Here is a 72,089-nt window from a genome sequence, read left to right as displayed (position 1 = left end):
CTTCATTCACTTTTTGTCAGGGAAATGGTGAAAGCGTGGGCTTCAAGCACTAAGATTACTGCACACGATTGGCTTCAATTAATTTCAGTGGTCCTAGAAAATGGACCTCAGCTGCTTTAGAAGTGTTATTGGAGAGAAGAGGCAAAAATTTTAGAGCAACAGGAGAAAGCAAAAGGATTTGAGACTTCCCAAGATCAAATTCTTGGCGAGGGTTATTACTCTGATCCTCAAGAGGATTGAGTTACATATTAGAGTTAAACAGGGCCAGAGAGAACCCTTTGCTGACTTCTTACAAAGATTAACTAAGGCTGTACCGTTAGAAGTAACAGACCATGAAGCTAGATGTGTACTAATTGAATCCTTGGGTTTTGAAAATGCCAACTTAGAATGTAAGAAGATCCTTGAGCCTTTAAAGGTTGGATCAGCACACATAGATGAATGGATCTTGCATACAATGAATGTTGAAACATTTGACTATAGTACTGAAGTTTGTGTAGAGGAAGTGATTTCCAGTGGTATGAGGAGACACCAAAATGCCAAATATTTTAACTGTGGAAGAATAGGACATCTAAGAAGGGACTATAGACAAGGAATTCCTAAGAATAATGGCTCTTATAAGAATGGTGAAAATAGGAGGACGCAGCCTTCTGGTATATGTTGGAGGTGTGACAAAGGGAGACATTGGACTAATGAATGTAGGTCAGCAAGAGACAGACAAGGCAACCTGATACCACCAGGAAACTTCTTGGGGGGGCCTCTCAAAGATCCTGATGTCAAACAAGGCCCAGTCATTTCCAGTCACTGTGGAGAACATGTCTCACCAAGAAAATTAAACAACCCACTGCCTACAGTAAAAAAACATACTGTCCTGAATGATGGAATAGACCTGGAGGATGAGTCAAAAACTTCAGTAGGAAATAGGAAATGTATATTTTGGCAGACTTCTATAAATGATCAAAGACCAAAGCTAAAAGTATGTATAAATGAGATTGTAATTGAGGGATTACTAGACACAAGTGCAGATGTGACTATCATTACTACATAATCTTGACATCTAAATTGGCCTCTTCAAGAGGCAGATATTTAATTCCTAGGAATTGGAACCCTATCTCAAGTAAAACAAAGCATGGGGTGGGTTGAATGCATAGGGCCAGAAGAACAGAAAGAAAGGCTAAGGCCAATGTAGCTAATATTGCAGTGAATTTGTGGGGTTGTGACCTATTGCAGCAATAGAATACTCAGGTTAACATTTCTGTAGTCCCCAAAACTCATGTTTCTAGGAAGGATATTATAAAATATTATAAACAAAGGTCACCAGCCATTCAGGCTGTACAAGAACATAAAACAACTAGCAAACCTTCAGAGGTACTAACAGTCTTGCCTTTAAAATGGTTAACTGAGAAACCCATATGGGTTGAACAATGGACTTTAACAGAAAACAAACTGCAGGCTTTAGAACAGCTGATACAGGAGCAATTAGATGCTCAACATATTGAGGAATCAACTAGCCCTTAGAATTCTTCTGTATTTCTTGCTAAAAATAAATCTGGAAAGTTGAGGATGGTGACAGATCTAAGAGATGTCAACAAAGTTATCCAACATATCAGCCCTCTACAGTCTGGAATACCTCTGCATTCTCTATTACAAAGAGAATGGCCTCTTACAGTTATTAATTTAAAGGATTGTTTCTTCACTATACCTTAACAAGAAAGGGATTGAGAAAAATTTGCTTTCACAGTGCCTACTTATAATAATTCTCGGCCTACTAAAAATTCCAGTGGACCCTCCTCCCAAAGGGAATAGTCCCACACTGTGCCAATACTTTGTAAATCAGCCATTGGAAATAATACACAAGCACTTTCTTAAGTCTATAATTTGCCATTATTTGGATGACATTTTGTTATCTGCCACAAATGCAGAAATTTTAGAAAGAATGTTTGAAGAAGTAAAAAAAGTTTTGCCTAAATGAATATTACAATTGCTCCTGAAAAAAAAAATACAAAGAGGAGATCCTGTCAATTACCTAGGTTACAAAATAGGTTTACAGAACATTAGAACACAAAAGGCACAAATTAGGAGAGATTGATTGCAGACTCTCAATGACTTTCAAAGATTGTTAGGAGCTGGGTAGTGGTGGCACATGCCTTTAATCCCAGCACTCAGGAGGCAGAGGCAGGCAGATCTCTCTTAAGTTCAAGGCCAGCCTGGTCTATAAGAGCTAGTTCCAGGACAGGAATTTTAATCTAGAGGGAAGATATTATTTTAGACTGTATCTTTTTTTAACCACATAAACCAAGTAAAAATTTAAAAACTTATGTGGAAAAAGTCTCTGAATTAATTATAAAAGGAAAATTGAGACTTCATCAACTAACAGGTATAGACACAGCAGAGAAAGAGAAATGACAGCTCATCCACAGAGGTGACAACCATACAGGTGGTAAGAAAACCTCATAAGGGTTGGAGCAGGGTTCTGTTCTTGTCTCTGCAGAAAAATATTCATCTTCAAAGAATGGAGAGACTTTGGACATCTAGATGCCTAAAGATAAAAAGATAGCTATCCAGAAAGAATCAACAAGCAAAGAGAAATTTGCCTTATGATGCTGTATTATCTGCATGGTAAAATTTGATTATCTATAGATGTATATACATCTCTACTTAAAATTAAGAGCTGACTTTGGAGTTGGACAATGGCTATCCTCTAAATCCAAGCATGTTGTTAAAAGAAAAATTCAGAATTTCTGTCTCATGGCAGGAGCCATCTAGCATGGGACAGAAAGAAGATAGATTTAAGAAAATATTTTACTTTTCTCCATGCCCATTTTGTTTATATCATTTCTTTCATTGAATATATGTCTATACAGATAATGCTTAAGTTTTCCAAAATCAGTAGATTTTCCTGCAGTAATCTTTGAAGCTTTTAGGAAGAAGATGGGGCCTCAGAACAATGATTCCACCTGGTTGATATGACATCATCAAGTTGATAGCACTACTAGGAGACCAGTTTTTGGGTACCAGCTGCAGAAATGGTGCACCTTCTTAAAACGTTCTGGCCAGAACTCCAAATAAGACTTCAAAAAACAAATGAACTAACTAACAAACAAAAACCCTATCTACTACCCAGAGACTATTTGCAATTATACAAAACTGCAATCTTGAAACTTAACCATCATTTTATTTTTACAGAATCCATAGAAAAAACATTGCCCCCATGACAACAGGAAGCAATTCTAGAAAGTGTCATCCTGTCTCCCAACAGCTTGTCCTCATGGTTAGAGACACCATTTAGGGGTTGATTATTACTCGCATAGGGGTGGAATTATATAGGCCTAAAGATCTCAAGGGAACAAAAAGGAAGATTGAGTGGGATAATAGGTAATTTTGTGTGAATTTATTCACACTAATAGGGGGCTGGAGAGATGGCTCAGTGGTTAAGAGCATTGCCTGCTCTTCCAAAGGTCCTGAGTTCAATTCCCAGCAACCACATGGTGGCTCGCAACCATCTGTAATGAGGTCTGGTGCCCTCTTCTGGCCTACAGACATACACACAGACAGAATATTGTATACATAATAAATATTTTGAAAAAAAAATTAAAAAAAAATATTCACACTAATAATAATATCAATACTAAAAATAACAGTAGTGAGTGATAGAGTGAATACCTGTGAGCTATTATTTATGGATAATTTACAATGGCATAGTTTCCTGTATATAGATACAAGTTCAAATTATATTTGCTATTTCTGTTTACAATATTTGTACAACTATTCAAAGCCATTTTGTCATATTGTATGTTTGCATGTTTCTACTTCTGTTTAAGACATTTTGTATATTGATACAATTTTAGGATATGTTTATCATATTGTATTATGTATTTCTACCTTTGGTTAACATATTTATACATTGTTTACATTTTAATGCCATTGTCCTCCTTTACTGTACAGTTGTTTAAAAACTGTTTAATATTCTGATATGAAGTCTTAACCTTTAAGTTATATAGGTATTAAGTATTATAGGTCAATAGTCATTCATGTTTGTTATACTTTTAGTTAGACTAATTCGTTTCTTTAGATACATGAAGATTGTATTACTCATAGATAGGTAACCTTCAACTACTTCAAAGATCTGTAGAACATGGCATTTAAATAACTTATGATTCTGTTGACATGAGACATGATTGCTCTTGGCAGCACCAATCTATTCCCAAGGGAATGTTGAGCACCAAAGACATTCCACTTGAACTTTGTCTTCTTCTTGGCACAATTGGCCTTTGGGTAAAAAATTGCCCATGCCTTGACCACTGACAAAGTACACAATGTCCAAACTGGACAAGCAGGATTAAAGAAAAAAGACTGTCAAATCTTACCAAGACAGGCTACAATGGTTTTTAAAAATTTCCTGCCTCTGAAAATGGTCTGTCAGTTACTCTAGGCCTTAGCCAAAATTGGTTTCTTCAACATTGCAAATGAGACTTTGAGTGATTGCCCAGGTAGCCAGTTGTCGCTGTCATCTACTGCACATTTTGGAAGCTACTTGATTGCACTTCCTGCCTACTCAAGTAATATTATCTCCATTCTCAGGCCTTCGATGGGATTGAAGATTAGTCATAGCTACTGTCATCTTATGATCTAGCCAAGCCATTTCCAATAGAAGACTTAGACTCATTAGGATAGAATGTTTATTAAAACAATTAGCATACATTCCTTGCTTAATATTGTTGTAATTCTAATCTTATACTTGGTATCTGTTCCTAGTATATATAGTTTTGTACTGGGTTTGGAACTCTCTTATTGAGACAAAAGGGGGGAAGTGTTGTGGGAGCTCCTTCTGCTCCTTCAGCCTTTAAGATATCAGCCCACTTGGGTGTGGTCTCTTATACTATAAATGCATCTGTAAAGCCTGCTCTCACTCTCTTACTTTTGGCTCTCACTTCTGGCTGCTAGATTCTGTTCCTGTTCCCCGTTTGTGGAGAGGACTGTGATCTAGGACAGTGATCTGTAAGTCTTCCCTAAATAAATAACCATTTATTATATGTAATTCTGAACTAGGGATTATTTTGTAACTTCCACCATCAAAGAATCACATTTCAATCCACAGCATAAAAATCTACCTCCTGAGTTTTTTACAAATGAAGGTCCTGATCATTTCTTTTAATCAAAGTATAGTGGAAAATGTAATGGGTTGAGGAGCCTGTGTGTGAGAATATATTGAGGGAAGCTGCAGGAAACGGACCTGAGCACCTCAGTTAGAAAACATTCCTATCCCAAAGTGCTATGGATATTTAAGGCCCCAGGGATGGAAATAGATTGCCCTCCACTTACAATCACTAAGGACTTTTATTTCCCTGTCTCCATAAATCATTCTTCCCTATTAAAGTAAAATTCTGTGAGACCCCACTCCAAAGTGGAAAGACGAGTATTCTAGGACATCAAGAACCTACTGGGTTTAGATTTGTCTCTTGAAACATTATTTTAAAGATGTGTTGTATAATATGATTAAGATATTTCGCTGTGCAGGTATATATTATACACATGACACATATATAGTGGGAGAATGGCTCCAGAAACCTTTTAGATTTATCTGTTTAATTTTAATGAAGAGCTGTAGGATCAGAGTATGCTTGGGGCACACCCACAGATGCTTTGTCAAAAAATATCCTGGACTTGTAACCATGGAATGGGACACAAGCCTGTTATCACTCAGTTGCTTTCTGTTGTAGAATTTATTTTGATCTCTGATTCTCTTTCTTTCTTTTTTTTTATTGAAGTGTTCGGAATTAAATCCAGGTGTTCATGTATATTGGGCAAGTGCTCTACTTCTGGGCTCTATTTACAGATCAACCTTTGTTGTACTGAGGTTAAAGTAGATATTGCCCAAAGCCCATCACAAGAATACTAACTAGTTTTTATGCAAGCTTGGTAATTGTAATTTCAGGTCTAAGAAGATAGCCCAGGCAATAAAGTCCTTGCCACACAAGCATGTAATCCTGTGATCTTTTGAACCCATATGTAAGGGTTGTATGGTGTCATACTTTTACAATCCCAGTGCTTTTCACTAGAGACAAGTGGATTCCTTCATAGGGTCACTGGCCAACCAGCTTGGAGCACCTACAAGAAGAGTCACAGATCAATGAAAGATCCTTTCTTAATAAACAAGAGGTATGGCACCTGAGAAATGAAACATGAGGTGAATCTCTAGCCACTATACATGCTGACCTGCACACTTACAAATCTACATGTACACACAAAATATATATGTATGTGTGTATATAACACATTCATCTAAAGACATACGCAAAATATACACACACACATACACACATACAAACATAGGTATACGTACACACATATATATACCTACATATATATTCAATTTATATATGCATGCTCATACTCACGCACACACTTCAACATATACACACATGCGATCACATAATACACACATGCTATACATGCACACGTACACACATTCATGAATAGACCCAGACATATATGCGTACATACACAAAAAAGAAATTTCACTTCCACAGTAGCGAACAAGTGAGGATGAAGACAAAGAGACATGGAAATCTTATTCTGTTTCCATTGTTTTCTTTTCATATGTTGTGTATGTGTGTATGTATGTGTGTGTACAGGCATGCATGTTAGCGTAGCTTTCTTCAGAGGCCAGAGGGGGCAGCAGATACCTGGCATGACTGCTGGCTATGAGCTGCCTGACATGGATCGAAGGAACCTTACTTCAGCCCTGGGCAAGAGCAGGGGTGCTTAACTGCTGGGCTGCATCTTCACTCTTCAGTGAGGTCACCACTTTACTATAAAGGGCAAGGAAGCAAGTTCCAAACACCTCGGGATCTTGCCAGTTGGTGACATTTGGGGCAAAATAGCGAATGTACTGAGGGGAGGGAAAGTTCTTCATGTAATTAATCAGGTGAAAACACAGCTGTGGAAGAGGAAGGAAACTTAGCTACCCTGGTGAGAGTCAGACCTGTTTGAGTTTCTTCTAAGTTTGCTTAGTTCATCCTCATACTTCTATAGGAAACTTCTTAGATGTCATAGCTTTATGAGTGTGAGATCAGCCTGGTCTACAGAGCAAGTTCCAGGACAGCTAAGGAGGCTACATAAAAAAAACCTCCTTGAAAAACAAAAGCAAAACAAACAAATGCTCAGAGGTTAAGAGCATTGCCTGCTCTTCCAAAGGTCCTGAGTTCAATTCCCTGCAACCACATGGTGGCTCACAACCATCTGTAATGGGGTCTGGTGCCCTCTTCTGGCCTGCAGGCATATACACTGACAGAATATTGTATACGTAATAAATAAATAAATAAATAAATAAATAAATAAATAAATAAATATTAAAAAAAAAAGATCTGACTTTTTCTTTTTCATCTCTTTCTTTGAGTGCATGTTTATACTGGTGAATGTGCACATTTATATGCATGCATTTATATGTACATGTAGTAGCCTCTTACTAGGCATAAACTTGTCATACAGACTAGCACGACTGGCCAGTGAGCCTCGGGGATCTGTCTGTCCTTCCCTAGCCCTGGGATTACCTATAGATCAACATCCTGACTTTGTCAGAGGGTTCTGGATCTCTAACACAGGTCTTTGTGCTTGCAGAGACAAAAAGATGGGGCATTGTGATGGGGCCATCTTCCCAGTTCCTCAAGGTCTTTTCTTATAATACCCTACTTCCTTTTAAATTATTATTTTGGGGTGTATCCATGGTAAGTTCAGCATGCTGGTTCTTAAATCAGCACAACTAATCAGGTTCTGAACACTAACACCACCACTTAGTTCAAAGAGTAGAATATTATTCTTCACAGAATCAAGAGATGCTTTGAGCCTTATCTAGCCTACTATAGTTTCAGTGTTTTGGTAAACAAAGGCAGCATTTAACTAATTTTAGGTCGTCTAAAGTTTAAGTAGAATTGATCGCAGTCTCCAAAAGTACTGAATGCAGACCTGAGGGAAGGAGTGACGCCGCGCAGAAGCTGACCTGAATCAAGATGCTCTTGGATGAAAGTGCCCTGTGCACTGTTAATGTCACTTATTCCTGGGATGTGTTGTGCAAGATGAACCCTCCGGATCCACTCAATCCTCTAAAGTCTTTTATACATTACTAATGAGCACATTGAGAGATCTGTGAAACCTAAGTTTACTCTTTGCTTCTGAGTTTTGTTTAGGATGCTATTTGCATCCTCGGCTCCACTGTTTAAGGGACTTTGACAGTAGAGGTTTTACCATAGTAGGAAATAATTAGAAACTACCTAGAAATAACAGCCATATATCAGCCACAATATATTAAACACTTTTGACATTCAGCATTTTATAGATTTATAACAATATAGTTCATTTAATACACTTATTGGTCCCTATTTATCAGGTACTATTATTTGGTTCATTTTATAGTCAAGGAAACCAAAGATTCAGAAATGTAATTTGCTCCCTCATGGTTACACAATTATTAAGAGGAAGGGCTAAGGTTGAAATCTGAACACTGTGGTTTTAAGTCCACAAGCTTTGCAATGAAACTAACCTGTCTGCAGGGATGAAGGAATGATGGAGAAGAAAGTTCTGGGTTTGGAGAGAAAATTCTGTGTTTAAAGAACCTGCTGTGTGTGTAAGCAGCAAGTGAGAAGACTGGAGTTAGATCTCCAGGAGGTGTGGTAGCCCACACAGTCGGAAGTTCCAGCACACTGGGAAAGGAGGCGGGGGTGCCTGGAGCAAGCTCTCCATCTAGACAAACTATATCAATCATCTCTGGGTTCACTTAAGGGACCTCAATGAATAAGATGGAGATAAATCCAGGAAGATGCCTGACACTGGCCTTGGATATCCTCATGCACATGCTTACACCTGCAAACACACACACACACACACACACACACACACACACACACACACACACACCATGCACAAAGACATGAGAAAAATAAAAGGAAGATCTCTGGAGAGTTCAAATGAGAAAAAGACTATTGTGTTTCCATTTAAAAAATATTTTTGAGAAATTAATGGCATGCTTCTAGAGCTGTGAGCTTCTAGAAGTCTCCAAGAACCTTTTCTGAAACAACCATTGCTCAGTAGTGTTTATCTACATAATGGTACCTCCTCGAATCAGTGTTGTCCCTAGTACATCTTAGCAAAAACTGTCAGTCAAGGAATTTGAGGTTTCCATGCACGTGAACAGAATTTGAAGTACCCTAGGTAAGGCATAGATTCATGTGACAAGTTGAGGTTTACATGTGATACCTAAAAGAAAAATTACAATGTGTGAAAAGTGTCCATTGTCCTCTTCTTCACTGTGGGTAACTGGAATGTCAGCCCTCTCATTTACTTGTGTATCTGAATGCTCATTCAGGTCTTGTGAGAGTTATCAGAATAAAGGAAATTGAAAATAGAGACTGCATACTGTGTCATCTAGGTGGGCCTGAAGTCTTGTTTATAAGGTATCTTAGACTTGGGCTAGGACAGCCAGGCTCACTGTTGACAGGGCTCTCCTCAGTCTTCTAGGAAGGGGAAGGCCTGAGATCTGCTCTGTTGTTTTTCTCACACCAGGGGCTTATCTGTCGCCCAGAGTTCCATCTGCCAGAGAATTAGCCCCAGTGGAAATGCTATTGAGATATGTTGGAACTTTTGGGAAGTGTAGCCTCAATGAAAGTCTTTAGGTAAGTGGGCATGTGGCCTTGGAGAGGACACTGGGGACACACAGTACCTTCCTATTACTATTTTATCTTTTCTTTTGTTTTGGATGTTTTGCTTTCTGGAAGTGTGATGAGCAATTGTGCTTCATTACCTCTCCCAAAGAAAAGAATCAACCAAGCATGGGCTGAAACCTCTAAAACCATGAGCCAAAATAAACCCCTTTTCCTTCAAGATAATGATCTGAGATATTTGTTATAGTGACAGAAACCCAACTTACATAATAGTCATAGTGGTGACACCCAATTATCACCGCAGAGGACATACCACATGTGTTTTACAATCTGCTTGGCTTCAGTAAGACTTGAGGAATTCCCATCTGTTGACCAAGAGAATGGAGCAGTTGAGAAAGAAGCTTGGACCCAGTTTTACTCGTGTTACTAACATGGGCCATGTAGTTCACATCTGTAAGCACTTTCCGAATGCCTGTTTCATGCCACGCACCAGGCTAATCCCTGAGGCATGGTATAGGTCTGGCAATCATATGGAAGGAGTGTGCAGTTGGGCAAGGAGAAAGGGAACAAGGCAGATCCTAGCCATGAGATCTGAGAACACACACAGGAAAGACTGTAAGGTACAATGCTGCTCTAAGGGATGGACTGAGGCCTGATTAAATCCCCAAGGCAAGCTGTAGCCAAGTATCTTGCCCCCAACTGGATAGGACGAATTCTTTTCCAAAATAAATCCCCAAAATAAAACTGACAAAAGTAAAAGGTCTGTGGAAAAAAATACACACACGCACATACCAAAATCTAGTTCTCAAGATGAAAATTTCAGCACAACTCAGCATGTATTTAACGTGAAATGTGAAGTACTCCTATCAAGAAGGTTCAAAGCTCTGCAAATGAAATTGTTTGACCCGTTTGGCAGCAAAATAAATACAATGGGTGGTCTGTTTCAGGCTCCTGTCCAAGTCCAATCACGTTACATTTTCATAGTCTCAACATTTAAAAGCCCCATCACTGTTGTGTCAACAATGGCATATGGGGACATCTCCCAAACACATGGCAACCAGCACGTTATGCAAACACGTTTGCTCCGTGAGCCAGCATCGACTGATTTCCAGAAAATGAAATCTCACTAAGTGACAGGAGGATTTTCTTGTTATAGACCAGAGCCCTGTCATCTGAAACACAGCACATGAGCTGAAGAGTGAAGATCCACTCCACGAACAGGCAGTTGACGTCTCACAATCACGAGCTCCTTTTTCCAGCTCAAATCAGGGAGTAGAGGCTAAAATGCCAGGTCTCTGAAATTTGCGTGCTTTCCATTGCATCGGATGCTTAGCTTAATTTTTTCATACCACAGAAGTCTGAGATACAATTAATATATACCCATCAATGTTTTCCCCTTTTCATTATTTATAAAGCAAGTAATATAGGACAGAAAGCTTAAACTTTGGTCCACAAGCTGGCCACCATGGGTCTAAATAAATTGGTTAATTTTTCTAAACCAATTTTATAGCCTACAGCTATGTGGACTATACTGAAGAGCTTTCGAAAGACAGAATGAAGGGGCTCACAAATTGCAAGAACTGCACAGATACACTAGTCTTATGAAGAAAATTCACTTCTCTGGCAGGGATTAAGAATCAGGGTGTGGGACAGGTAAATTGTTCCCACACCTGAGGTCCCAGATGCTATCCGTGAGATCCAGGTGGTGGAAAGAAAGAACCAACTCCTGTGGGTTGTCCACTGCCCTCCACAGTGTGCTGTGATAGACTTGCATGTGCGCACACACACACACAAACACACACACAAATAAATAAATACAATTTTTAAAGAAACATATTCAACTAAAATTCCTTGGGGAAAATAGGAATCTTAATCAAGTGTGTGACTTAATCATGACTACTGAACCAGAGATCAGCAAGACTTTCTCTGTTTTCTGGTCCAGTGACTCCCTGGGCACAGCCTGGAACCAAACAGATGTTCACAAAATACTTTCTACACGCAGTAAGCCACAGCAAACTTGAGCTACATATTTTCCACAGATGTCTGGATGCCAGGGTACCTGCTGACTTCACCAGCATGCGTGAGGCTAGGTAAGCAGATGCATTTATACAATCCTAGTGTTCGGTGTTGCTCACACGCTGGCTAATGAATGACACTCATTTGGACACTCATTCACTATACTGGGCCTTGCTCTGGTCCAGTCTAGCATACGAAGAGTTATGTTTTAGCCTTCAGGGTGGAGCTTACTTTTTCATTCCCATTTCTCAAAAAGTCAGGAGACCATGGAGACATCTACAAGGCCAAGGAACTTGTTGCAAGTTCATCCTGTAAATCCTCTCTGGGACACACAGATCCTGAGGGAGTACTCCCCTGCCAGACCACTTCCTGTGTTACATCCTGAGGCCTCCACATTTTTGGCCCCTCTCTCAAGCAGGCCCTTCCCTTTACAGCTGGTCTGGCTGACAACTTTTAAACTAAATTACTACATGTTTGAGACATTTTGTGACTACTTATTTGGTTGAATACTGCCCCTTTTCTCCAAATGAATGGCCCTACCTCAAATGTCAGAACATCAGTCACTATTGGCGTAGGTACGGCATCTTTGCTGATGGAATCCACCTGCAATTTCGAGTAGAAATGATCTAGAATTGAGAGCAGGTGCTACATCAGATGACTAGTGTCCTCACAAGAGAAAAGCAAAAATTTGAGCATAAAGACATGGAAGAACCAGAGATACAGAGAAGAACATGAGGTGAACACAGATACAAGCTCTGCCACGATGTAACTGACTATAGTCCTGTGATGTAACATCGTGGCCTGTGCAAAGAGTAATCACAGACATGTACATAGAGTTTCAGAAGGCAAGATGGCCCAGGTGACACTTGGCTTTCAGACTTCTAGTCTCTAGGGTTGTAAATGGATATGTTTGCCTTTCTCAGCCACTGTGGCACCTGCCCTCAGCCATGTCTTAAGGCAACCCAAAGAAACTAAGGCATCATCCGACTGTATATTTCATAAAGAATAAAGAGGAGTACTTAGGGCCTTTCAAATCAACTTACGGATGAGAGATCCCAACATAGAACTGAAGTAAAATGTGCAAATCACACTGTGCATGGAGAAATCCTGATGTGAACCACACTCCACACGAGGCAAACACCAGCGATTGCTGCCCAACATCCATTCTGGTTTTTGATGCACTATCATCTAAAAAATAGCGCAAAGTTGACTTGAAGCGAGAACACCCCCCCCATAGCATACTTCCATATAATTATAAAGCAATATGTTCTCAGAAGGTACATTCCAGTTCTATTAAAATAAAGGAAATATCTTAGGAAAAACTATCATAAAAGTCTGCCATATTTTTTCCATGAAATAACCATTTCAGAAACTGTCTTCCTTACTCTAAGTTACTGCTGATCTTCCTGGCCCAGTTTTAAATCTGCTGCTTAGCAAATTTCACTTTAAATATCCATTCATGTCCATTTTCCCACATCCGAAGTAACTAGGAATCATTTAAACTAATTAAAAACTTAACCAGGTCCATTCGTGCACTTCCAGGTATTTTTTTTCTCCTGGATGCAATAGAAAAAAAAAGACCTTGATTTTTAACTTATTAGGAAGAAGAAAAATGCCTTTTAAAATGCATGCTTGGCAATCAAAGGTAGTGTTCTCAGCATGGCGTCTGCTACCCACATGCAGCCGTGCCTGAAAAAAAAAAAAACTCAATGTGTGATTAAACGGTCTTTTTCATATTATCCTCTCCTGAAAGTTGCTAATTGGAACACAGCCATCATTCACAGAAGCCAGTCTTCGGAGACCACTGCTCCAATGGATCACATGAACCCCCCAGCCTCTGTCTTCTCCACGCTGTAGGAAAAGTTAGCTACTGATGGTCTCTGGACAGCCAAGGGCTTCTCTACACATCAATTTTAGTAAAAAGAAAACATGACAGCAGCTCGGTGTATGTGTTTTTCACATCCCATGACATCCTATGAAACATGCGTTTGTTTGTTTTCCCCACAACTCAAACAAGCAGCACCTGGGAGGGGTCCTTCAGTTCCTGTCTCTCTTCTCTTCTTTCTTCACAGTCCTCAAGGAGTGTGTGTGTGTGTGTGTGTGTGTGTGTGTGTGTGTGTGTGTGTGGTCAGTTTTAGGTGTTGCCTTCCTCAATTACTTCTCTACTTCTTTTTTTTTTTTGAGACAAGGTCCATTACTGAACCAGGAGTTTCTTGACAGCTAGAACAGCTGTCCAACAAGCTATAGAGATATTTTCTCCTCCCCAATTGGGATTATAGGTACCCAGAATTTTACATCACTGCAGAAGGTCCAAACTCAGGTCCTCATGCTTTTTCGGAAACCTTATTAAGGACTGACATCACCCCAGTCCCTGATGCTGCTGCCTCTTGCTTGAAGCTGTCTCTCCATCACTACAGCAAAATTCAAGCCTCTGTGTCCTGCTTCCTGAGTCTTCTAGATGAGTCTCTGCAATGACTGCCAGGCTCTGTCCAGCTCCAGCTAACTTTGTCCAAAGCATCATGCAGCTTGTGACATCCCCTGCTGTGTTCCCTCATGGCTCCTGGATTGCTCTGTAGAAGAAGGCTGCCATTCTATAAGTCCATTTGAATATTGCCTATTCTTGGTGAGATAACTGCAAAGCACAGCTTCCCCGTGGCCGGTTCTCTTTCTTTCTGCACAGATGTCCCTTCTCAGGTCTCATAAAAACTCTTTCAGTGTCCCCACTTCTTCTTTGGTGTGACCACAGATCATCCTCCTATCTCCCCCGCCCCATTATAAATGTGACCAGTTTTTGAGAGCCTGAACACTCTCACTTGCTCAGGAAGCCTTCTGATGCTTCTACTGCACTCAAGGCAATGGCCTCTGACTCTGACACCTCGGATGCCGTGTCCTTTCTCACTTTCTGCCCTGCTTCTCTCCCTCTCTCCTCCACACCAAACCATTTCAAAAAGCCCACTGAGCTTTATCTCTTCATCATTTTCCCAGCGTATTGGCCCTTTCTTGACTTACATCTCTCCTTGTCTACAGAATAAATGTGATACTCTTACCCATCTAAACCAAGCACCTTACCCCATCGCCACCTTCACATTTAGGATCTCCAATGCCAGAGCAACAAACCCTGCCCTGTTTTCTGGTTCTAAATCTTTTTCCATTATGCAATTGAGGACAACGTAGATTAGCTTTATTGCTTTATGCATCCATGACTAAGTAGTAGCTGTTCCCACTCTCAACTCTTTTTTTTCAATCCTTTACATACTTCTCTTAAGTCGCCAACCCTTTCCCCCATTAACCTCATTCCTAAACACCACCTAGGTAACTGGATAGATAGATAGGTAGGTAGGTAGGTAGGTAGGTAGAGAGATGATAGGTAGGTAGATAGATAGATGATAAGTAGGTAGATAGATAAATAGATAGATGATAGGGATAGATAGATAGATAGATAGATAGATAGATAGATAGATAGATAGATGATTAAGATACAGTCATCTGTCTCTAGATAGGATCTTACTATGTAGCCTAAACTGGCCTCAACTCCCCAGACAGTCCAGGCTAGACTTGCACGTGTGAGCCTTTTGATTCTGCCTCGTAAATGCTAGTACCACACATGTGAGAGCCGGACCCTACTTCTAACTTCCACCTTGTTAGTTTCAGAAGCATGTTGCTATCTCAGCTTCTCCATCACGTCCTGCTCCATCTGAGCTCTTGTTTGTCATTGCTTTGTTTCTCTCTACTCCTTGAACTCTCTTATCACTTTATATGTTGAAAAATATTTTAAAATACCTTTTCCCCCAGCCATGATCAGTGTTTATTGTCATCTGGGAAAGATCTGGAGTCACCTAGGAGACAAGTCTCAATCCCACTTGTCAGGGCTTGTTTTGATTAGGTTAGGCTCTAGGTTTAATTGAAAGGGATTAATCTTGATTGAGGGATGATTGAGATCTTTGGGCCTCATGGCTCACTCGAAAAGAGGGTGGTTTCATTGCTTGAACTTTTAGATGGAATAAAACAGCCTGATCTGGTGGAAATTTTCAATAGCTAGCCTGTCTTTTGTGTCTTCCCAAGTATGGTCCAGATCAAAGACTGCTAAAGAGACCATGCATGACTTTGGCTCACATGATTCTCTGTCGAGAGGTATTCACTCAGTGCTAGGTGCTACTTGTGAACCTCTTTCTGTTCTCTCCAGATTCAGTCCCTGGCTCAAACACAAAGCTATGCCTTTCAGGGCTACAGACCAGCCATATTCACCTGTGGTTTACCCTTTCTTATACCTCCCAACCATGGTTAAGAGATAGAAGACACTCTTCCATAAGCTTTATTAAACACCACAGATTTATTTATAAAGAAAAGAATAGAATTTCCATTTGGCATTAAAATTAGCACTGCTTTTGAAAATGCCTACAGAAGCACCCTAGGTCGTGTCTTTCTGTCTAAACCAGCAGTTCTCAACCTGGAGGTTACAAACCCTTTAAAGGTCAATGACCCTTTCACAGAGGTCACATATCAAATATCCTGCATATCAGATATTTACATTGTGATTCATAACAGCAGCGAAATTACAGTTATAAAACAGCAACAAAATAAGTTTATATTTGGGGGTTGCCCAAACATGAAGAAATGTATTAAAGGGTCCAGCATTATGAAGGCTGAAAGCAGGCTGGGCGGTCTTGACACACGCCTTTAATCCCAGCACTTGGGAGGCAGAGGCAGACAGGTCTCTGTGAGTTTGAGGCCAGCCTGATCTACAAGAGCTAATTCCAGGATAGGCTTAAAAGCCACAGAGAAACCCTGTCTCGAAAAAAAAGCAAAAAATAAAAGAAGGTTTGTCTAGACAAAAATTATGATTACCATAATCCAAGTAATTCACCTAGCTGAATAGGATCCTAGGCTTTCAAGATGACTTTCAAAGATTCCTAACTACCAGTGTGCACTGCAGATGTTCAAACAAAAACCATCAGTTAATTCTAATCAAGACTGAAAAGTACTTCCTGGCTGTCGGGGCCAGCTTGAGCTCTTCACAACAAGTCTTGACAGAGAGCTCTACCCTCCCGCTGTTGCTGCAGTGGCTGGGCATCTTTTGCCAGCCTTATCACAGAGCTTCTTCTCCCAGTCTGCCCCTCCACTGTCACCAGTGCTTAGCAGAGGACTACAAACCTGACCCTGCACTGATAGATAAGCCGCTCACACAGCACAGACACCCACAGCATCATCTGACTTCATCTGTCCTGCCTCACTCAAGAGAATGTTTGAAAAGAGTCTCCTTGTTTCCCACATGTGAGAGAGAACAGAAAAGAAGCTGAGGCCCAAGTTTTAACCTTAAAATTGGTAACCTGCCAGCAGGTATTGAAAGGTCCTACCTACACTACAGTTAACTGTTGAACCACATTCTTTCTGGATATGACCGACCTCTGTGACATCAACCTAGTTCTGTCCCTCTGAACACGCTCTTCACGTTTGAAAACTGACATGGAGTTTTGAAGCTCTTTCGGGGATAAGTGTGTCAAAAGTTAAGCAGAGTTCAAGTCTATTGATCTATTTTTTTTTAATCTCTTGGCTTACAACTCTGAACACATTTTTCAGGCAAGGTCCTCATAGGTATACGTTCCAGGAACTGGGATCAGTGATCGCTCTCATTAAATAGTTAGCTAATTTGCTTCTGGCTTTGGTTTCCCTCTCATCACTTAGCCCCTAACATTTCTTTAAAGGAGTCAAACATCGTACACCACTGATCACTCCCTTGAGTTATGGCTCCATGCTGTACAGGCTAGCGCACAAAGTCACAACATCACAATGTAATTTAGAAAAAGAAAAAACCTTCCCAAAGAAAAGCTATAAATTTAAGCCAATATAGACTTGTCCCCTTGCTCCCTCTCCATCTCTCAGCAGGGTGTGGTGCTGCACAGCTGGGAGCTGAACTAATCAGTGTTGAAAACTGAAAATGTACCCTCCCCCCAGCATCACAGAAACTGGCAGAAGGGATCCTTGTATCCCTACCCAGTTCTTACAAACAAACAGCAAGATGTAACCTTGCAAGGAGACTAGGAGACCATTAAGGCAAACAGAGTTATGGTTTGGGACGTTTCATTTTGTGAATAATAATCAGATGTGCCTTGCTCTTATAAAATTGAATCACTTTTTGGTTGCTTTTTGAACCTCATTGGCATCATTTCTAGGAAAGCTGTTGGGAACACTGCACAATGGTCTATTTATCCAGTGGAGAAACACATTTGTACCTTCCACAAGGTGACTGAGCGTTCTCTGATTATCTAAATATTGGCACCCAAGAGTAGGACTTGAGACTTCCAAGGAGCATTGGGTTCAGCTTCTCAGCATTTGAAGAACTATGTTAGGCTTCTCCTTAAGTGACATGAAGCAGTGCAGTCAGCACCCGCTGTTTGCCTGGCTTCCTAGCTGATGGTCACCCTCTCCTTTACACACTCAGCTGCTTACAAGCCAACCGTTCAACATCCAGTAATCCCACATCTATTACAAGTTTACAATCTGTCAGCCACGTATGCGTAAAACGTCCAAGAGAATCATCACATTATCATACCAAGATCTGGCCAGTTAATCAGAGAGGGAATTGTGCTATTCTTGGGCTTGAGATAAAACGAGATGGAGCCAGAATATGGAGGTGACAGAGAGTGTCACTGAGGACATGGATTTGCTATAGAGAAATGCTGGCCTTCAGTGGGAGGGGAGGATGTGGCGAGCCCTGTTCTCTTGGACTCCATTGTCTGAGAATTTCTACTTTCTTCTTTCTCATTTCATAGGACTGTGGTGTTTATTGTATTGGAGACTTCTCTGATTTTATGTGACTATAAACTTATTGTTTTCCGCCACAACTTGAAAACTTGCCCTGTCCCCTCCGTTAGTATTTCTCATTACACCGTCCTGCTGTTCTTCTTACCACGTTTCCCCCTGGTGAGTATAAACTCACCAACAGTACTTCACATTGCATTGAAATGAGGGATATTCTATTGAAATTGATTGAAAAAGTTCTCAATGGATTCATGTCATGCTGTGGGACAATTAATTCTCTTGTACTTGTAAATATCTGTCACATGTATTAGTTTAATAAAACACTGATTGGCCAGTAGTCAGGCAGGAAGTATAGGTGGGGAGACCAGACTAGGAGAATTCTGGGAAGAGGAAAGGCAGAGAGGCAGTTCCCAGCCTCCTTCAATGTTCATGTCTTTTTTCCCTGGGTTTCATATTAAGGCAAAACATATGACACTTGTCTCTCTGAATTCATTTTATTTCACTTGATTTGAAGAACTCTAGCTTTATCTATTTTCCCACAAACCACATAGCTTAATTCCTCTTTGTGACTGAATATCTCATGTATACATTTGCCAAAGTATCCATACATTTAGTTGTGAGCACCTGTCCTGATGCCACAGTTTGGTTGGTGTGGCAACCATGGGAATACAAGTGTTTCTTTTTGTGCAAACTTTGATTTCTCTAGATATATATACTCAAGAGTTGTACAATTTGATCACATAGTGGCTTTTTAATTTTTTATTTTATGTGTCTTTATTGTGTGTATATATACTCATGCATGTATGTACATGTAGTGGTTCTTTATTTTTTAGCTTATGTGTTATTATTTGTGTGTATACTCATGCATGTATGTACATGTGTGGCATACATGCCATGACTTGGGTTTGGAAGTCAGAGAACAACTGGCAGGTATCAGGTCTCTCTTGCCACCCTGAAGATTTTGGGATTGAACTTGGGGCATCAGCCTCCGTGTAAGAAGATTCATCCACTGAGCCATGCAGCTGGCCCTGGCAATTCTGTTTCTGCCTTGGAAGTGCTTCCATATTGGTTTCTACAGTATTTGTGCCATGCATCCCCTGCCTCCTGTTTTATTGGGACAGTGAACAGCCAGGCCTTTTCCACAACACTGTCTTTCTTTCACTCAGTCATCTTTGAAATGCCACAGATCTATACAGATGATCATAGAGACAGAATGAAAACACACCACCATTAGCAAACTCTGCATTAAGGAAATCCCCAGGGAACATCTTTGACTGATGCTATCAGAGATGCCAGAGAGATCTGCAGAACACAATTGAGACAATAACTGTTTATTGAGACAGAAAAGAGCTGGGCTTTTTCTATCACTCTATGGCTGTCTTCTTCTATATTCAGAGATGAACAAGTCTCCCAAATGACATTCTGGGAGACACAAATGTGATTTATTACACCAACTGCAGGAATAAAAGTCATGTCTGTGTTTGCTTCCAATGCCAACCTGAAAATCCTGCACTGAGATCTCATTGCTGAACAGTTCTATGTCCTCTGGGCTTTTCTGAGGCCAAAAAACACATTTATTGACCTTTAATCTTTTCAGTGGCTTAATGAATGACTTAAAAGCAGTGATGAGATTCTAAGTCTGTGAGTGCTGGAGACATGGAATTTACCCTTTCCTTGCTGGATAGTGTATCTACTCTGAAAAGCAGCAAGCTGCAGGTAGTTATTGCCTCATGTGAGCTCCAGATGTTAGCCATACAGTCAGCAGAACCAGCCTCCAACAAGCACAGCAAGATTATTCTCAGCATGTATGATTATTTCAATAACCATGGAAAGTCCATTCTGCTGATCAACTCCACCTGTGTGATGTAAAACACCTGTGTGGATAAGATACGTTCCTACGGCAAGCTTTAAATCTATGCAGTCTGCGCTTTGTATTTATAAAGAAGAAATGAATAAGTCAATGAAAACTAATCATAACTTATCCTTTAATGGTTTATATATTTTGTATTTCAAGATATCTGTGCCTATGATCTAGTCAGGAAGTTAAATTCTTATCGTCTCTGCTAACTGAAGGACAGTCCTTTGGGCGCTTTTTATATAACATAATAAAAACACTGAAATTACTTTCAGCTAAAATTAAACACGGATGAAGTTCATATTCGCTATTAAGAAAACTAGTTGTGTAGGCTGGTGTTCTTGTGGAACTCCTGACAGGGGGAGTGGGCTGTCTGATTCTCTTGCCTACACTTGGGACCCTTTTCCTCCAACAGGGTTGCCACCTCCAGTTGTGATACCAGGGTTTGTGCCCAGACTTATCGTATCTTGTTAGGCCATGTTTGGTAGATATTCCTGGGAGACCTGTTTGTTTGCTTGTTTGTTTTGGAGGAAACAGAGGAATTGATTTGGGGTAGACTATAGGTGGGGGAGTGACTGAGAGGAGTTGAGGGAAGGGAAACTGTGGCTGGGATGTAATGTATGAGAGAAGAATAAAAGTTTAAAAGATCACTAATTATGCATGCTCGTGAAAATGAAGGTGATTTTTAAAATGACCTTCTTGACATTATATTATTAAGATCAGGGTAGTCCAGGGGTAGCATTTCTTGCTAGGAAGAAATGAAACAATGTTTTCATTAGCATCAACCCACTGTCTTCTTAGGAAAGCATTATACATGTACATACATTTGGACTTCAGAATATTTGTCCTAAGAATATAGGCAAGTTGTGAGAACAAGGAAATGATCAGGGTGAACCTGGGATATGAAGTGAGACCTTGGCAAGCCCCACCTGCAAAGAGGAAAGAGGGGAGGGGAAGAGAGGAAGGGGAGGAGATAAAAGAGGAGACAAGATGGGGAAGGAGAAAGAGAGAGAAAAAGGAGAAGGGGGAAGGGAAGGGAAGAGAAAAGAAGGGGAAGAGAGGAGGGGGAGGGGAAGAAGGGAGAAGAGAAGATAAAGAAAAGGAGAGGAGAGAATGGAGGGGGTAGGAAAAGAGAGAATAGGAGGGGGAGAGAAGAAAAAGGGAAAGAAGGGGAGGACAGGACAGGGCAGAAGAGGGAAGAAGAGGAGGATGTTGATAGTTTTTCAAAGTCATCACTGGTATTAACTGAAACATTTAAGTGACAATTGTTATTTCAGGTCCCAAAGAGGAATGTTCAGATTTCCTTTTTAAATTAAATTATTTCTTATTCCTTTTACTTTTTACTTTGAAGTAGCAGTTTGAATCAGAGGTTTTAATAGCCATTTGTGTATCACACATCCCATAATGCTTACCTATAGCCGCACTGGTCATGTTGGTAAACAAACAGAAGGGAACCGATGGAGGTACAGAAGGTAGACCATAAAGGAAATGACCAAGGCTGCGTGTGGTGGTACATGTCCTTAAACCCAGCACAAGGGAAGCAAAGGCAAGCAGATCTCTGTGAGTTCAAGGCCAGCTTGGTTTACATAGCAAGTTTCAAAACAGCCAGGACAGCCTAGTAAGATCCTGTCTCCAAAAGGAGGGGGACTGACTGGCTAGCTGACCAGGGGAAAGGAGGCAGCTGGCAGGAGACAGCACCATGCCTGGCTCACTGCTGGGGTACCGCACAGCAAGAGGGAAGGAGACAGGGCTGCAAACACAAGCAGGGAGATCAGCAGCACCCTGTTCCAGAAAAAACCTTTGGGAAGTTGTCATCAGTGCCTGGCGGCAGGGGCATTGCAAAGGCTTTCCTTAAAGATGTAATTCTTCAAATTAGACATCAGCATGAGCAAGATGAAAAAGTCCTGCTTGTGTGTAGGAAAGTCACAGAAATTCATGAATAAAATTCACATTGTATCATAATTAGTTAATCTTGTAAATTTAGACTTTGGAGATAAAACGTTTGTATTTTCTTAAAGGGGGGATTTCTCATAAAAATATAAAAATGGCTTTATGGTCTCTTGATTCTACACTTGAACTTGTGAGACTCTCGTGTGTCTTGTGAATTTTACTACTTCTGATACCTGTGAGGAGGAGTCATACAGAATAAACTGTCTTCTAGTGAGTTTATACATCTGTGCACATGAGAGCATGTGGCCTGCTTCCTTTGTAAAGGCTGGATAACATCCTTTTGCTATCCTTGCAGACTTTTGGTTTCTTTCCTCCCTTTGGTTTTCAATGTATGTAAATATGAATGTATACACAGCTCTCCAAGACCCTCCTTTTAGACACATAGATAGCCTTATGTTCATTTTCAACCTACACAAAGAAAACTTGCTCTGTTTAAAAAATATATTTGATTACACTAATTAACTAATTTGTATGCGTGGGCATGGGTGCACCAAGAGTTATATGCAGGGTTCAAAGGATGGGTGGCAGTCCGTTCTCCCCTGCCCACATTTGGGTTCCAGGAATCAAACATGCCAGAAGACTTGAAAGCAAGTATTTTTGCACATTTAGCCATCTCACTGGCCCAAGAACATCTATCTGATTTTAAAGATTGACCTTACACCATTACACAAGAAAGCAAATTATTTGAAGACACAGTCTAAAAGAGGAACAGTATCAGTTTGCTCTCACAGTAAAAATCAAAAATAACTTCCAAAGCTTCTTTATTGTCTGAAGATATGGTTATGATGCCAGGAAATCCACCGTCATGTCCTCACATAGACTATTGTTCAGGGGTCGATGGTTCACACACACACACACACACACACACACACACACACACACACACACACACCACTACCACCACCACCCCTGAAAATAGTCGATGCTGGAATAAAATAAATGGCAAAGATTGCCTTCAGATCAGCCATCCATCCTATATTCTTTTAAACTTTTAGACATCCCATGGCAATAGAGGAGAGAGCGGAATGTGTGAGTCGGAAAATCAGTGAATTGGTGGGGTTGCCAAACCCGGTTCCCTTACTGTGCATCTGGAGAATGTGTTCAGTAAGCCACAGGGGTCTCTCTGGTGTCACACATCTGCCATCCCTCCAGGGACTGGAAACCCTTATTCCCGTTAGAGCATTTCAACATCCATGTACTTGCACAACTCTAATAAAAAATGGGGCTGAGTGTGAAAGTCTAAAGTACTGACAGTGAAATTTCTTTCTGTTTTCTCTTTCTTTTCTTATATAGGATTTCTGGGAGGCAGTGACTTCCCCTCACCTCAGGGATTTAAAGGACTAGCCTCCTTCCCTCCAGAGAACAGGGCCCACTCGGTAGCTACTGTTGAGTCTTCCTTTGGATTTGATGGCCACCAAGAGCTATTATCAGGAAATGAGATAATGATATTAGAATGCCTGGGTTAATGAGACGAATGGAGGGGTTTCTGAGAGTCCCCTGGACTTGGAGAAAGCAGAACAAGAATACTTCCAGGAATAAATTGGGAATCTGAGAAACAGTCATAGGGAGTGATCAAATGGGAGAATCTCTTTCCTAAGGAAGAGAAGAGGCATGAGGTCATGTGAAGATTAAGACTTGGGTGCCAACCGGGAGGTGGTGGCACACGTACTTGGGAGGCAGATCTCAGTGAGTTCAAGGCCAGCCTGGTCTATAAGAGCTAGTTTCAGAATACCTAGGGCTGTTACACAGAGAAACCCTGTCTCAAAAAACAAAACAAACAAAAAAAGACTTGGGCTGAGGTTTTGCACTGCGTGTGCCAGGGGTACTAACTATAAAACTTCCACTACTGCCCCCACTCCATGGTTTTGCTTGGGCAACTCCTCTGTCATAATTCCCATTACCATGCCCCAGGTGACTCAAAAGAAACCTTGCATATGCAGAGAGTGCTATGGTGGTGAAGAAAGGAATGCCACACACTTGTATCTAGAAGGCCAGAATCAAAACGCTTAAAGCCCCTAGAATGAAGGTAACAGTTACATTAACATTTTAGCCTCATTTAAAAAATATTTCACTGTCTGACAAGAATTCAGACCTTTAAGTCGTTTAGTTTCTTTCATAAATGGATAAGGGAATTTACTTTTGTCAGTTTGAAAAATATATTAAGTCACCCCAGTCTGAGACTGACCATGAAGTGTGTATTAACTATATATGTTTATGCTTTCACAAAATAAGTAGTAGATAAAAAAAAACATGCCAGCAAGATGGCTGAGCTGGGTAAGGTACTGACTATCCCAGCCTGGTGACCTGACTTCAATTCTTGGGACCCACATAGAAGTGGTAGAAGAGACCTCATTCCATAAAGTTGTTCTTGAACCTCCACATGTCTGCCGTGGCATGTTGGATGTCCACATGTGTGCTGTGGCATGTTGGACGTCCACATGTGTGCAGTGGCATGTTGGATGTCCACATGTGTGCTGGGGCATGTTGGACCTCCACATGTGTGCTGTGGTATATTGGACCTCCAAGTGTGTGCTGTGGCATGCACATTCACACGGTATTCACATACATGCACACAACAATCATAAGTAAAATGAATAATTAATTGAAAATCCAACCAACAGGGAAGACAAATTCAGACTCATACACGAGACAAAGTGCAGCTGACATGACTTCATGAAGCTGTGACCATGTGCTGACGTGTGTGACCATGTGCAACAACAGGCACTGTGCTTCAAGGGGCGGGCCCTCACATGTTCTCCAAAGACAACATAACACCGGAAAGAATTCCTAAACACAGCATAAGAAACTAAACTCTGACCATGTATCTTTTTTTTTTTTGAACGGTATCGCTATGTAGCTCTGGCTGGACTGAAACTCAGAGATCTGCCTGCCTCTGCCTTTCAAGTTCTGGGATTAAAGGTGGGTGTCACTATGCCAATCTTGACCTTGTATATTTTTATCCTAATAAACATGAAAAATTTGAAAAGCATAAGATTTTTTTTTCTGATTCCTTTTCTTTGCTTTTGCTTGGTTCTCTGTGCTAGGTTTTTTATTTAGAACTGATGATATCATAAGGGATGTACCGGGGTAGATGGGCAGACTGGCTAAAAGCATATGAGCAGTAACAAGGAAAGAAGAAGGTATGGAAAGGCTGAAAGAATGAAGCAATATAAGCCCTCCAGGAATATCCCCATCCCCGATTCCATAGAGCAAGAGATCCATCATAAATGAGGCAGCCACCCAGCTTGAAACCTAATTACATTTCAAAGTGTGACCCGACATGAAAGAAACAAAGCATCTATAGTGTGCTTACCAGATGGCATCTCTAAATAAATTCCTCTGTTTGTTCCATAACTAAAGATGAAAAGGACAGTGACCATACCTTCCTATTCAAATCATGGAAAAACGGAAGAGCACTGTGATTAGGGTTGGAAGAATCTACTTCAATCTAATAGTGATTGTGAATCCAGAAAGGGTTGGCATTCTAGGTGAGAGGCCAACTCCTAGCCTGCATGCAGGAATCCATTCCCCACCGCCTACCTGTTGTGACTGATAGTCATTCATCTGGAGAAAGAAGGATATTGTGCCAAGGCATCTGAGGAAAGCTCAAGAAATGCTTAAAATCAAAATCATACCATAGCTAGTGTTCTTGCTTGGTATCTGCTGCCGTGACAATGACCAAAAGCAAATCACAGAAGTAAGGGTTTGATCCAACTTCCTTTCCAGGTACCAGTCCATCCTCAAGGAAGTCAGGGCAGGAAGTGAAGCAGGAAGAAACCCTGAAGGCATGCTGTGAGCAGGCTTGCCTCAGGGCTCATGCTTAGCCAGCTTTCTTACATAGCCCAGAGTCATCTTCCAAGGGAATGGTGCCTCCCACAGTGTGCTGCACTCTCCTAACTTATTAGCAATCAAGACCATCTCCCACAGACATGCTCACAGGCCAGCCATGTCTAAGCTACTCCTCAGCTGAGTGTCCCTCTTCCCAGGAGACTGCAGCTTGTGTTAAACTGACAATCCTTGGACTTCCCACAGGACAGGGAACCCTGATTGCTTTTCGGGCTGGGGGGGAGACTTAATTGGGGGAGGGGGAGGGAAATGGGAGGCGGTGGCGGGGAAGAGACAGAAAACTTTAATAAATAAATAAATAAATTAAAAAAAAACTAACTAGAATGGTTATTGTATGTCCTGACCTTATATTTGGTAGGTCAGTGTTTGACTCTGGGTACAATTAAGACCCTGGGCCCTGGAGTGACACACATGTGCGCCCAGGCTCTCCCACAGACTGGCTGGATTGTACTGAGACAAGTTCCTTATCCAGTGAGTTAAGCTGCCAAGCGTAGGTAGCCAGAGTTCAGTTACGGGTATTTATTTACGTCAGGGTTCGGCACCTTGTAAGTACTATGTATACAGGCTGCTTATTAACAAGAGTAAAGATTACATTAGCAACAGCTACTAAATCATCCTGCTCTTGACGATTTGTCTCACAGCTTCAAGGTGGGTCACAGCGAGGCTCCGTAGGAGTGAATGCAGTTCTAGGTGCAGCCCACTGCTCTGCTTTTGCAGGGCTCCCAAGAGCTCTCCAGAAGTGCCCAGAGGAGGGAGGTCTAGGGAATAGTGCTCGGACATCTGTCAGAGCAGAGCCGGCCCTGCCCCGAACTCCTCAAAGACTTCACTCTCATTACTCTCTATGGGATACAGAGAGCCAAGTCGGGCTCTTCTTACTCTAGCTAGCTAATGGCAATAATGGCACTGAGTGGCATTCCCACTGACAGTATCGGTACAAAACCGTGACAGCTTCAAGTGTAGCCTCGCAAAGAGGAAGTGCTACTAAGCAAGCTTGTCATTCAGAAGCAGGGCAAATACTTCAAAAACAGTAAGATGAGATTTGAAATTGCTTAATTATGGTGTCTATTGCCGTGTGGTTTAGTCACATAAACTCCCCTGGAGTTATTTTGTCCAATTTTGCATGAAGAAAGAGCCACTTGCTGGGACTGCTGTCTTATTATTAAAAGTTATCTATGCTTAATATTTATGTAAGTGATAATTTCATTTTTGCCTATCATTATAATTAGAATAAAATAACAAATCTTATTTTACTATTTTAACCATTTTAAAGACACAGTTCCATGATTTATCAAATACCTCAACAATTTGAGCGAACCATCCCCACTGTCCCTTTCCAGAAAGGAGTCAATACCCCAAATAGGAGTTCTGCACTGATTACACCTCACCCCCATTGTGGGGACCCTAGTGAGGTAAGTATTCATTTACTGTCTACCTTTATAAATTTGTTCATTCTAGATAAGAAAAACAGATGGAGTCAGTTAATGTTTGTTTCCTTCTTCCTGGCCCATTAACAAACAATCTATTTTGTACATGAATCAGAATTCCACCTTTGTGAGGATCAACAGTTACTCACTGGTACACATATCCCAAGCATCCTGTCCACCCATCCATGTGGAGATGGTGTGGAAGTTGTTGTAGCCTTTGTAGACCGTGATTACCACTGTGGACATTGGTGTAGAAGCCTCTGTCTTGAGTTTCTGATTTCCTATCTTTAGGGGGCAGTGTATCCAGAAGTTGTGGGTCATATAATTCCACACTTATTTTCACAGTACTTCCATCAGCCGTGGATAACAATCTCCAGCTTGTACTCATTCCCACCAGTCACTGCCCACATTTTTGGTAACAGGCATGCCAAAGAATGTGAAGTCCTCGTTCATTAAAATTAGAACTGTCTGTTAACTATCAGAAAAAGAAAAACAAAATAAATACACAAAAATAAATTACTATATGGCTGACTCACCCTGTATGCAAAAGGCTATGGACATCTGGTGTAAGCCTCCAAGTAGATGGTTATAAAAAACTATGATTATATCTGTAAAATTTTGAAGGCAGTAATATTCTCCAAATGGGGTGATTCTGAGCTTTAGAACTGCAGTTTAAAACCTGCAGCAAATTCTCGGGACAGGGGTCTATTCTACATCATTGCATAAAGCAGCCTGAAGCTAAGGGATGCAATTCCCAGCAGAACGAAAAAGTTGCTCACTTTCAACCTCAGGTGAAAGCCTTCCTCAGCGCATGCGCAAACCCATGCTAGCGCTGCGTGCCTGCGTGCGCGACCCCGCGACGTTGAGGGCGTGGCCACGCACCTTGGCTTCTGGGTTCCGCCATGGCTGTGTCACCCAGCGCCGTTCGCCTGCAGCGCTGTGTGGTGTCGCCGGCCGGGAAACACAGTGCCTCGCTGATCTTCCTGCACGGCTCAGGTGCAGTGCACCCTCGTGGTGTCTGTCCGCCCAGCGTGCTGCGGCTGGGGAAGCACCCTCTCCTCCGTCCCCCAGACCTCCCTAGGGCTCCGCCTGCACCCAGGATCGGGAGGGGGGCTGCCACCTCCCGGGAGGGTGCTCTCTTTCTCCATGGCAGTCTTTGCCTTCATCTTGCTGCCTTTCCTGGTGTCCTGGACCCCTCAACCACAGCATAGTCACCTGGGCAGTCTTTAGCCGATCCCAGGTTCAGGCACACCAGTCCGGCAGTGTGAGTCTCCAGGTACAGGGGCCAACTACTGTTTTCAGTGTCGACCATCCGTGATCTGACCCACATACTCAGGCTCCACAGGACCCCTAGAGCAGTGAACAGCAATTTTCCTTTCTGCTTGCCACCACCAGGGTCCCCATAAGCTTCCCACCTGTCCTTTTTGATGTCTTACCTTCTTGATTTCCTTTTTTGTCCACTCATTAAATCTCTGAGGTAAGTACAAAGTCATCTCCATCCAGGGAGTGCCCCTAGAGAAAGAATAAGGACCTGTGTTTTAATTCTTGCATCCACAGTTCTTGGCTGGCCCAGGGTAAGTTCCCAGGAAAAAAAAATAATAATGCTATTTTTTTTTTAATTTTCTTTTAAAGAAATGAAATCCAGCCGGTGTCCTCAGGGGGCCTACCTAAATTTAAAAACAAAAACAATTCAATTAATTTGAGTCAGCCGTGGACAGGGGATCACAAGATGGTGCCTGAGCTACTGCCAAGTGAATAGTAAGGAAAGGGAAAAAATGTGGTTGGACATTAGTAAGGCATTTGCAACTGAAGGGCTTGTTGGAGTTTTCCAAGAAGGCCTTGTTTGAGCTGAGACACGTGCAGGCTTAAACGGAATGGCGGCTAGAACACCCAAGGGATTGGAAAGTGTTAGCAACAATGTAAGATGGTCTCATCATTTCAAAACCGGGTCTAGAAACGTTTGCTGCTGCTGTGAGTGGCGGTGAAGCTGGGATTTGAACACAAATGTCGGATTCACAATTATTATTCGTGGTGGGAGGGTGAGGGGAACCCAGAGCTATGATGTATCGCTTTGGAAACAGAAGATGAGGGGTGAACACCTGTGAACGGAAAGACTTGGCTAATGACTTATGGCTTTATAGCCAGCTGAGCAGTGCTTATTCAGGACCCCAGGAGCGATCGGTGATGAACATCCAGAATTCCCACATACTAATATCGTCTCATAATTAATTCAGTGTCTTTAGAAAGAACTAGAATTCGTTCTTTTTTTAACCCCCCTGGACCACTTTGCTTAATGCTTCCTATTTTTCAATTTCAAATCACTGACATTTTTATAACCTATAATGCATGTCTGAAATCAGAGTCATTCATTCTGAGTGTATTTTACACATTGCACACGTGTGTATGTGTGTGTGTGAGTGTGTGTATAAAACTTTATTTTGTACATTGGAAAAAGAGTTCATCTAAATAATTCTTCCAGATGTACAGATATATTATTCTTATACAATTAAATCTCCGTTGAAGTATAAAAGACTCCTTTCGGCACAGGCCTGTCCTGTTAGTTTTTATTGTCATCTCGAATCAGGAGTCCCCTGGGGAAAGAGAGTCTCAATTGAGAAACTGCCTAGTTCAGGTTGGCCTGTGGCTTTGTCTATAGTGAATGGTCTTGACTGTTGATTGATATAGGAGGGCCTAGCCCACTGTGGCCATTGCTACCTCTGGGCAGGAATCCTGGGACTTATAAAAAGGCTCTTTTAGCATGAGCCACGGGGTCAAGCCAATAATCAATTTTGCTCTGTGGTTTCTTGCTCTGTTCCTATTCAAGTTGCTGCCTCCACTTCCCCTTGGTGATGGACTGCTAGCCAGGAGAGTTAGTTGAAATAAACCCTTTACTCCCAAGTTGGCCTAGATCTGTTTTATCACGGCAACAGGAAGCAAACTAGAAGGAGGCCTTGGCCCTCCAGGTTGGAAGGCAACAATTTCACATTGGACTTGAGCACTTATTTGTGTTACAAGGACAGGAAGTATTTGGCTTCTGGGTAAAACAAATATAAACAAACTAATTATATGATTTTACCATGGGTTGGACTAAGGTACTAACTCTTTTTTTTTTTGTCATTTAAAATACTTTCTTGAGAATTTCATACATAGAGACAACGTGGTCCTTGTGAGTGGATGGCTGAGTGTGGTTTTCTATCATTCAGTTGTCTCTTTCACCCAAGGCTGAAGAAGTGTTTGGAAACAGATCCCATTTAATAAAGACATCTGGTCTAGAGTATATGGGTAAGAATATGCCTGCAAGTACTAGGGCCTGAGTTTGGATTTCTAACATCCAGGAAAAAACTGGGCACCACTTCTTGTGCCTGCGACCCCACCACTGGGGGAGACAGGAGGGTCTGTGGGGCTTGCTGAACAGCCAACTTAGTGAAAACAGCAACAACAACAAACAAACAAGCAAAAATCCACGAGCTCCAGGTTCAGGGAAAGGCCCTGTATCAAGGGGTAAGGCAGAAAATCATGTAGTGGGACCTGATGTCTTCTGACTTCTGCACATTTACATGGGCCTGCCCATGTACACACACACACACACACACACACACACACACACACACACACACACACGACAAGGACAAAAAGATAAACTTTAACACTTTCTCTTCAGTCATATGTAAGACACACTTAGATCAGTGGAGATGGGAAATGGACAGTGTTGGACAACAGCCAAGCAGAATTCCTCTCTAGGAGAATCAATTATACCTGTTACAAATGAGGGAAACTGAAACTCAAGCCTAGGTATGGTCTTGCAACTGATAAACAATACATCCGGATGTACAATAATAAGGATTATTTCTACTGTTTATGCTTGGTGAACTAATTCTGCCTGCTAAATCTAAACAGCTCTTTTTGGCACGTGGAGATTTTTTGCAGTCTCTTTTCCAGCCTTTAAGTGATCTAGGAGGTACAAATCCCTTTGAAACACACTGTTATGAAGATGTTTATCTGACTGCGAATTCTGTAATTTTTTCAGGTCATTCTGGCCAAGGAATGAGAGAGTGGATCAAGACAGTGCTAAACCAAGACTTAACATTCCAACACATAAAGATTATTTATCCAACGGCTCCTTCCAGGTATGCAATGCTTAATTTCACTTCTCAGTAGAACTCCATGGCATAAAATATATGTATGTGCCAGAGAGATGGTTTTAACTTTAACTCTGTATTTAAGGTATTTTAAATTAGGGTCGTCAATTCCCACCTGTAAAAATGCGTGCTTTACTTTGAAATTGGGTTCCTTGGCCAAGCTTTCCAGGCACCGAGCCCTTCTCTCCTGCAAGCATGCTCTGCCATTCTGACTGACCCCTTCCCAGCACGCTCTGCTTCCTGCAAGTCTGCGTAGTGCTCATGGTTTAAATGCCCCCCCTTTACCTCACGCACCCCAAAAGCAAACTGAATAACTTCTGCCAAGATAGTCTTTTTGATAATTTAGTTAAGCCCAGGTTCATAATCTCTGGAAAAGAGTTTTATAACATTCTTTCCAAGCTTCAAAGGATGTTAAATACTGTTGGGCTCTTTGAATCAGCAGACCAGGATAGACATGAGGCATGGGCCTACTTAATATTTAGAGTGGAAATCTGTAGGTGCATCCAACAGAATTCATAATCATGGAAGTGGAATACTTTTGAGGCCATGGACAGCTTTTTATAAATATTAAATAATCATCCACGTAGTCTTTTTCACAAACTCTTTTTTGCATAAACAAATATTGTATTGTGTCATGCAACCCAATCTGATTTCTCATGATCTGTTCTTATTATTTTTCTTTAAGCCTGCTTAGTATTCACAGAAATGCTGGGCTTTGATTTTTCTGTCAACCTTGTACTCACAAGAAAATAAACCAGGATTTCAAGAAACTTCTTATATTCACCAGTAAGAACTTATTTCTCTAGTTGATAGAGTTATAGAACAGACTGTAAAATAGAAGATTCAAAAGTTATTTTAATATAGCTAAGCTTAGGGGGTTGGCAGCGCCCACAGATATCTGTTGGTGGATTGATGCTAAGAGCTTGTTTCCCTCTGGTGCCCAGGGTAGGTGCAGTGGGAAGGGAATGCTGACATTTCTGTAGGAACTGGAAGGATGGTGTGTTTTAGGTTGGTTGTAAACAGAGGTGATTAAATAAGGAGTTTGAGATGTGAGTCCAAGAATTTAACAGTTTTTATCTCTTGCTAAGAGTTTAATGATTATTATCTCTTTGTAGGGCCGGATCTGCCCTTGTTCCTGGGGTGCTTTTGCGAGGACAGTTTCTGGTCAGCTAACTAAGCATCCAATTTGTTTCTGTGTTCTCCCTGCCCCGCCTGGTGATTAGCTGTAGGGCATTGACTCCTTTGTTCATGTGGTAATTTCCCACCTGCCTGGGCAGCCGTCCTTGTGCTGCAGTTAGGTACTTAAGGACTTCCCCAAGTCTGAATAAATGACCTTCCGGCTGGTCCCTTTCGAATGGAATGACCCTGGTCTCTTTGTGTGTTCTTTCAATCTCCAGGCCCTTGCCCAACTCCTTAAGGTACAGTGGCGTGTTAGAACTGTACCGAGGGTGTAACACAAAATCGGGTGTTACATCTCTTGACTTTCACATGTTATCAATTGTAACTTGAATTCTAGGTCAGTGTTTTTCAAACTTTAAACCAGTAGTATTTCCTGTTTACATATCTTCACATACACTGTCATTTGTGGGTGTTTGGAAGTGTTTGTCCCTCTAGGTTTGTATTATATCTTCTTGAAATGTTTGATAGCACTTAGAAAAGTCACCTGAACTTGAAGTTTTCTTATGAGTTGTTGGCAATGCATTTATTTTCTTTTGTAGAATCAAGGTTTTCAGATTTTCTGTGCATTTTTAAGGCAGTGTCAGGGATTTGGTGGAATTTGTCTTTGACTTCATGATATTTATTTTTATTAATTAAATTTCTGCTTACATATTTTATTTCAGTTCTGATAGTACTATTTTATTATTGTTATTATTATTTGTGTGTGTGTTTTGTCTTATCAAGGGTTACTAGTTGATCTTTTTTAGAACCAGTTTAGGCTTGTCTCTTTTCTGTTTGGTTGTAGGTTGAACACAGAATCTCACTGTGTAGTCCAGGCTGTCCTAGAACTCGTGATCTTTCTGTCTCTGTCTCCTGAGCTCTGGGATTACAGGTGTTCACCACACCCAGCATCATTCTCTCTGTTACTTTTCATTTATATCTCTTAGTTTTCTTTTTCCATCCTATTTATATTAGAGAAATAATTTTATCACTACTCTAGCCAAATACCATCATGGTTTTTTTTCTGCTTTATTTATGTTGGAAGGTTTTCTATCATCTTCATGTTCCCTGTATAATTTTTGTGTAACAAATCACCCCCAGCAACACTTTTATTATGGTCACAAATTTTGTGGGTTAGGAACTCAGAAAGGGCACAATAGTGGTGACTCAATCCCAATTCTGTTGTTTTTGGGGCTTCTCCTGGGAAAGCTTGAAGACTGGGTGTGGCTTATGATTTGTCTGCTGGGAACTGGATCCCTCATCTGAAGGCTTACTCACATAGCTGGCAGTTGATTCTGGATATTAGCTGGGGCTTTCCTGCAGCTTCTGCATCCTGGACCCTGTATTGGGTCATCATTTGGAAATATATATATTTGAGTGTGTATAATTGTGTGCATATTGAGGCTTGTGCACTGGAAGCCTGTTGATTATTTTGGTGTTAAGCCCCATTAAACCTCTCAGGGTCCAGCTAAGATTTACTATAGCAAGTGAAAATCTTTATGTAAATTTGACTATTAAAGCAAAGAATAGATGTTATTGCTCTAAGGCCTCATGGAAGGTCATTCTGTTGCCCATGCGGGAGGAAGTTACACTGCTGAGGTGTTTTGGGAATGAATCTCATTTTAAAGGGAAAAATTATGGCTTCACGAGGTTTTTACAGATTTGACAGTGACCTTTCCAAGAGACAAGTGTTCCCGCAGCTCTTCTGAATGGGTTTCTCCGTGTGGATGTGTACATATCCACTTCCTGTGGAGCTGTCTGTTGGCCTGTCAGCTGTACATTTACTGTGTAATGCTCGTGGGCTCCAACCGAAGCCCGAGGCTATTCTCCACCTTGCTTTTTGACAGTCTCTCTCGACCAACCTGGAGCTTACCGAGTAGGCAAGATTAGCAGGCCAGCAGGCTCCAGGGACCTGACTGCCCCTTTCTTACCTCCTCCCAACCCCAGCACTCCTGGCTTTTACCTTGGTGCTGAATTCAGATTCTCGTGCTTGTATGGGACCCATCTCCCTAGCCCACCCTTGGTAGTCCTGAGCTGTGTCATAGCCTGGAGGCCTGGTTCCCAGTGGGGATCCCCTCAGAGAACTCAGAAGTGAGCAGGGGCAGAGCTTATCCACAAGGAAACCTGGTTAGAAGTAAAAAGTGTAGGCCTTTACCTCTTGCAAATGTTAGCCACGCTATGGAAAGGGTTTGTATGGTTATTATTCTGACTGGATGCAGTCAGTGTAATTCCTGGACCTTCTAAGTCAGGAAGCCACTTAGAAGTCTGTTAGTGATTTCCATGAATTGAGGGTTATTGCAGGTGTCTAATGCTTGCTGATTTCTAATTTCATTTCATTGCTATCAGATAAAATATTCTATATTTTCCCAGTCTTTGGATTCTCCCTGCAACTTTATGGCTTCACGTAAGTTCTATCATGTTGACTCTCATGTGTATTTTTATGCATAGCATTGTATGTATAGTCCAAGGTGGCTGATAGTATTACTGAAATTTTATATATGTTCGATAATTGTTTTTAAGTGGTTCTAGGAGTCATGAGGAGAAAGCGTTAATAAATATCTTTTTCTTACAAAATGACTACTCTTAACTTCTGGTAACAGCCCAAAGTGTAATTTCTGTAATAATTATATACTGCCCAGCAGCTTTCCTATACTTATTTTACAAATTTTCCATTACTGTATGTTACTTTGGTTACTGTTACATAGCAAACCTCCAGCCTTTTACTTTTAGTTTGTCTATCCATTAAAATTATTTAAAATGTGTTTGTTACAGATGGCATATGGCTGAGCTTTGCTTGTATATTGAACCCATCTGATAGCTTCTGTCTTTTAAATGATTTGGTTATCCATTTATATTTAATGTAACATTGAATTTATAGGTTTGAATACAAGTCTAGTTTTTTTCACCTGTGTTCTATTTTCCTTATTTTTTGCACCATTAAATTTTTTTAATATTTCAATTTAATTTAATTCTCTGTTCTTTTTGTTCTTGATTATGGTAAAGCTCAATATAAATCACAGACCTTCCCACTTTAATTGAATTTTAGAACTTCAGGTCACTTAGGCTCCTTTTCCTAGTCCCCTTTATGACTCCCATGCCTTTCATCTACACATGCTGAGAACACATCAAGCAAGGTTATAATTTTGTTTTTCGTAGTAATAAACGCCACAAAGAACCTAAGAGTGGTCAGTGGTTTATTATGTTTGCTCAGCGTAGTCTGTAATGGCATGTCATTGTATTATTGCTAAATTGTGAATTACCCTTTTGTCTATAAATACTCCTTTTCCTTTGCTATAAATTGGCTAAGCAGCAGTATATTAAATAAAAGTCAACAATAGTTTTCTGTGTTAATTAAAATGGAAAAATAAAATAGTATTTTTTCATTATGTTAATTTGGACTCTTTAACTGGAAGTACCCAATAAATATTTTTATTTTTGTTGCATATTTTAACTGTGTTTACAACCACAGGTTTTCTTAGTTTGGATCTAATAACAGAATTTCCATTAAAAATTAACAATGTTTTATAGTCCATTTATAATTTTCATGGATAAATTCTCTTGGTGATTTGAAAAATTCTAAATCTTGTCAGGCTTGTGTATGCCTCTACACGGTGACTACACACTTTCCCACATACAGTAAGCGTGTACTCTAGAGCAGACCTATATGCTTATTTTATGGGTTTATATATTTACATGTTCATATGGGGAGTACACATATAAGTGGCATGTACATGCATCTGAATGCAGGTACCCGTGAAGGCCAGAGGTCATCTGCTCATGCAGACTGAATAAGAAAGGCAAATAATTACAATTTCAAATAATGATGAATACCATGAAGGCCTTTAAATTAAAGAGACAGAGTCAGCATTACAGAATAGAGGCAACACTGGAGAGTCAAAGGGCTTCCTCTGAGAAGGTGACTTTGGGTTGAGACTTAGTGGGAGTTCAGCACAGGACAGGAAGAGCCTGCAGGGAAAGGAAGACCAATGTGATGCTCCTGCATCAATGGTGAGCTGGTCCAAGTAACTCGACCCTAGAGCATGCTAGGGGAAATTGTGAAACCAGGTCCAATGAAGACTGGGGCAGGGTTGCTATCAAAAAGGCTGCGGATGGTCTTTTGTTGTTTTTTTTTTTTTAATTTTAGGGGAGTACAGACCAAAATAAAAATGGATATTCAGCTGCATGCCATTTTATTAAAAATAAAAAAGTCTTTGGACATTTATTCCGGGCTAATACTTTACCAGTGTGTAATGGCCGATTGATTGATTGATTTAGGAGTCACACAGATGCTCCTTGCTGAACATATTTGTTTATTGTGGTAATGTCTGAGCTGCTTTTCTACCAGCTAATAAAGTGATTTATTTGAGGAAGAAGTGAATGAATGTAACACATGTGCCAGGCCTTTCAGCTGTTTAAAACCAGTCTTTTATGCTTTATTTAAAGGTTATTCTAACATCTTTGGAGATTTATGTACTCTTGATTGTTTTCTTAGCAAAAAAAAAGTTCTGAAGTCTTTTTATCCCATTAAATTATCCTAATGATTCCTTTTGAATAGAAAATTTTAATTCTTTTTCTTTTAGAAATGAGAGACCAAAACCCTCCAGCTGGGTAAATTGGGATTTATGTTGGGCTGTGTACACCTCAGTGGATCCGTTTAGATTAATTAAATAAGGCATTGTCAAAGGGAAAACGAGGAAAGAGAGTATCATTTTTTCCCATTAATGGCTGAGTTCCCAGAATGATTCACATTTTAGCCTATGATATCATCCTTATTTAAGTGCTTAGACAGACAAATAAACAGTCAGAGAGAAGCAGAGGAAAGTGGAGAGGGGAGCCGGAGTTGACTCAAAGGGTGACAGTGTGTGATTGGAACATAAGCGAGGGCTCTGTGTCTGCTCTGGAGCTGGGCTTCCCCGACTTCAGTGGCAGTTCCAGTGAGCTGGGGACTTTGCAGTGTGTAACAAGGATTTGATCCGAGTAGCTGCTTTTCATTTGCAGTGGGCTCGGGGTTAACCTCGACAGGGCCCCTGGAGGAGGAAGGCTTGGATGATTTATGCCTTTTCAGTGTACCTGAGCTATCTAGAGCCGAGCAGCTTCTGGGGTCAGAGGTGCAGTGGAGTCAGAGGGGAACTGAATTGAGCTACAGTGGAATTTTATCTTTCCCACAGCAACTGAGGAGATGGGCAGAGAGCAGTGGAGGAGAAGCCTGGAGGGCTCAGTCTGCAGAAGTCTCTCCCCACCCAAAGTTCTCTCTTGCAACATCAATCTCAGATAATAATGCATATAAATTAAAAATCCCAAAAGTTTTCTAAAGAGAATTACTTGAGAGTATTTCAACATTTTCCAAATGTTTTGATTAACTTCTTTACTAAATAAGGAACCATGAGGTGGTGGTCGCTGTGTCAAAAGCTTTTGAACTTTGAACTTAAAACTGAGCAGGGCTTTATATGTTAACCCAATAAAGTTTGTTGTATAATTTAGTCAGCACACTCAAGCAAGAATAGGTACCTCCACCAGTACCTATTTCTACAGAAGCTGTAGGAAAGGTAGTCTTCTGAAGGAAAAGTAGTCTTCTGTGGCAGAATGGTGGAATTTCACCACCTTTGTCGAGGCCATTTTGAAACATGTATTAACGTAAAATCTGCACCTTTCATTCTAGCAATATGATTCTTGGTCTCTGTTCCATAATTAAATATATATGTTTATGTCACCCCGTCCACAGGGACTAGAATCTAGGTACTATGTAAGTGATCATCAGGGGAGAATGGGAGATTCAATTCTAAAGTAGCTTCTCACCTTTGATCATAAGACATTTATGTAATTATTTGGATTCATGGGGTAGGGATGGATTCATAGTAGTGTTGGCAGGGAAATGGGAGAGGGGCCAAAGTGCACAGAGACTCAGATGAAACTGAAAGAATAGCATTCGCTAAGGAAAGAGCACATAGGCGAGGGCAGCTGAGGTGGACTTCTGCGAGGGCTGTGGAGAAGAGCGCACTCAGCTGCCAAGCAGAATGCGTTTGTCAGCTTTGACAGGCAGCGGTGCTCCAAGGAAAAATAGTCATGAAAGGTTATGTTTTAGTATATGTGAAGGGAACACGGAAAGGAGAGGACGTTCAAGTGCTTAAATCCGTTTGCTGCTGTGGAGAGTGAGGTCTGTAAGGGAAAGGGTGAGATGAGCAAAAATTAAATCAGATTTATTCTCTCAGAAGCCCAAATAGTATATCTAGGAACTAAACTAATCTGTATGTGTATATTTAGTAATACACAGTGGCACCTCACTGTGTTGGTGCCTGTTTTTATACATACACAAGGCAGGGAGATTTCCAGTGTGTATGCACTGAAAAGAGTGTGCATCCCGTACATTAGAACACATGCAGGCTCATCCTGCAGGATGGGGGGATTTCTAGTGTTTATGCACTGATGGGAGTGTGCATCCCGTGCATTAGAACACATGCAGGCTCATCCCGCAGGACGGGGGAATTTCCAGTGTGTATGCACTGATAGGAGTGTGCATCCCGTGCATTAGAACACATGCAGGCTCATCCCGCAGGACGGGGGAATTTCCAGTGTGTATGCACTAAAAGGAGTGTGCATACCGTACATTAGAACACATGCAGGCTCATCCTGCAGGATGGGGGGATTTCCAGTGTTTATGCACTGATAGGAGTGTGCATCCCGTGCATTAGAACACATGCAGGCTCATCCCGCAGTAGCATCCATCACACGGTGCCGTCAATCAACAGAAGATGGCGGCGCTTATGTTTTGGTTTCATCTGAGTCAGGGTACCTTTCTTGTTTCTAGGATTTTCTCAGCTTCTCTGGGAAAGTTTTAAATACAAACCAGGTTCCCAGAATGAACGTTCGTTTTCAGAAGTGCCATCAGCAGGGAAGAGTGATGGCATGTACCTGTCTGCCAGCGCCAGCTGCTGCCTGACACATGCTGGGGAGGCCATTGGTTATGCTGCACTTCCCCATGTGGTTTCAGAAGAGAAGTGCAAGGAAGCAGGTCAGGGCCCGGCTCAGCTCGTTTTCTTTGTTCCTGTCTTTTTTTCAAGACAGGGTTTCTCTGTAGCTTTAGAGCCTGTCCTCTGCCCTGGAACTAGCTTTCGTAGACCAGGCTGGCCTCGAACTGCCTGCCTCTGCCTCCTGAGTGCTAGGATTAAAGGCATGTGCCACCACCGCCCGGCCACACATTTTATCTACATGGCTTGGATAGTGAGTGCCTACCTGAGTCTGAAAAACAAAGTGGAAGAGACAGAGTTGAGTAGCCAGCATTGCAGAGAGTCACTGTGATTGGTTGAAATGCCTTTCAATCATAGTGAGTCTTCTGTTGCCACTAGCTCATTTGTGGCATTCTTACACATAAAGCGGACCATGCATTTTGTTATTAAGTAAGAAAACGAGCTCACCAGGAAAAGGGTATTGCCTCTGATCAAACCCCCTGTCTCTTTTCTTGAGCAGCCCAGCCTTCTCCATGTTTTAGCAGCGCTGCCCCCATACCACAAAGCATCTCCCAAATTGTCTTTACTCTCCTTCACATTTACTTCTGATGACCTAGAAGTTAGACCTGAAACTGAAATTGGTTTACAAAGATGCAGAATGTGCACAAGTGTGGGTATAAAACTGGAATTTCATTGCATAGCATTAATGTACATGAATGGGCTAATAGTCATAGCACCATAATGGTCCTACCTCCTAAAAGTAGGTAATGGACTTGTGAGATGGCTCAGAGGCTGAGGGTGCTTGCCACCATGACTGAAGGCCCACGTTCTACCTCTGCAACCTTCGTTTTGGAAGGAGAGAACTCACACGTGCAGACTGTGCTCTGAACGTCACATTGCCCATGGCAATCTCCCCACATAAATGAATGTAACCATTAGACAGTTCAATAAAGATGGTGAACCAGCTTAGGAAACATTAATGGAATAAATATAAGAACAGTAGTATAGGCTGTGTGGGGCATTTTCCATACAAATACTTTAATATAAAATTCAGCAGAAATAGTACATTAATCCTTCAGAAATTAAAGCAACCATTTTAATACCACTTTTTGTTATTTGTTTTAAACAGGCCGTATACACCTATGAAGGGTGGGCTTTCCAATGTGTGGTTTGACAGATTTAAAATCTCTAATGACTGCCCAGAACACCTTGAGTCCATTGATGGAATGCGCCAGGTGCTCACCGAATTGATTGATGACGAAGTCAAAAGTGGCATCCAGAAGAGCAGGATACTCATAGGTGAGGTTTTATAAATTGGTAATCTGTCCCACTTTTGTCTAATTACATTTTTGAGTTACATTTGTAACATTGTTTACAAGTACGTGAATATTGCTTGCCGCATTCACAGTTTTGGTTAAGCTACACATGCAGCTTTCAGAAATATTAGAGTCATAAACAACAGCTCATGAAACTTTCATTGATTTTCATTTTTAATAATGACTCCTTTTCAGCTTGTTTATTTGTTTTAGACTAGGCATTGCTGTATAGCCAAGACTGACCTCAAAATTCCAGTTCTCTCTCTTCCACCTCTCCCATACCCAGCTATAGGAATGCACCATCATGCCCTAGCTATTCTGCCTTTTTTATGATAAATATATAATTTTCTATTTTAATTTTTAACTGAGATTGTCTATTGCAATTAAAAAATAATTTTTCTTTCATGTAGCTGGGGTCTTATGAATATAAGATTAAACTGCTCATGCCATGATTGAAATAGTGTGAGAATGTGTTGTCAAACTCATGAGCACAAAGTCTTTCTAGTGAGTGTCACAAAACTAAAACATTGATAACCTTGTGTTAAACATGTCACAGTGAACCCTGTTCCCAAGGGCATTTAAAGCTTTGTGTAAATTATGTACTGAATTCTTCTTTGACTGAACTCATCAAATATATAAACTAGAGAAATTTTTATTTAATATATACATATGCAAGATGAGATGTGTAATGTCTCTAGTACAGAATGTTTTGGTTGTACAAACTTATAACCACTGTATTTGATGACTCCATCATGTGCTAAATAGCATCAAAATATACTTAGAAATCTTCTCGAGACTGGATTAAAGTGTTAGTGCTCACTGAGGTGCTGTGCTGTTGAGTGAGTTACCGAGTTCCTTCCTTTTCACTGTTCAAACTGTTTAAACACAGATTACTGCAAAATGTCTTCCTGCTGGCTTTATTCTAATGTGTCTGTTAGAGTCTACACCAACTGATAAAATCTGTGCATTTGCTTATGCGTGCACACCTGTGTGTGTGTGTGTGTGTGTGTGTGTGTGTGTGTGAGAGAGAGAGAGAGAGAGAGAGAGAGAGAGAGAGAGAGAGAGAGAGAGAGAGAGAGACTCAGTGAAAAAATCAGAGTTATATGATCAAAGCACATAGTTGCAAAGTAGAAAATCTCTGTGATTTGGAGGATGGAAAGAAAAGTACTAGGTACAAAATGGTTTATTTCTTCTTTCTATGCAATGATGACCAGAGTTCTGACTTCTTATGAGATAATGTGTTCTAGGGGACCCTGTCTCTGAGATTATAAGTACAACCATTGATACTTTGTAATAAGTACCGCTTCAGATCTGAGGCAGGTGACAGCACATCCTTTCCCTGTGTGTCCTTTGATTGTGTCAGCTCAGTTAGAAATAGTTTTCCATACTGTATGTGATCTGCCAGCTCTTCTAGGGAGTCTGTCTAAAACTGGAATGGTGTTTAGCCTTTTATTCCTAAATTGTTCATGAAACTTAAGGGTTGGAGTAGTAAAATTTTTCAAAATCTCCAATGGGATGGGAACAGAAGTCAGACATTCTAATGTAGGAGTATTGCTGGGGAAAAGACTGGAATATGCGGGGCAGATTGTATATGTAGAGAAAAATGGTCTTAGGGGCTAAGGACTTCTTCTGATTAAAGATACCCCTCCAGCTGATCTGAAAGCAGGGCAAGAATTTGGTAAAGTAAGAGAGAAGCCTGCTTGTGGAAGAAAGCAAGGGACCCACCGCATCCCCATTGCAGGAAATGGTGTTTTGGTGTGCATGCCAGGACTTAGCATCACCAAATTATACGCAGAAAACAGGTGATGTGTTGGGATGTTCACTTCACAAAGACGCCAGCCATGTTGTGGAGGTGACATGCGAACGTCACTGGGACAGCAGGAAGGCAAACATGACAGATAAGGAGATTCATAGAACAATAAGCTGACCGAGAAGTGGAGGAGACAGAGATAAGATCATTCCAGAGACGAGTACAGCTGACTGTGGAGCAGGCTATTAAAATGCATTTTCCAAGTTTGATGCAAAAGACTCACATTTTTCTTCTAATAGAAAACAGAAAACCTTAGTGAGCCTCTGTTGTAAAGAACGACGTGGGTGCGGCGCATCGCGGCCGTCTGCGCTCTATGCGCTGCCATGCAGTTCGTGAACCGGGCAAGGGGCTGGAGACTGAAACACACAAAGACACACAGACAGGGACTCGGGTCATTCTTGAAACAGGAATGCCCCCTTTATTGTGTACCAGAGCCGTTTGTATAGAGATCCTTAACTGATAGCCACGCCCCAGCCAAACGCACCAGAAACCACTCTCCTGCCATCAGGCTCCTGAGGGTCTCATGCTCAGAGCAGCTGCAGGCTGTCTCAGAGCAGAGGAAAACAAGTTGTTTACAAGAAATTCAGGATCTGGGGGTTCACTGTTCCCAACATCTAAGCAAAAGTTTTGCTGGAGGGTACACGTCTGATACATAGCTAAGTCTGATACATAGCTAAGTCGATTCATGGAGACATTCATGAATCCTCACTGGGGGCATTAAGAATATAAGGCAGTGTTCAGTCTGCTTGTTTTTTGCAGCATTTACAGACAGCACAAGTCTGAAAGGTTATGATAAAACACAGCCATGCAGTTACCAACTTTCCACTTACTTTCTGGAAGTTGACCAGATAGTCCCTGGTAGAAGCAGTGCTGAGTCCTGTACTGTGAGGAAATTTATCAGCATGAAATTGGCCTGTGTTCTGCTTTCTCACACATTCATTGTGAGTGCCCACGTGTGAAATATGAGCACATTTTATAGCCAGTGCACACCTCTCGGGTTTATTTCATGTGCTTCTGTATGGTTTTATTTAAGAAGAGAAAAATGGATAGTGGGAGACTTCAGTGTGCCCTGTTGTGCTGGGAGACAGCAACACTCTCGGTTAGCGGACGCTGGGCTCGTCAGTGTGCCCTGTTGTGGTGGGAGAGCTAGAGGTGACTGCAACACTCTAGGTTAGCTGACGCTGGGCTTGTCAGTGCCCTGTTGTGCTGGGAGACAGCAACACTCTCGGTTAGCTGACGCTGGGCTCGTCAGTGCCCTGTTGTGCTGGGAGACAGCAACACTCTCGGTTAGCTGACGCTGGGCTCGTCAGTGCCCTGTTGTGCTGGGAGACAGCAACACTCTCGGTTAGCTGACGCTGGGCTCGTCAGTGCCCTGTTGTGCTGGGAGACAGCAACACTCTAGGTTAGCTGACGCTGGGCTCGTCAGTGTGCCCTGTTGTGGTGGGAGAGCTAGAGGTGACTGCAACACTCTAGGTTAGCTGACGCTGGGCTTGTCAGTGCCCTGTTGTGCTGGGAGACAGCAACACTCTCGGTTAGCTGACGCTGGGCTCGTCAGTGCACTGTTGTGCTGGGAGAGGGTAGCAGGGATGGCAACACTCTCCGTTAGCTGACACTCAACCCATAGCAGCCATTACACATCAGTGTTCTGTTCGGAAAGTCTTGAAATTGTAAGCTTTTCTTCCTTATACAGTTGTCCCATTGAGCCTTGCAATGAGAAAGGTAGGAGATAATTGTTTTCATTTCACCAGTGAAAGGACTAAAAGCCAGAGATTTTCAGTGACAGAGAGGGGCCCTAGAACCCAAGCCCCTTTGATTTCGTCAACTTTCTGCCATGATCAGAATCCATTCATGGCCACTAGGTGGTGACAACTTGTTAAGAGAGAATATTGATATAGTTTAGGTTCCGTTTTGATCTAGGATGTATAGAATCTGACATCAGAATTTTGATCCTATGAGTACATGATCCAAATCTTGCAGTAGGGGAGTGAGTGTTTATAAGACCACACTTATGTCACATCTGTGACCCACATACTCATCATGAGGGGTTCCCTTAAAAATCATCATGGTCCCTTCATAAAACTGCATGTGATAAAGCCATTAAATTTGCCGCCTACACGTAGAAGGCACTCAGGAAATGTTTATCCGTTTTTAAATTTAGATCTTAACTTTCATACATCTTACAATTCCATGGAAAGATTTCTCCTATGAGGGATCCACATAAGAAGGCAAGATACAATATAGATGTACAATATAGATGTACAATATAGATACAAAACAAAATTTGATAACCTGTTAAATGGGTTTAGGTACTACAGATTTCAGAATTGGTTTCCTTTATTTGTTGGTATCTACTCTACAGAGGAAACCCTTTACAGAATGAGTGTGTGTTAATATATTAACATTATAATAGGATTTAAAATGAAAGTAAACTGGGCACCTGGAACTCACAAGATGCAGTCATTCTCTGAGCTCTGCCTCGGGCCCTGCCTGGAGCTAACACGTGGGATGGTGGCATGATGGCATTGTTCCCTCTACATATGTGCAAGCACATGGATTTTAACTAACTGAAAATGACTCGGGATCCTTTCAGCAGTGCTTGCCAGGCCTCCAAAGGCTTGGTTGGGACTGTTGTCCTAAACTTTTGCATAAAAGGGTGGAGATATTGTAACTTACAAAGTTGATAGGGGAAGAAATGCAGAAATAAACACGGGAGGCATGACTTGTCCATTCCCAGATCTCCGAGCCTTTCCTCGCATTTGCAGAGTGCTAGAGCGCCATGGGATAAAGTAGAGGGACTGAAATTTGGGATGGTGGTGAAGTTCACTGCCTTTAAAAAAAAAAAATCTTCCCGTGATAGCAAACTTCATGGTTTTTATCATTAGGAATTTGCATTGAGGTTGAACACATTAATTTTCCCAGTATAGATTTTTTATAGATTGTTTCTGTTTTATTTTATATAAAGAGTTCATAAAGCCAAGTTTATTATTTTTTAACATGTTTTATTCAGCTTGTTAATCTTAAGTATATGTTAAATTGTTACCTATTACTACCTTAAATACTTCGCCAGCACCTATAAATGTCTACCATAACCATTACCTACAATGCGTTTACTATTTTCTATTTACTTACTGAGTAGTCTGTTGTGGGCTGGAGTTTAGACTCCTAGATGAAAAATTGACTCAATAACTGGTCCTTTGTGTTCAGTTTTTTTCTTGGACAGAAAATATACAAAGTTCCTTTTCACAGTGTCCCATGCTAGAGGTGACAGTGCTGTCAAAAGCAGCAAGTGGGGAGCTATGATTACCTCACAAAATTGTAAATGGGTTAGGGACTTAAAATGGGATCGTAACAACATTTTGATATGCCCTTGTCCCTTGTTTTCTGTTGCGATACACATGCGCGCGCACACACACACACACACACACACACAAGGCTGAATGCCTGTAGGAAATCTTTATGTGTTTTCTTCTCCTTTTTTTTCTTATCTCTGACTTCTTTCCCCCACCTCCCAGCCCTCTCTCTTACTTCATTTCCTCCCTCAAGCTAGTCTCATCAAAGGACACTGACACCACACCAAGGCACTAGATTTCCCACTTAATAAAAAGGAAAGGTCAAAGGTGCGTCATGTGTAAAGTTTTGTGGTTTTATAACCACTTTAGAACACGTTTGGCCTATTTGTTTGATTTATGCCACATTTTTTGATGATCTTTATCTTAGTCTTAGGATTATCTTTTATGAATTAATTCCTCTATCTGAATTGGATTTTGAAAAGTTGTTTTCTCTGGTACACTTAGATGCTCTTTTCTGTTTAACTACTCTGCCACTAATAACTGTGGCTTTTTGAATTCAGATTTAGGCTACCTAACAAAACAATTTAAAGCTTAGTCTCCCATCACGGTAGCTGTCCTTAAGTGGCCATGGGCAGTATTTGAGAAGATGTAATTCAAGCTCTTGAGTTTCTCAGAAAAGAACAGCTCTGTTGTCTTGATGTCCACAGAAGATGGGTCCATCCCAAATCATGGCCATGCTCACATTTAACCCGTGGTGCTTAGCTTTGACTTGCTCACCACAGTAGCTGTAGGTCCCAACATCTAATCCACGCATGAGCACACTTTAAATCTGACGTATGTGGTGAGATTTTGCTAGTGGCCTGGGACTGACGCTTTTAAGAAGACAAACTGTAAATGTTCGGGGCTGAGGAGACTGCTCACTCACTCTGAATTTCCTTTTCTGTTGTGATGCTGTCTTGTTCAGGTTGACCTCAAACAGTCCTCCTGCCTTCTCCTCTTTAGTGCTTTGATAACAAAAATATCACCATTCGCAGCCTCAACCATAGAGACGTGTTTTTAAAACTTTACTATCATCTCAAATTAAATTGCCAGAAAATGACATTTCCTGATGATAAATTTGCCTCTTTGTAGAAATATCGTTTTCAAACTTCATTTTCCATTAACTTCATTTATCCAGTGAATATTTATGAAGCTGCTGCTGTGCCCGGCCCTGGTCTAAGCATAGGAGATCTTTCTTCTCCAGCGCGTGCTAAGCCGCTGTGCGCTTTATTGAAGACTGCTTTATTAAAGTGTCAATAGCAGAAGTGGCCACATGCACAATGTCTGGCTTTTGAGTTTTATGTTTAATAAAGATCCACTTAATAAATTCCAGCAAGAAATTAAACGCTAGGAACAATTCCTAGCATGATTTATTATGATTCCTTCTGTGAACCAATATTGCCTTGCTACAGAGGAACAGTTAAACCTCCAGCGATGGCTTGCATTATCACCCTGCCAATATCCCGGCCTGCTCCTTCCCTCTCCTCAGCCTCACACTTCCTCCAGGTGCCCTCTCCTCCCCTTCTCCCTACCTGTGTGTTTCTCTCTGTGTCTCTGTTTCTCTGTGTCTGTGTTGTTTCCCTCGATGTCTCTCTCTGTCCCTGCCTCTCCATCTCACTCTCCTTTCCTTTCCCACACCACCCTCCCCCATGCAACCAGAATCCTTTTTAGAGGCATAGCTCATGCTTAACAGTGTGCTCGCTTTACAGTTTATACAAATGCACAAGACCCAAAGGAAGAGGTCGAAGAGGTGGGCCTTCCCGACCCTGACCCATGAGGGTGGGGGAAAGCTGCAATTCTGTCCCGAGAGATGTCGATCCTGCCCCTTGGCAAAGGCAGATTTGTATGCTTACGCTAATGTGAACACGAAGAGCCTTTGAAGATTCAAGTTTTAGCACCAACCATACACTGTTGATTCAGAATCTGATGGAAATTCTGTCTACTCTAGCTCTCCAGTATTTCTGGAAATTAAGTCTTGGATTTTCATGAATTTATTCAGACATTCAGGTGAGACATGGCACAGGCAGACTAGAAGAAAGGTTCCCATATTTTCAGTCCAACCATCTTTCTACCAAATTTTAAGTTAGAAAATATTAAGAGAGGCTTATAAAATATCAGTTTCTAAAATACCAAATTAACAGACATTTTTGGTTAGTTAGTAGTTAGCTGGTTTGTTGGTTGGTACAGAGACAGAGTCTCACTTAGCCTAGATTGACCTTGAGCTTCCGGTCCTCCTACCTCTATCTCCTTAGAGCTGGCAATATAGGGACACACCGCCAGTGTGGATTCAGTCATACAGACACACTTATTCAGTCGCCACCATGTGCCCGGCGCTGGTCTGGGTGTTAGATAAACTGGCTAATGACCGCATGCACCTGAGGGCACCAGCACTGCCAGCCGGTTGTTGTAAACACTCAGCCAGTTTCTGACAAGTGAAGGAAGACCTGCCTCTTCCTCTCAAGTTTGCAACATCGAGAGCACTCATGTGTCTTCTGCAAATCAAAATGAGAATTTCTGCTCCAGACCCACGTAATGTTGACTACTGTGTAGAGAGTTCAGGAGAAAGAGGCCCAAAGCTAGAACTGCAGCAAAGTCATGTGAAAATCACGATGCCGAGATCCATTCTGCACATCCACCCATTCAATAACTGCCAATGCTTAGTCTGTGCCAAGTTCTCGGGGCCACATCGAGGATGCATCTTCGCGCAGATGCGGCTACAGCCCGCTGACTGTTCCCCCTGGGCAAAGCTCTCATATAAAGGCAAACACACGGTGTCTTAAGATGTGCATCCTCTCCTCCCTGGCTGAGCTGTTCCTGAACCGTCCTCCACTGTCTTTGCATCTGGGGATGGGTGGATCTGTCATTCTTTAAGGTGGTTCTTAAACCGGTCCACACAGTTTAGCCACTAGAACACTAGATTCTAGTGCTATAGGTGAGTCCTGCTATTTCTTTCTGAAATAATAAAATTACAGGCATAACAGTCATTCTTATCATACCTGGTTATTACTTACAAATTGTGCCTTTTAGGAGAAATCTAAACTTTGGAATCCGGTGCCCTAATTAATATCAGCTGCCTTCTCCAGAGAAGGAAATCCTCTGAATAAACAGCAAAGGTTAAAAGAAGGGACATTACGCTCTGGGACAAGGATCTGGGTCCCAAAAGTCTTGACTTTACCCCTAAAATTAAGGACACATCTCTAAGCAGGTCACCTGCTTTCTCAGGCCCCAGTCTTCTTGGTGCATGGAGGGAGAATCTCACACCTTCACGGCCCTCTGAGGAGGGCTGGGATTGTGTTTATCAGGTGAAATAAGGCAGTAGACCAAACATTAGGAGAGTGAATTGTGTACCAGGGCAGAATTGTAAACCCTTTAAATGTGCGGCTTGCTTTCATTATTTCTCACAGAATACAAACAAGATGCCTCAACTCTCCTGAAGCCTGGGACCACCACACGGAGCTCTGAGCTCCAGCCATGTGCTGTGTCCCCGCCTCTCCGCTCTTTCCCTGCACGCCAGCTCTAGTCTGTGCTGCTTGTGTGTTCTCAGCGTTCCCCTAAACAGCAGTGTCTCCACGTGCTGTTTTCATCTGCCTGTTTCTAGTGACTGGCACAGTGTTCTGCACTTGAAGACTGAGGCAGGAGCATCATCAGTTCTGGGCCAGCCTGGGCTACATCATTAAAAGACAGGGCGGCAAAGTTATTCCAGCCCTTGGAGCCCTTAAAGTTGTTAAGTAAATAAATGTTTTTTTTTTTATGTAGGTGGGTCTTCTTCTATGTGTTACTTTCATTGGTTAATTAATAAAGAAAACTGCTTGGCCTGATAGGTCAGAACATAGGTAGGCAGGGAAGACAGAACAGAATGCTGGGAGAAAGAAAGCAGAGTCAGGCAGGCATCATGCTTCTCCTACCCAAGACGGACGGTGGTTAGAATCTTCCCGGTAAGCCACCACTTCGTGGTGCTACACAGATTATTAAAAATGGGTTAATTAAGATTTGAGAGTTAGCCAAGAAAAGGATAGATATAATGGGCCAGGCAGTGTTTAAATGAATACAATTTGTGTGTTGTTATTTCGGGTGTAAAGCTAGCCATGCGTGAGCCGGGCAGGACAAAAAGCAGGCCTGCTCGCCTCCTCACTACATTTTTTTTTTCTCATATAGATGAGTTCATTTTATTTTATCTTGTCATTTTACAAAATAATACCATAATCCCAAAATGCTTCACCTAGCTCACCAATGTTTTTAATCAGCGTTCCTGATGCAGAGGTCACCAGGCGTCTGTTATGAGTAAGATAGCAGAAACAGAAGTGTTTGTGGAGCCCACGGCACAGTGGCTGACACACAGAGGAACGGGCTGTTAACTGTGGGTGTTGTGTCGGGGTTCCTAGGAATAAACCCAAACTCAGGCAGACACTGGAAGCTTAGCTACGTCAAATCCGTACTATGATTGTATTTCCAATTATGATAAATACTTTTCTTGATGGATGTGATTTCTCTCCTGAATCTGGCCCCTTTGGTAATCCATCTCTTTACCACTGATGTCTTGGCGTTAGTTCCTCACAGCAGGGCTGGTTCTCTGAGACCTGAAGAAGATTGGTGGCTTGAACACAAATTGTCCCCAGAGGCTCATATGTATTTGGATGCTTTGTCTCCAGAGAGAACTGTTTGAAAGAAGGAGAAGGATTAGGAGGTGTGGCCTTGTTGGAAGAAATGGGTCACTGGGGGAGGGCTTTGAGGTTTCAAATGTCCACACTAGGCTCAAGCACAGTCTCCTTGACTCCCCTCCCCCATCTCCCAACCTGAGGACCAGCATGTAGCTCTCAGCTGCTTCTCCAGCACTATGTCTGTTCCCCTGGCACCATGCTCCCTGCCGTGATGATGATGGACTAACCCTCTGAAACTGGAAGTGAGCCCCCAGTTAAGTGCCTTCTTTTGTAAACATTGTCATGGTTGTAGTGTCTCTTCAGCCACAGAGCAGTGGCTAAGACGGAGACTGACATTCTCTTTAGGAGTGTATTTCCTTCCCATCTCCAGACGTCTTTAAAATGTTTGTGAAAGGTTGGGACTGACCTCATTCAGAGGTACCATGTGACCTGTGTTCCTCTTTTTCTGGTAAGCATGTGCATTGTTTCCTTTAGGGGGATTTTCCATGGGAGGCTGCATGGCGATGCATTTAGCATACAGAAATCACCGGGATGTGGCAGGAGTATTTGCTCTTTCTAGTTTCCTGAATAAAGACTCTGCTATTTACAAGGTAAGTTCCAGATTTAAAAAACAAATACAGCGTGAAGCATAGACACATTGAATCCAAAATAAAGTTGATAGTTAAGCAATAAAATGTGGTACCTGGTCTATGTAGATTAACTGTCTCTGGAACCCATGAGCAGTTTTCTCATGGTGACTCCAGGAGGCCTCTATGTTCAGCAGTGCCACCTTGGAAAGGACAGTTTTAGGGAAGGGCATGCTTAGTGTTGCATGACTCCTTTATACAGAACTAGAATGTAGGAGACTGTAGTCAGACTTGCGTATATTGTGCCTGCTCAAAGGTCAATTCTAAAGCTAATGCTTTGCAGTGATTTTCAAGCTTATGGCTGTTTGTTACAGCTCCATCACCAAAAGTCCAACAGAGCATTTGAATTGACTTTTCCCTTCAGTTGGGTCTCAACTCGGTACTCCTCCCTCTTTCTCTCCCCGGGAAGAAGTCCGTCTATGCATTTCACTCCTTTGCTGAGGAAATGCCTTGTTGGCCTTTGAAGAGTCCTCAGTGGTGCGAACATAGGGCACAGACCCACACCGCCCTCCTAGAGACCCCCCCCCCCCCCCCGCTTCCACTGCACACCTGATCCTGCTCCTCCTCTGGAGGCTCCCTCTCCTTCCCTTAGAACAGCTGACATTAACTAGGAGTGGTCTCTGTCTCCCACCCCCGGGATTTCCTGTCTAAGTGGACTGTCTCCTATCCCCTGGGATCTCCTGTCTAAGTGGACTGTCTCACACCCCCTAGGATCTCCTGCAGGCTGACGGTGCGTTCCCGGAGCTGTTTCAGTGCCACGGCACGGCAGATGAGCTGGTTCTCCATTCTTGGGGCGAGGAGACAAACTCAAAGCTGAAATCTCTGGGAGTGAGCGCCGTCTTCCACAGTCTTCCAAATCTTTACCATGACCTGAACAGAACTGAGCTGGAGAGGCTAAAGTCGTGGATTCTTACAAAGCTGCCAGGAGAGACTGATGGGCAGAACAAATGAATCCTCACCGCCATATTGATTATTTTCTTACACCTGAGAATATTCCTTATTTGATCCTCACAAAAATTAAGGTTTGTGAAACATCCAGCACTCTCATATTATGTGAATGGAATTTATGATATCTGTCTGTTTTCTTTCAACAAAATTGCCTCGAGAATCACTCCGTTGTAAATGTCAGCTGTATTTTGTAGCTGCACAGATGCCTTTTTATGGACGCACTGCAGTTTGCTTGTCCGTTCGCCACAGATTTGGGTCACTTCCTGTGTGGGGCTGTCACAAGTAGGACTGTCGTGAGCATCCGTGCTCACAGTGGCGAGGCTGGGCAGTGTGTCTGGGTGTTTCTCAGTATAGTTTTACCATTTTCCGTTCCAGCCAGTAGAGTGGCCTCTGATGCGCAGATCTTCACCATAATTCCAATTTGGCCATTCTAGTGGCTGTGTAGTATTTGGTTTCTGCAGGGTTTGATCAGTCAGGCAGGGTGGATTTCCATTTTCTTGGTGCCAGCAATGTGATACAGAGTCCTCCACTGGAGGATTTTCCCACATTTGTGAAGAATCAGTTTGTCCTCCCCAGTTTGTTTCTAGATTCTTTATGAAAAGTGATTTACTGTTAAATTATAAGAATAAAATATGAATAAATTTACCTATTAAAATGTCAAGTTTCGTAAAGGGTAATATGATCATATTAAAGGTAGAATTAATTGAGATCAATATCTGGCACTGTTTTTTAGATGAGTTATTATATACACTTAATGATCTTTAAGTACTTTAAAACAAACATATAAAATAATAACTCTTTTCATGGTTTTCACACCCTTGCATTGGACTTTGTTCACATTTTTTTCCTCATAAGCCTCCCCGCACCTCTCCCCACTGGTCCACTTACTCATTCATGTCAAATAGTGCCTTCTGCTTTCATTTTATGTACAGACATACATACATGTGTGTGTGTGTGCGTGTGTGCGTGCGTGTGTTGGGGGGACGTGTGTGTGTCTGTGTTGCTTATGAGAGAACACATGATAATGTGGCACTTGTTCTTCACCACTGAGCCATCTCTCCAGCCCAGGGTCAACCCAATAGTAAATGAATAGTAAAGGAGACAGAGACAGAGACCCACTTTGGAGCACTGGACAGAAATCTCAAGGTCCAAATCAGGAGCAGAAGGAGAGAGAGTACGAGCATGGAACTCAGGACCGCGAGGGGTGTACCCACACACTGAGACAATGGGGATGTTCTATCGGGAACTCACCAAGGCCAGCTGGCCTGGGTCTGAAAAAACCTGGGATAAAACCGGATTCACTGAACATAGTGAACAATGAGGACTACTGAGAACTCAAGAATAATGGCAATGGGTTTTTGATCCTACTGTACGTACTGGCTTTGTGGGAGCCTAGGCAGTTTGGATGCTCACCCTACTAGACCTGGATGGAGGTGGGTGGTCCTTGGACTTCCCACAGGGCAGGGAACCCTGATAGCTCTATGGGCTGACAAGGGAGGGGAACTTGATTGGGGGAGAGGGAGGGAAATGGGAAGTGGTGGAGGGGAAGAGACAGAAATCTTTAATAAATAAATAAACGGGAAAAAAAGACATAAAAAATAGTTCTTTCAAAAGTGGGAGTGATGGCTACTACATGAGGGAATCAAAGTCCAAACTCTTTGGGATACCTCCATGTAGAAGCCACCTCCCTTTGCCATATTGACAACCTCAGTTATACAGACTGGGAAGTCCAAGATCAAGACACAGGCAGAATAAATGATCTGGGAAAGACTTGAGACTTGGCTCAAGATGGTGCCTTGCCTCATGATAGAAGGGGGGGCGGCAACAAACACCAGGGTACTTGTTTCATTCCTGAACTTGACAAGAACTGAATGGATGGTTTATTTTGGTTCATACATGGAGGATAGTTGGAGACTACCTGGTGTCCGGAAGCGCTCTTACCTTTAAGTGGGTCTTCTATATATAACTCTCCCCACAAGGCTAGGGCATCATGTTAGAAGAGGAAGAGGAAAGATTATAAGAACCAGAAGTAGTGGACATCTGCAGTCAAACTGTTTCCTAAAAAATGGCAGGACCATTGTACACATAAACTCACAGCAATGCATTCACAAGATCAAGCCAGCAAAAATCCCAGCATGAATGGGAGGGGGTCACAAAGTTCCACCCCTAACTGGGGAGATATTAGCAACTGGTGATTGCTGGGAATGAAGCTTTCTTCAGGCATGAAGCCCCCGAGAGCCTGTCCATGCCCCTACACCCATACACAGAAGGCAGTACTACGAGGACTCAAACGATTTTTCAAAACAAGAATGTCCAATGTGAGTGAAAGACAAGAAGAACATGGAGGGAAAGGACTGGGGGATATAGTTGACTGAACGCATTGTAGACATGTGCAAAATTCTAAAGCAATACAGAAATGAAGCCTAGCTTTACAAAATTTACTGTGGTTTTATTTTTTTTAGTCTTCCAAACCAAATCCCAGCTTTCCTAGCCAGTTGTAGGCTTGTTCAACTGAAATGAAGAGATACAGTCGATGTTTTAGCCACCTGACATGTTAATTCTAGAAGCCCTTGGCATGTTTTCTTTTACCAATGGGCTTGGTGGAATTGAAATTTTTAGATGGAAGTGTTCAGAGAGATGGAGCCCTCTCGGATGTCAGGTATTTATTCTGCAATGTTTTTTTTATCATGGACAAGAGCATCAGGAGTGTTACAAAGAAGCTCAGCTGACAGGGGCAGTGAGTAGCTCTCCTAAATACTTTCAAGAGCAATAAACCTGCAGGTAAGTCAGAAAGGAATTTTGTTAATGGAAAATGGAAAATCTATTAATTTCATATAGTATCTGCCTTGAGTGTTTTCACATCTTAATTTTCCTATGAAATGTCAAGTGTTTCAGGGAAAGTGGTTAAGAACGTCATACTTATGTAGGAGGCAAGAGTACCTTATTGCTGGGAGGGAACTCAGAGATTGTCAATTTGCATATGTAGACACTTGAGGTACAAAGAATCACAGTGATGCTCATGGCCCTGAATATGCAGGACCAGTACACAGTTGGCCTGACTGATGCTGTTTTGGCTAAGCTACCCACCCCGATGGAAAGTATAGCTAAAATTTCATATGAACTAAGACTTTCTACAGTAGGAGCTATTTACTTTCCTTTGTAAATATGATATACTCATGGTGTTTGGGGTCCATGATTTTTGCTGGTTTGCTAAAGGGATGAGTTGGGTTGGCCTCCATGTGCCTCAGTGTAATCATGGAAGGTCCAGTCCCCTGTTTACAATTCTGGTGGATATTTGTATATAAAGTATTCTTAAAAATTTTTCATCATAGGCCGGGCGGTGGTGGCGCACGCCTTTAATCCCAGCACTTGGGAGGCAGAGACAGGCGGATCTCTGTGAGTTCAAGGCCAGCCTGGTCTACAAGAGCTAGTTCCAGGATAAGAACCAAAAGCTACGGAGAAACCCTGTCTCAAAAATCAAAAAAATAAAAATAAATAAATAAATAAAATAAAAAAAATTTTCATCATTTCTCTTAGAGGTCTTAATTTCTGAACTGCAGTGGGTCTGTAGAGACTGAACTAAAACAGTCTAATAATTCAGAATTGCTGCTTTAGTGGATTGCCCCAGCCCTGCTTCTCCTTTTTGTGGCCTGTTTCCAGTGCTTTGGCATCTGCATAAGGAATTCTGCATATCCTCCTTAGATTCCCTTTCCCTTGTCTCCATCAAGACAGTTAACCTGCCGGGCAGTGGTGGCGTGGGATGAGGCCACGGACTCTCAAAGTTGGCCTTGAAGTGGCCTTGTTCCTCCAGCAAGGCTACAATTCCTAACAGTCTCCAAAGAGTGCCGCTCACTGGGGACCACATGCTCAAATACCTGAGCCTATGGGGACATGTGTCATAGAAACCGCCACATCATCTCATGAGTAAAAAGGCAAACTGGAGCACCAGCATCTTCCATAGTGAGCATTTTAACCCTACATTTTAAATGTTAATGAAAAGGAAATGAAATCACGTGTGAGAGCATTTTGTGGTTGCTAAGACACGTGAATCACATCAGCTCTTTAAGTCCCTGGAATGGCCAGGTCGAGGTCATGTTTCATTGTTCCAGAGAACCTGCCTTGTGGCTTTTACTTCTCATTTATAACTTTATCTGTGCTTCTCGCTGAATGTTCAGGTTTGCTTTGTGGACTATCCTGAATCATTTTGTAAAGTCCATTGTAAAACACAGTGCATTTGAAAGTTGGGATTCCATCACGCCCTTACTTAATTGCCTAAGAGGTTCATCTTGTTATTGACTGACTTGGTGAAGCCAACTCGTGAGCCAAAAGAAAATTGCTTCAGCTAGACTTGTATTCCCCTAACTCACAATGTTTCCAACGATATCTCAACGCAAGATACAGATAAAGTATTTATGAATTTAATTTTATGACCCCAGGAACTGCAATGATAACTAAAGTTCAGCAGAAAACATTCAATTAGCAAATGTAACAGTAGCCCTCTGACTGCATCCCCTTTGACTCTGATCAGTGCCTCAGTGTGCCTAGAGCCTGGCATGTTATTAAGTGCACATGTGCTCATTTTAAATGCCCAGGCATGGGGGCACAGGCTGTTTGGTAGCAAGGTATTTTACAAACTGAGGTTCAGCTCGGGAACTGAATTCTGGAGGTGACACACCTAACGTGAAGCCAGACTCACAGAAGTCCACTTCCCTGCCATCCCGGAGTATGCTCTCTGAGTCAAAAGTCACTGTTGGATGGCTTTGAAAAACATATTTGTCAGAATGTAATTACATAAATCTTTGAAAATAGCTAATAAAGTGCCTGATAATGACAGCTTACTATATAGGGAATTTTGAAGGAAATATAACTCTACTTCTGGAGAGGCCCTCTTGCTAGTATGTTGAAATGCTTGGAATTTTAAGTAAATCATCCTTTTAAAACCCTTAACAGTCTTGCATGGGTTGGGGGCTGGGTGAGTGAATACCTTGCATGCATCGAGATGAGATCCAGGTGAGAAGAGTAAAGAGAAGACTGTTTGAAGCATCTTAGAGGAGAGCCCAGAGGAATCTAACACTGTTGACCGTGACAAGGAATATAAATACTAAAACAGTGCAGGGATGTACAGACACCAAAATACTTAGTATCTTCAGTCAATCTTTCTTAGTTAAAAGTATTTATATTTTATGTCAACAACAAATTAGCCTAAATGTATGTATATTAATAAAAATAAGCCTAATATTCATACATATATTATAGTCATTTATATACATATATACATGTATATTTATATATCCACAAGTTTTCAGTGATAGATGTGATTGGTTAATGATAAAAAGAAAGAATGACCATTAAGCCTTATGTCCTAATTTTGTTGACAATGGTCCTGAGGTTATATGAAATTGGAAAGGATCAATATTTTTTAAACAAATGGCAAAATTCTCTCTAGAGAAGACCAACCAGATTGATTGTCTACATCAAATTATGGGGATTATCTGCCACACCTTCCCAAGCCTGGCCCACTTCCCCTATATGGTGAACATCAATACCCATAAACAACTGTGTATATGTTCCCAGTGGGTAAGGGATACATCAAATAATTGTTAATTTTAGTGTGTGATTACTTTCTATGAAGCATGTATCTGTCCTGTTTTTACCAAATATTCAGTCTTTTCAGAACTAGAGATTGTTCTCTACTTACCCATGTTCTCCCTGATATATATCTTGCAATGTTGTGGAGCGGTTGGAATCCTGCCCTGTTGATCAGATGCAAACTGGTGTGATCTATTTGGAAAGCAACATGACAATTTTGCAAATGACCGAAACTAGACTTGCTTTATGCGTTATGATCTGCTGGTTCTTCTAGGTATATATCTGAGTAAATTAAAAATAGGATCTCTGAAACTATCTGTACACACATGTTCATAGCATCATTTATGATGACCCAAATGTCTATCAGTAGGTGGAAGAAATCAAAATGTGGTATGTTTAGGTTTATATACATATATTTCAACATTGAACAGGAAGGAAATTCTGACACATGTCCCAAAGTGGATAAAAAATTATTATGATGTCATGGAATCCAATTACAAAAAGACAGCCACTGTGGGTGGCATCTAAAGTAACCAAACTCATAAGAACAGATAATATAATGTTACTTATAAGGTAGACAGGAGAGAGAAGGGAGTTCAGAGAGACAGACACAAAGACATAAAATATGAATATATGAGGGGATGTGGGGAGGGGTGAACGGAGGAGAAAAGAAGAGAGGAGATATCTATGAGCAAAAATACAGCCTTCAAAGGAACGCTACCAGAGATCTACTTCCTCCATTGAGGTCCTGTCTCCTACTAAAGTCTTCACCACAGCACAACAGCCCATGAAATAATGGGTACATTTGACTAATTTCCTCTCTGCACCTGACAAAAAACAATTAAATGGAAGAGAAATTTATTTTAGTCCATGGTTTGAAGAGTTCTGGTTCATCACTGATGGGGAGGTGTGGTGGGGCTGCAGCTGCTTACTCATTTTGCCAGGACACAGGGAAATGGAAATTTCTGTGTTCTACTTTCTCCTTTCCCCCATTTTATCCAGTCTCAAATCATCAGTTCACGGGATGGTGACTCACACATCTAAGATGGTTTTCTCCACCTCTATTGATCCTCTCTGGAAACACCATTGTAAATATGCCCAAAGATGTGTCTCATAGGCAATTCTCAACCCCAGTGTATTGTCAATGAAGATTAGCCATCAAATCCATCAAGGGATTGATTAAGATACGAGCTCTCATGAGACAATCACTTGCTGAAAAACCTGTCTCCTGACTATTGTACTGTGGAGCCCACCTCTCAACACATGAGCTTTGGGGGGATTTTTCATACCCAAACATAACAGAATCTGAGTTCTAATTTTCCAGTGTGGAAAAGTGAACACTATACATATAATTACAACCACTGACTTATATGTCTAAATGGTTAAATTGGTAACTTTTATGTTGTGTGTTATTTTAATACTTTTTTAAAAAAACCTCAGTAGGGTAATACAGTGAAACTCACTATCAGCAGTGAAGAAATGCTTTCCATGGAAGGTTAATCACTTCCTGAAAGCACTGCTAAACGTGGGGGACATCCCCAAGGAGAAACTAAGTCAGTGGGAAGACTGTGGTAAACATTTGCCCTGGTTTGGAAGTGAACTAACTAGTGCCCTACTAAGTCCATCTCACTAAATATTTGGTCCCTGGATTCTCTTTTAATTGAAGGCAATGTTAACTTTTAAATTATTTTGAGTTGAGCTGGAGTGATGGCTCGGTCAGGCAATCAGTTACCTTGCAAGTCCTAGGACTCAAGTTCAATCTTTCAGAACATGCATTTAAAAACTAAGACAGATATATCATGGCTTGTAGTTGTAATTCAAGTGCTTGGGAGACAGAGAAAGACTTATCCCTAAAGCTAGCTTACCAAGCAGCCTAGGCTACTTGATGAGCTGCATGCAATTAAAGAGCCTGTCTCGAAAGAACAAGGTAGATTCCCTCTGAGGAGTAACAGCTGAGATTGTCCTCTGATCTGCACATGGTCAGCTGTGCACATGCATACACCCCAAACACACAAGTATACAGACACACACAAAGCTTGTTTCAAGGTAAGGCTGAATGAATAAATGTGATTTTATTGGGTATCTAATACTCAATCTAGAATGAGGAAGCTACTAACATGCTATTAATAATAAAAATTTGTACTTCTTTGTAAGACACAACATGCAAAGTCTGGATTGTTGTTTTAATCACTGGGGAATCTTCATGGAATGGTCCCTGAGATAAGTTATGACTGCAAACAGCCAATAACAGATAATGTCTGGGGAGCCTTTAGTTGGAGGGCAAATTGAGAGTTTTATCTCTCCTGTAGCTGTTTAAGGTTACTCATTTCTTTATCCCTATACTTTATGAATATAAGAATGTAGCACAACTCAGAGCTACGTCAAATGTTAGAAAATCATGAAGTTTTCACACTGTCTTTGGACGTGTATCTTAGATAACACGTGATCTTTCACTCGCATGCATGATAACTCACTTTGACCGTGATATTCCAAGGAGAAGATTAATTAGCTGTTATTGGGCTTGACTGCGAACATATGGTTTCAGATTGCTGACAGGACACTTTGGAGAGGCAGGAGTAACCACACCACGAAATCCCACGCTAACCCACGAATTTGCTCATGGCTACATCTGTAAGCAAAAATGTAAACATTTGAAGTACTAAGGTGACATTCTTGAAACAGAACACTCCTTTCACTTTCTAAAGTTAATACCGAGGCATCTTTGATTGCTACCAGACCCCACCGAGTTGGAAGGGAGGCCGAGGATCCAGTCCATTGTTTATGGAACATAATCTAATTACTATAGATTAATGTGGGAAAGTAGTCCAGCATTTAATGTGACATCAGTGAACTTTTAATGCTTCAGGGCATGTGTTTTATGTGTAGTCTTTTAGTATCTGCTGTGAGAAAAATGTTGCAGGGTTGTAGAGAAACCAAGATTGCCAATTTATATGTATAACATGTAGATAGCATTGTCTTCGAAAAGAATATTGCTTTCTTCTTACATAGGTTTCTAAGACAACTGTATCATGTATGAGAGCCCCTGAATTCAAATATAATCTTATTTTCGAAAGGCTTCTCCTACCCTTTATGGGGAGCAGGTACGCTTCCCTTGCCTTATGCAGGAACCCCACCATTTGAAAATGTTCCTATGTACTTATGCAGGAATCCCCACCATTTAAAAATGTTCCTATGTACTTATGCAGGAATCCCCACCATTTGAAAATGTTCCTATGTAGTTATGTAGGAATCCCCACCATTTGAAAATGTTCCTATGTACTTATGTAGGAATCCCCACCATTTGAAAATGTTCCTATGTACTTTTGGCATATTTGTATAAGGACCCAAGAGAAAAGGTTGATGCTACGTAGTTATCTTTCTGGAGAAGGGAACAAAGGTGTGGTTTTCAGGTCCAGTATTTGCTTGGAGTGCCAGCAATATTGCTTTTATTATAGTGAGCTGAAGTCAGCATTAGCAGCTTTTCTATCAAAGAAATTAGTTCTTACATGAATAGCTAATAAATAAAATTGTTATACTGTGGAATAATAGGAACATGTAATGAAACTTGATTTCCTGCCAAACAAACATATGGACATTAAAAAATGAAAATGTGCTTTATGTGGTCTTTATGGGTCCCATGAGGGATGGTGGAAATCATCTACCTACGGATATCTGGAGTCTGTCCATTTAGGAGACCAGATCTTTTAGACAGGGACTGTGCTTACTGTCTAGGACTGTTAGATGGGAGATGTGATTTCCTGTGGAGTGAGGGGAGGGGAAGGCACAGTTTTCAACAGTTGCCAGGTTTTGTTTAATACATTTGACTCCACAATGTGATGCTAAGCTTCATGACTTAGTCTTAGTAATTACAGCATTTGTAACTATCTCAAAACAAGTGAGGAAGCCCTCCTTTGTATGTATCGAAATCTGACCTCATGTTTCTTTCAGATAACTTGGTGGAGTTTGGCTAAAGCAATTCAGTCATTTACCTATGTTTGAGGGCAGCCTCTTCCTCCCTCCCTCCTTCCCTCCCTCCCTCCTTCCCTCCCTCCCTCCCTCCCTCCCTCCCTCCCTCCTTCCCTCCCTCCCTCCCTCCCTCCTTCCCTCCCTCCCTCCCTTCCTCCTTCCCTTCCTCCCCTGCTCCCTACTTCCCTTCTTTCTCTCTCTCTCTCTCTCTCTTTCTTTCTTTTTTTCTTTCTCTCTCTCCCTTCCTTCCTTCTTCTTCTTCCTTCCTTCCTTTCTTTCTTTCTTTCTTTCTTTCTTTCTTTCTTTCTTTCTTTCTCTCTTCTTCTGTATCTTTAATAAGCCTCAAGATGCCCTTGGTCTTTGGTAAGCATCTAAAATACATAATTTTAAATTTCAAAAGTGGTGGAAAGTCAACTGTATATACAGGAATATGCAGTTTTATTTATGAATATAGCACCTAAAACTGTATATATGGTACTTAGGAAATACAAAAGAAAAAAAAAGTAGAATCGTTAACTCACATTCTAGCTACAAAGTTTGAATCTAGGAAATGATGAGTTAAAATAACATAAAAAGTCAAGCCAGTACCAATAAATATTCCAAGTCTTTGGAAGTTCTCTGTAATTCACATGATATTCAGAAAATATCGAGTGAGCTATTTGCTAAACAAAACATTAAAAGAACAAAACACAAATCACAATGAGCTTCAAATAGCATTATTTATACATTTGGTGTTTTAAAAAAGTTGCCCATTTCCCCACAAATGACGTTATCATTGTTAACCAATTTGAGGCTCTTAGCAGGCATTCAAACTGTGTGGAAGAAATAAATGTCGCAGAGTTGTTTTCAACAGCTACCAACAATTTTGTCAACACGTTTTATTGGCTAATGTGCTACCAAGGCCCAGGACACAGGCAGTGGGAGTAACAACACCACAAGGTCTGCCCTCACAGCAGTCTTCAGAAAATGGCTTTAGATAAAGAGTTAGCTTCCTTCCTTATCTTGCGATTAGGTCCACTTCCATTACAAAGTTTTTGTTTTGTTTGTTGTTAGTGGTGGTGGTGATTTTTGTTGGGGGTGTTCTTGTTCCTCAGTTGGTTTGGTTTTTATCTGCTCTTGTTTGTTTGCTTTTAATTTCAACTCAGACTTCTCATCTTCCCAGATACTTTTTGAGAGTACCAAGGCTGAGTTGGACTCCTGAACCTTCTTGTAGGTTCTAAGAGGTTTTTGTTCATGGCTCTTAGTTTGTAATTCCTTCTTCATTTTTCTCTCTGCTTACTCAGCTTCCCCCTCACAGAGTGCTCTCCACGTGACAGAATAGCATCATCTGCTGCTTGGTCCTCAGCATCTAGCACAATCCTTGACATTTACAAGATTTTTGATAGACACTGATGAATGAAATCCTAAGTGTATGATCAGTGATTGGATGGGAACTCTACCTCTGTCTTCTGGATCTTTCCATAAGCACAGAACTTCAAAAAGCAGAAAAAGAGCTCAGCCTTCATCTCCTCATGTTCAGATGAGAGAATGGGAAAGATGATTTCCAAAACACATAGAATCTGAAGTTTTTACTGTGCCTCTGTTATCTCTGAGAGTGGGCCATCTACCAGAATGTCCTTTCCTTTGTTTCAACAATATTTTTTGAACTCTGTGTACCATGACTAAGCTGAGTTGGCTTTGATAAGTAAATTGATAGTTAATACCCAAGAGTAATCATCTATTCAACTTCTGAGGAAAGATTTCCAGTTATTTTACAGATGTAGAACACATAATCTGCCTCCCAGGGTGAGAGCATCAGAGAAAAACAAACAGTGGATGATAAAGTAGGGACTGACTGACTCATACCAGCACAGAAAATAACAGCACAAAGCTCATCTCTCTTGAAATGGCAGCACATGCTTATAGACAGCTTACAGGAGGTTCTGCAATGAGGCTGTAAGTTCAAGGCCATCCTTGACTACCTCTAAGATACTGCCTTAAAAATAAAGGTAAGTGAACAAATAGACAAAGAACTGCACATAAAGTAAGACAGCTGGAGCGTAAGGAGTGTGCTGACTCATTCTTTCTGTCACCTTGGCACAAGCTACGGTCATCTGGGAAGAGAGAATCTCAGTTGAGAGAATGCTCTCATCAGATGGGCCTGTAGGCAAGCCTATGGATCACTTTGTTAATCAATGTTTGGTGTTGGAAGGCCCAGTTCACTGTGGCTCGTGGCCCCTTGGGCAATTGGTCCTAACATGTTGTAAGGGGGCTGCTTGTTCATTTCCCTGCTGCCCGGCATCTCAGTGTTTCGAAATAATCACACAGAAACTGTATTAATTAAATCACTACTTGGCCCATTAGCTCTCACTTCTTATTCACTGAGTAAAGTTTTGGCATTCGTCTCCAACCAGACTACTTTGCTTCCCCTAACTCTGCCTCTTTCTCCCAGCATTCAGTTTAGTTTTCCCTACCTAGCTCTGTTCCCCTAGAGCTCTGCTACAGGCCCAAAGCAGTTTTTTTTTTTATTAACCAATGATATTCACAACATACAGAGGGGAATCCCACATCACTAACAGGCATAAGAAAAATAGCTGCCGAGCATGAGCCTAAAGAGTATACCAGAAAGCATCATGGTCTGGACTTCAGTTTCTGCCTCCAGATTTCTACATTTGCCTTGCCCTCCCTCCTTCTAGGATCTACGGTTGGGATCTGTGTACCCTTTGCTTTCAAGCTGATGTTTGTCAGGGGTCTTATCACAGCAAAACAAAACAAAACAAAAACCAGACAAACCCAACGAGTAACTAACACATATCCTCACAATTATTACTTAGGTGACTGTGTGGTGGGCTATGCGAATTCTCTCTGAAATTCACCAGAAAAATTTAAGAAAAGACCATGACAGATACACACTCTCCATGTGATATATGATCTTGAAAAAAGTATTTAAAGGGTGTCACTCATGCACTGGGATGGTTCAAAGAGTGTTCCTAGAAGTATACATTTATTGGCAGAGTAGGGATTAGAATATGAAAAATTCAGTGTGTAGCTGGGGCTTCTTGGGCAAGACTCCAGCATGGGCTTCAGTGTGTGCCACCTGCTGTCCCTACAGGGAGCTCCAGCTCAAGGCACAGTCGATGAAGAGTAGGGGATTCTCAGTTTATGTTTGTGTGTTATACATTTTTCAGGATCAGGAATTGAGTCCAAAGCCTTGCATATGCCAGGTTATTGCTCCGCCAGCTGAGCTGTACCACCAACCCCTTGAGCAGATGTTTATTGACTCAATAAACTAGCAGATAGGTGCACCAGTAATTTTCCATACAGAAGGGTGAGAAGGCCGAAGACATGAAGACAGTTCAGGGAACTGGCCCATGTGGCAGCGAAGGAACCCTGAGAGCATTCTGTCAGAGATGTGTGTTTGTGATTCTCTCTCTCTCTCTCTCCCTCCTTCCCTCCCTCCCTCCCTCCCTCCCTCCCTCCCTCCCTCTCTCTCTCTCTCTCTCTCTCTCTCTCTCTCTCTCTCTCTCTCTGTGTGTGTGTGTGTGTGTGTGTGTATGTGTGTGTGTTTTCTGTAGACATACATTATAGTTTAAGTATAATAAATTCTAACCTTAAAGTGAAATTTAGATATCATATTCCAATTTGCAGCTCAACGCAATGTGGCAGAGTATCAACTCCCAGCAAGCAAGGGTTATAATGGAAGTTTTGGCACACATTCAAGTATGCTGCCTGAATACATCATAGGGTTTTAACTCTCTTCGTAGCTAGGCTCACAATCATGCTAAATTAGAACCATTCCCTGTAGCGATTTAGTCCAGCAATTATAAAAGATCCCTCCAGTTCCTCGTACTGATGTGATCTAGACTGTTCCCTACGCGTCAGAAAGCAATCATTGGATTTGCAGTGAGTTTCTGCAGAGCAGGCAGTGCTAACGCAGGCAAAGCAAAGACTGCAGTGCTTATGCCGTCACTAGACCCTGTCACACAGTAAGGCGACAATCTGAAATACTGAGGTGATGAATGTAAGACGTATGGAAAAATCATAAGCCTGATTTCATAGCGCACTGCCCTACAAATGTGTGTCTGTGTGGATTTACCCATGCAAATGGAAAATGAGAACTGATAAAATATTGGAAAATCACTTGTTCACTTAAACATCTTTCTGGACCTAATAACAGCAATGCATTAGTGAATTGTAGCATGAATAGCCAAAAGGTATATGTGTGTGTGTGCGCACACGTGTATGCATGAGTACGTGCATGTGTATGTATGTATGTGTTTGTGCTTTCTAAAAAAATTTTTGAAAAACCTTAGCATTCTCAATTAAATGGAGCAGCCTTTAAAATGCAGCTGATAAGAACTAATAGTCTTAAGGTTTTACCCAATTCTAAAGGGATTTATTGTTATCTCTTCTTATTTATTGTAGTCTATTGTAGTAAAATTGCACATAGAGTGACCCACATGGACAAGGGTGGGGGCATGTACAGATCCTTAAATCTATTTGCATACAGGCTAATTATCACTTACATTTCAGCCTATTTGACAACACTTGTAAAATGTAAATATCAATCAATATAAAAGCAAGGATAAAATAAGTGAAAATAATTTTTGCTGTAATTTTAGCTAAAAGAAACAAAGTTATACAAACTGAATATTTCCGGAGATGAACTGGCATGCTCCAGAGAGAGAAGAAGGAGGAGGAGGAGGAAGAGGAGGAGGAAGAAGAGCAGGAGGAGGAGGAGGAGGAGGAGGAGGAGGAAGAGGAGGAGAAGCTGAATTGATCTTTCTCAAGAACCTTGAAATTTAGTTATTCTTGTTTTTCAGAGATTCCTAAACATTTTTAATTCTGTTTTTCTGCTTTTCCTGGACACACAAGATAACTACATCTTTTCCTTGTAGAGAATGGGATCAGAGGATCTCATGTCTATTCCTTTTTTTTCCCAAGGCAGGGTTTCTCTGTAGCTTTGGAGCCTGTCCTGCCATGCTTCCTACTATGATAGTCATGGAATCTAACCCTCTGAAACTGTAAGCACCAAATCAACTCTGCCATCTACAAGTTTCTTTGGTCATGCTGTCTTATCACAGCAACAGAAAATTCACAAGGACATTGGTTTTCCTCTAACACAATATTTATGCCATAGGGTGCCTCCTTACCACAGTTTCAAAGCAACAGAGAAGATCGGTGTGGGCTAAAACCTCTGAATCAATGTAAGACATTCCTCTTTAGAAGCACATTGTCTCAGGTACTTGAAAAAGTGGTGGAAATGTAAATTGGAAGGAAACTAGACATAGGGATATGATTATTAGATGAGGGATACAAAACTAGAATCAAGCCCCAGAGAGTAAGTGATAAAGACAAGATAAGCATAGGTACTACTATAACTGTAACACCTTGACACCTGTTTAGAATATATCTGCTATTTGGAGATGAAAACAATGCCATAGTGATTAAGAAGGAAGCTGGCTAAAAGTGCTTCACATTTTATATACAGGTCAGCTTTTCTCAGTCAGTCTGTAAAGTGTGTGTGGAGGATCAGCATATAAAAGCAGCCCGCTGTGTGTGCCGTGTCAAGCCAGGCATCTTCAAGCTTGGCCCCTCGTTTCAATTCTGTTCATGACTCTAGTCATATGGGAGAGTGTTGGTGAGACGGAGTATTAGCATCTCGGATCTGTGCACTTCGGCACATCTTTGGCTCTCAAACATGTGGCGTCAAGATGGCTCCATGTGCATCCACTTTATAAATTCTGATCACAGCTCCAGATTTCTGAGAGCCAGATATTGCCTCTACCCAGAGATGACTGATAGATCTTGTCTATAAACAACAACAAAAATGTTTGCTTTGGGGAAATCATGTAAAAATAAAAACACAAGTACTTTTGCACTCCCAGAGGCAAAGTCGAAAATGAGCAGTCTCTGGGAATCAGTATGGCTAAGAACATGACGTGAGGGAAAATGGTACAGCCTGGTTTATGTGCTGCTCTCAGTGTGACAAAGGAGCAGAAGCAAGGAGAATAAAGCGAGGGGGGAGGAAGACTGGGCCACTTATGCTGAAGGAATAGGCTTTGCTTGTTTTTAGGGGGGATTATGTTTGTTTTTTGAGAAACATTGAGGTTTTAGGCTCATTAGGCAGAAGGAATATGGTCTGAGCTATGGGACTGGAACAAAAATTACATTGAGGTATAGTTGTTTTCATTTTTTTTTAATTTTATAATGATGAGAGGGGAGGTGTAGTAGTTTGTTTTCTTCAGTTACTAACAAGTAGGAAATTATAACTAAGTTCAAATAAACAAACCCATTGACGGTAGACATAATTGGTGAGCAAACCGAACAAAGCCCTCAGCAGGGGTCACACTCCAGAAGCCAGTTCCTAAGGATGGAGCATTATTATTTAGTGGCCTCCATAGTGACATAGTTAGAGAGCGTGAAGATGCATTTACATCCTGTGCTTTGAAGGGAACTTGATCAGTAAGACACATAGAGAAAGTCCTAGCTAAGTTAAACATCCTGAAGGAGAGATCCAGGCAGGAACAGAACAATAGAGCTGATCTGGAGAAGTGGTGTGGGACACTTGTATTCTGTCAATTATGTTTTAAATAAATGCTAATTGGCTGGTAGCCAGGCAGGACAACTAGAAAAAAAGTAGAGGTGGGGCAATGAGAACAGGAGCATTCAGGGACGAAGGAAGCTCTTCCTGCAGTCCTGCCCAGATCACAGAAGAAGCAGGATGTGACTTGCCCTGCTGAAAATGGTATGGAGCGATGTGGCTGACATATACTAGAATAATGGGCTAATAAAAGTTATAAAAACTAATACAAAGCCTGAGCTAATAGGCCAATCAGTTTATAACCTAATATATACTCTCTGTGTGATTTTCTTTGGGGCTTACTGGCTGTGGGAACTGGGCAGGACAGAAACCCCAGTGACCTGGGGAGAAATGCCAACTTTTACCACTGAAGTGACATGCTGTCTGAGATGGTGAGAATCCTCAGAGTCTCCAAGTGCTGACTGAATTCCGATGCCTGGACCTCCCTGTCCTTTGAATCACCACCGGGAGACACAGGTCTCAGAAAGTGCCAAAGGCTTTCTCAGGCAGGGATATGTAGATGACGATCCTCTAACCGATGCAAACTTGGAAATTGGGGGAAAATGTCCCCAAGAGCCCACATTTTATCCTCACAACTGTACAAGCATGAGAGTCTTTCCTTTGTCCTTTCTTTCCCTCTCCTCCCTTCCCTGTGTGCTTCCGCTCTCTCTGTCCTCCTCACTCCCTCTGCTCTCCATTCCTTCCTTCCCACCTTGACATTTTGGTGAGTTGGCTCTTTAGAGAGAGGTCAATTTCTGTGCATTGAAAAGGCTTCAGAATTACAGAGTAGAAGGAGAAAGCAAGCTTCTTCTTTGAAAGCACTTAAACTCTCCGACTCTGACAGAGGCCGCAGAGCGCCCTTCACGCTGTGCAGTGCCAGCTCCAAGGAATGATGTCTGTTCTCCAATGCAGTTGATAAAGAAAGCCAGCTCTACCCAGGTTTCCAGCGAGGGACACACCAGAGTTCAGTTTTCAGATTTGGATGCATGAGAACATATATTTAATGTCATTGAACTTTTAAGAAAGCAAGGAAACCTTTAGTATGTTCGGCAGGTTTGATGCGGGATGGCTTTGTAGTCAACGTTGAAGCACCTCTTCCTGTGTAAGTGGAAGTTCTGTGTTTGGTCTTGCTGTGTTGTGCATCTTCTCTGATAAGCTAGGCTGACCTGAACATTCTAACTTAACTTAATAGGAATAGAAGAGAGAATTTTCATCCTGGGATAGAATTAATTTGATTAATATAAAGATTGACCCATTTCAATTCCTTCTATAAAAACTAAACTATACCATAGACAGGGAGGAAAATAGAATATAGGGCCATGACTTCTGAACTAAACTATACCATAGACATGGAGGAAAATAGGGCCATGACTTCTGAATGTTGAGAGGGGTGACCTTTGGGGAAATTTGCCAGACCTCAAGTCATATTATATTTAATGATAAAATTAAAACAGTAGACAATGTTATCATAGACTCTCCATAGTCTTTGCCTCTCTGTCCTCTTCTGTTAAGCTAGCAACCCTGGCTATTCTTCTCCATGAAGGAGAATGGACTACCTGACTGGAAGGTACATCTATGCTCCGTGTTTCCCAGTTGAGTAGAACTCACCCACTCCAAGGAGCAGGCCTTGAGCAATGGGGAGGTAAACTGGAATCCTGAGTTCTGGGTCATCCAGGGGGCAAACTGTATGATGTGTCAAGCCAGTCCATATTGTCATGGTGTTCTATCACCTCCAGGACACTAGACACCATCAATAAGATCTCCTTCTAGTTCTGCCTGTGCTAAAGAATGAATGAGAAATGGATTCAAAACGAAGGAGGCTTTTCTTTACTCATAAAAGCAAAAAAGTATGATGCAAAAGCTTCTAATGGAACATCTGTCAACTGAGAAAGTTCAAGATTTTGCCCATAAATAAATACGAAATTTATGGTGCAGGTTTAAGATCATGCCGGGTGGCCCTCTATGCCTCCTGTACAATGCCAGGCACTGAGTATTTCTCCAATCCAAAAGCAAGCGGTCTCTCCATCAGGGTCCAGCTCACACTGTAGTCAAGAGTTACCGGACCAAGAGCTGAGTGCGGCTGTTAGCCAGACCTGGGATGTGCTTCTCCCAGTCTGCGCGCCTTCTGTGGTTTACTCTGCAACTGGCAACCAGCATCGCTGAGTGTAGCCATCTGGGTTCAAACATATGCAAACTTACAAAGGCTGGCAGGAGCCTCCGCACAGGGGAGGTACCGTGTTTATGCAAGAGCATGGCGTGATAGCCATCAGCAGCTGGCACGTGAGCTCTTTCTTATGGCAAAAAAATGAAATGACCCGTGTTAGGAGGCTTTGATTAAAGCCTCATGCCCTTGGCGCTGGTTTGAGTTTTAGAAGAAACCAACAAGAAATGCAAATGCAGTAGGTAAGTAGAGGGAAGAGGGGGTTAAAAAAAAAACCTCATGAAAACATGAAATCAGCTTTAGATATTTCTTTTTCGCCTAGAAAGAGTTATATAATGGGGGCCAATGATAGGCGTCTATAAAGAAAACACTATACCTTTCTTAATACACATCTAAGGTTTCATTGTTAAAGACTCAAAGTTTCCAAATCAGAGAAAACTATTACTTCATGGTTCCCAAGTTTCCAATCACTTAACATGTGAAACAGTGAAGCTCAGAGTCAAGTGCCCGGAGTGAAAACTGTTTGATGTCGGGAGGCCGGGCAAAGGCAGCAGGGCCTTGAGACTGTGTGCTGTTTAAAAAGACATTGCTCTGCAATAAAACTCCGAGTCTCGGTGCTCTTGGTGACAAGGTTCGCTTCATGGACTGCAGAGTGAGAATCTGTTCGCCACACCTGGCTGCTTGGGATGGGTGGCAGTTTGCAGAATCGGAATAAACACCCCACTTCTGGCCTGGAAGCCGATTGAAGCATGTTCATTTTCTTTACACTCAAAACATATGTTCTCTGGAAAGAAGATAGCAACTTCCAAAGGAGGCCAATGGTTATGAACATTGAGATATTTACTGTCAAAGTGCCTGAACGGGACTTCAGCTTCCAGAGCAGCCATTTCAGTTGCTGTGAGGGCGATTGAGATGCCCAGGGAATGCCCTCAGCGGGAATGTTTTATTACTCTGTGTGTTCTAGGGCGTGAGGCTGGGATAAAAATGAACGGCTAACTCAACAATGAAGAGCAGAGCAGTGATTAGAACCCAGCACACAGCCCTTCCCAAATGGTTTTAGGTGATCACCACGGCATCTGCAGGTGTGAAAAATAAGCACCATGGATGTGAGCCTCATCTGGAAACCATCATGCCAGCCTGTCTTAACACGAGACACAGAAATTCACAGAGAAAAGATGTGCATATGTGACTTCTTTGAATGAGTAGCCCAGGGGCTGGAGAGACAGCTCAGTAGTTAAAGCACATTCTACTCTTGCAGGAGACCCTGGACCAGTTCTAAGCATCCATATTAGCTCCAGGAGGATCTAATGTCTCTGCACTCACACACACATACACATACATACACACATTCATACAAACACATATATGCATACACACATA

The 72,089-nt window shown here is 41.6% G+C and overlaps 1 protein-coding gene across 2 annotated transcripts; it reads left to right on the top strand.

The window, feature by feature from the left end:
* The first annotated feature begins 28,349 nt into the window (after positions 1-28,349).
* Positions 28,350-52,549, top strand: Lyplal1 (lysophospholipase like 1). 2 transcript variants are annotated; one of them, XM_075989409.1, is made up of 5 exons: positions 28,350-28,499; positions 31,531-31,630; positions 40,874-41,043; positions 51,332-51,447; positions 52,195-52,549. In XM_075989409.1, the coding sequence occupies exons 1-5, from the start codon at positions 28,406-28,408 to the stop codon at positions 52,432-52,434; spliced, it is 720 nt and encodes a 239-aa protein (XP_075845524.1). In that variant the 5' UTR covers positions 28,350-28,405; the 3' UTR covers positions 52,435-52,549. The 2 variants fall into 2 exon arrangements, with proteins under 2 accessions (XP_075845524.1, XP_075845525.1); XM_075989410.1 differs by lacking the exon at positions 28,350-28,499 and adding an exon at positions 28,868-28,980.
* Positions 52,550-72,089: the final 19,540 nt, after the last annotated feature.

This window comes from Microtus pennsylvanicus, chromosome 10 (genome assembly GCF_037038515.1).
Source record: "Microtus pennsylvanicus isolate mMicPen1 chromosome 10, mMicPen1.hap1, whole genome shotgun sequence".
NCBI lineage: Eukaryota > Metazoa > Chordata > Mammalia > Rodentia > Cricetidae > Microtus > Microtus pennsylvanicus.
The sequence above is the reverse complement of the archived record's forward strand: the minus strand, read 5'-3'. Positions and strand labels throughout refer to the sequence as shown.

Excerpts from the sequence above, each read along its gene's own strand:
- Lyplal1 (XM_075989409.1), top strand. The coding sequence starts at position 28,406 with ATGGCTGTGTCACCCAGCGCCGTTCGCCTGCAGCGCTGTGTGGTGTCG. Across the intron at positions 31,631-40,873 it reads TATCCAACGGCTCCTTCCAG|GCCGTATACACCTATGAAGG; the intron begins GTATGCAATGCT and ends TGTTTTAAACAG. Across the intron at positions 51,448-52,194 it reads AAGACTCTGCTATTTACAAG|GATCTCCTGCAGGCTGACGG; the intron begins GTAAGTTCCAGA and ends CACACCCCCTAG.